Source organism: Phoenix dactylifera, unplaced genomic scaffold (assembly GCF_009389715.1).
Source record: "Phoenix dactylifera cultivar Barhee BC4 unplaced genomic scaffold, palm_55x_up_171113_PBpolish2nd_filt_p 000097F, whole genome shotgun sequence".
Lineage (NCBI taxonomy): Eukaryota > Viridiplantae > Streptophyta > Magnoliopsida > Arecales > Arecaceae > Phoenix > Phoenix dactylifera.
In genome coordinates this window covers 737060-801477 of record NW_024067681.1, presented here as the reverse complement: position 1 = coordinate 801477, position 64418 = coordinate 737060, and the positions used below count along the sequence as shown (strand labels likewise).

The 64418-nt window shown below is 40.9% G+C and overlaps 2 protein-coding genes and 4 non-coding genes across 7 annotated transcripts; 1 reads left to right on the top strand and 5 right to left on the bottom strand.

Annotated features, from left to right (window-relative positions):
• Positions 1-6475: 6475 nt before the first annotated feature.
• On the bottom strand, positions 6476-29962 carry LOC103718147 (NADH dehydrogenase [ubiquinone] 1 beta subcomplex subunit 7). The gene is made up of 3 exons (XM_008806825.4): positions 29895-29962; positions 22556-23031; positions 6476-6723 (listed from the first exon to the last, which is right to left on the bottom strand). Exon 2 carries the CDS (start codon positions 22913-22915, stop codon positions 22592-22594), a length of 324 nt encoding a protein of 107 aa, XP_008805047.1. The 5' UTR covers positions 22916-23031; positions 29895-29962; the 3' UTR covers positions 6476-6723; positions 22556-22591.
• Positions 29963-33051: 3089 nt separating this feature from the next.
• On the top strand, positions 33052-50722 carry LOC103718145 (protein SET DOMAIN GROUP 40). Of its 2 annotated transcripts, none has more exons than XM_008806821.4 (6): positions 33052-33421; positions 33510-33657; positions 39464-39595; positions 39694-39834; positions 39908-40168; positions 41881-50722. In XM_008806821.4, the coding sequence occupies exons 1-6, from the start codon at positions 33264-33266 to the stop codon at positions 42544-42546; spliced, it is 1506 nt and encodes a 501-aa protein (XP_008805043.1). In that variant the 5' UTR covers positions 33052-33263; the 3' UTR covers positions 42547-50722. The 2 variants fall into 2 exon arrangements, with proteins under 2 accessions (XP_008805043.1, XP_008805044.1); XM_008806822.4 differs by having other exon boundaries at positions 33055-33421; positions 39938-40168.
• Positions 49884-49989, bottom strand: LOC113463462. The gene has a single exon (XR_003387715.1). It is a non-coding gene; the product is annotated as a small nucleolar RNA Z103 (small nucleolar RNA).
• On the bottom strand, positions 50223-50330 carry LOC113463464. Its single transcript, XR_003387717.1, has one exon. It is a non-coding gene; the product is annotated as a small nucleolar RNA Z103 (small nucleolar RNA).
• LOC113463463 lies at positions 50402-50502 on the bottom strand. The gene has a single exon (XR_003387716.1). It is a non-coding gene; the product is annotated as a small nucleolar RNA Z103 (small nucleolar RNA).
• LOC113463465 lies at positions 50597-50701 on the bottom strand. Its single transcript, XR_003387718.1, has one exon. It is a non-coding gene; the product is annotated as a small nucleolar RNA Z103 (small nucleolar RNA).
• Positions 50723-64418: the final 13696 nt, after the last annotated feature.

Genomic DNA, 64418 nt, shown 5'->3' with positions numbered 1-64418 from the left:
TGCTTGTCATCCCAAATTTGATTTTCTTTTGTTGTGATATTCTCTCTCTCTCTCTCTCTATATATATATATAGAATATGTTCGATAATGGATATTAATATTTAGTATTTTTAAAATAACTCATAAAATTATTAGATTTTGTGGCATAATTACATTTATATAATAAAATTATTATGAGGTTCATTTAAATTTTTATTATATTTTATATTTTAAATTTTTTATTATTTTATATATTGGGGTCGGTCGGTCGGCGCCAGAGAGAAAAAAGGGGCTAGGGGTGGTGGGAAATAAGGGCGGGTAGGTTGAAGATTAGGGTTTGAATGGGTGATGAGACTTGGCCTCCGATGACGCTTATAATCGTTGTCTTAAGTCTTAGGCTTTCGATGACGCTTATAACCGTCGTCTTAGCTCCAAGGCTTCTGACGATGCTTATGAGCATCGTCTTATGTTAGTGTTTAGGCAGAGTTTAGTGAAAGTTAGGCTTAGTGCGTAGAATTCCGACAACGCTTTTAAGCATCACTTGGCTCCTTTCCCTCATTTCCTTCCGACGACGCTTATAAGCATCGTCTTACTATTTGCTTTCGACGACACTAATTAGCATCATCTTACTATTTGCTTTCGACGACACTAATTAGCATCGTCTTAGTTTCATCCCTGCTGACGCTACTTAGAAGCATCGGCAAATTTTGGCATCGGAGCCAAAATTACCGACGCTTCTACCTAGCGCCGGCATATATATGTTGTCATTCCTCTATTTTCCTATAGTTTGTAGTTGACTATGATTGAACTGTTATGCTTCGACCTTGACACCTGTTGGGGGAAAAAAGTGTCGCCACGCTTTGGTAAGCAGGCCCCTCCGAGCAGGGGCCAACCGAGCAGACCCCTCCGAGCAGGGGCCAACCGAGCATACCCCTCCGAGCAGGGGCCGACCGGACAGACCCCTCCGAGCAGGGGCCAACTGAGCATACCTCCTCCGGCTTGGGGACACTCAGTCTTACCAACCTGAGGACGCCTGAGTTGCACACTGAGATTACGTCCACCCGCAGCACGGTCGTGCAGACAATTAATTTGTAAGGGTCGTGCAGACACCCGGTTCACTCAACAGTCAAAACGCATGGCCCTTGCAGGCCCCTGGGCTTACTCAACAATTAAAGCGTATGGTTTCCGTCGCCTATGGACATCGAGTCTCTCACGGCAAACCCGTATGCCTACAAATGATGGCGACTCCGTGATGACAGGCTCCGGCCTAATCTCCTACCATGATAGCATTGACTTACATGATCAAGCATTAATGACCAATTGTACGGCAACCAATTTGCTCTGTCACGTCACAGGTAGCCCGATCCTCCCTATAAAAGTGGAATTCCTCCACTTAAGGTGGGGGGTTCTTTTCCGTCTCACTTTTTCTTTCCCCATACAGACTCCTGACTGACTTAACCATCGGAGGGCCGGCGCCGGAGAGCCCAGCCACCGGCTTCTTGCAGGTCTCCAGGAGGACGCCGCCCGCCGACGCGCCGCTACCCAGGCAGCGAAGCTCCTCTTCTCCAGCCGACGGCCGCCTCCGGATCCAATTTCCAGCAACAGTAAATAGGTTGGATTTCAAAACACTAACATAAATATTATTATATTTGGCAAATATAAAAAAATAAATTATTTTATAAAATTTTATGATAATAAACCTACTCAACAGGTGGTTGGATCGAGTTTGGACCGAGCTCAACTCAAGATACCACGTTATCTAATCAGGTCTAGATCCGACCTAGTCTTGCCTTTGAGCCTACTTTCTAAATCTGAGCCCACTACTTATCAGGATTCGAGCTTCTGGACCGAGCTCTTGAGTCGTTTGTTTCTATTTTTCGGATCACTAGTTTGGCTTTATCTTGCGAGGACGGAGCTAGTGGAAAAAGGGACGGGGATGATGCAATCGATGTTGCATGAGAGTGGAGTGGTACGAGTGCACGTAGAGTTACGGATGAGGGAGAATTAGAGAGGAGGACGAGAACAAAAAAAATAATTTTATATTATATAATATATATATATATATATTATAATATATATTATAAAATAGGCTTAGGAGGCTGAGCCAATGTAAACCCAAGTTAGATCTATTTAATGGGCTGGCTCAAATTTCAGATCCAGCCTAGCCCTTCAGGCTTAAAAAACAATCCTAGACCTATCCAAAACTGCGGATGGGCTACTTAGAATTTGAGCAGCTTTACACGACAGCAACGATAATATCAAAAATCATCCATAGATTTTGTTTAAAAATTTAAAATAACATGATGCTTTTGGAATAAAGCACAACTTGGTGGGGGAAAGTTGAGCTTCTTTCAAGCATGTAGATCCTAGGAGACCATCCGGAAACTCTTTGAGAGAGAGTACTTTGGAGAAAGAGAGTAAATATAAAAACTATAGCTCATATAATTGGTTGGTTCCGCTAATTTTTTCACTCCTATAGGGGTAGCTAACAAAAGCTAAGTCAAGTGCCTTTTGGCAACATTTTTTTTATTTTAAAAAAATATTTTTATTTTTAAAATTTTAAAATATAAACATATTTAATATAGTTAATTTTTTGAAAAATATAAAATGATAATAACAGCCGAGTCCATGATAGTGGTGGCAGAGATATATGTAGAAGCTATAGTAATGATCGTGGTGGTGGCGATAGTGATAGGAGGAAGCTAAGAATGTGGTTGTCACAGTAATGATGAAGGTGGGGGGTGGCGACTATTGCAATTGTGCTTGTGGGTGGTGGCAGTGTCAGTGGAGATAGTATAATAATGGCGGTGATGATAAGATTATAGTAAAGTAGTGGTGGAGACGACAACAATGACATAGTGATGATGATGATAATTGTAAAGACGGCAGTGATATTGAAAGTGTTATATAGAGTGGACGTAAAAGATATAAATTTCTTATTTTTAAAATATTAAAAACAATAATTTTTATTTTATATTTTAAAAAAAAAAATTAATTTTTAAAAATAAAAATTAGAAAAAATGTAATAGATTTATTTTTTGGATTTCTATAACTTTATTTGTAAAAAATAAAAGTGATGTTAATGATTTTTGTTTAAAACAATATATGTACTTTGGTCGAAATGATTGGTTGTGTAAGAATTTGCAGGAAGGGAGAGAGAAACCTGTGCGGTATTCAAAGTTACAAACAATTAATTCTTCTTGCACGTGAACAAGTTCCATCGATAGTCACCACGCCAGGAAATGTCATCCCTACGCGACTAGACATTTACTCCACGTCCTTTTTGGGTTCCACAATGCTGCCATCAAAACAAGTTTTATATTTTATGAAATCCAAAAACGTAACACCTAAAGTTGGCAACAACACATGCAAACCATCATTTCATCATGATGATCCAAAAAAAATAATATTCTATGGCCAGAAAGAAGATTAACAAATTACTTTCTTAATACTTACATGATTTAGGTTGTCACGAGAACTAATTTCTCAAGCATTTTTCTTGATATTCTACCACCCCCACCCCCTACACAAAAAAAAAAAAAAAAACATCATTCTATCTACCGAGTACAAGCCATTTTAATCGACTCCATGATCTTTAGAGCTCGTTTGGTTCGCGAAAAGTATTTTTTCTCTTCAGAATATGATTTTTAGAAAACAGATTCCTAAGAAGAGGATACCAGAAAAAATACTTTTGGCATATTTAGTGGACAATGGAAAAATGATAGATTTTTAGAGTACTAATGTTTGATTGACCATCCATTTTCCTAAAAAAATTATGTGTAATTCCTATTATATTCTTAATAAAAATTGGATCTTTAATGTCTCTTTAATGCTGAAGGGTTTTTTTGGAAAAAAATAAAAATAGAGTGATTTTCGGCTCACAGAAAAGTAACTTTGTTATGTTTCTTATGAGAAAGACTTTTCCATAAAATATAAGAATCATATTCTCATAAAAATACAACTTTTCTGTCTTTCTCTTTTGAAAACTCCAATTAAATAAGAAGCATCTCATTATTTTTTTTCATTGATCATACCTTTTTTTCTTCTTTTTCAGCGAACCAAACGAGCCCTTACATTGCTTGGCTTGCATCTAAAAAAATCCAGGGTTGGCGAGCCACATTGTAGCTGATTAGATGAAGCCCGTGTTCCGGTCACCTTCCAAGGGGTTGCAGTGAGCTTAACCCTTTATATACTTTTGCATGTAAATGGATGTCCAAAAGCAAGGGCACCACTGCACCACCTCGAACGTAGCAACAGCACCATGAACACGTAATGAAGTGATCCTCCCCCACCCCCATATAAAACTGCATCCCATGAACCGATCAAAAGATCCATCAATCGTCCTACGCAAAGGCAGGGGACATGGGTCCATGAGAGAGTGAGAGAGAGAGAGAGAGAGAGAGAGAGAGAGAGAGAGGGGGTCACGGGCGGGGAGACGAGGGTGGGTACGGAGGAGTGAGGAGGTGCCGTGCAGGCACCGCAGGGGCTGGCCGGCGAGAGAGGAGGATGGTCACGTTATATACCATCAAAAGAGTCCCCACCACCCTCTCGAGTGCATGCAGGGAATAATTACACCACCCCGCCCTGCCCCCCATCATTATTCTTGGTTGTGTCCATTTGAAAGCAGAGGCTGAAAGGGAATTTTTCTCTCATTTCACATAGAAAGCCATCATTCCTCTCCTGATTCACAAACCTGTCCTCGGTGCCATCCTTTGTCTTGTTGACAATCTTCAGAAAGATAAAGTAGGCATAGTGTTCTTCTTCATTTAGTTTAGCCAGGTTTGATCATGTCTCTTTAGTGAACAAATGAGTTTAGGTGGTCCAGCCTTGATTGGGACTATTGATTCAGTTCCATATAAGGTGGCTGGCCAACTAGACCTATAGCGGCTGGTTAGAACCGAGCATGACTAAAAACGAAAATTGTTTTCAAGTTTGTTCAAATTGGTATCAAAGTCCGAATCTTGACCACAAAACGTTGATATTTAGGTATTCCAGGGATGATTATGATATAATCAACCCAAACCAAACCAAACCAAACTTTCAATGATAGCCAATATGATCATTTCACCTGCTCTTCTTTGCAAGCGTATTGATCGCCATTCTTGGATTTCCATCGCCAGAGGACATGTTTGACATTCTATATGATTTTGTTTTCGTTTTCATAGCTATTGAAAAATTTTTAAAGAAACAACAAGGTTCAGTTAGGTAGACATATCAGAGGAAAAATATGATTGGTACTAAATTGTTCTACCATCACAGAAAGGATACTATGAATCCCACTAAGAGTTTTCTTTTTGTTTATGTAAGATATCAAGAAATTCAGAAACTTGTTTGAAATGAAGAAGATTTGCCACCATATTTTTCATAGGATGGCAATGTTCTAGTGCCTCCCTATTCCACTCTGTTGCACTAAAATATCATTAGGAGTTAGCAATCTTTAATTGCGCCAACCAAACTTTTGTATGTTGGTTGGCACCGTTCTAACCCCATAGGCAGGGGAAGGTAGTTGCCACGCAAGAGACCGGAGGGAAAACATTAGTTGCCAGCTTGATAATTCATACAGACAGAAGCGGCCCAATGCATTTGAGGGCCTAAGATGAACGCACTAAGAAAATAAAGATCTTTTTTAAAAAAAAAAAATTAATAAGTGCAAAATACTCTAATCTATCTTGCCAACCTGAATAAGTGCAAAAAATAATGAAAAAATACAGATGTGTCTTCCACTACTTTGAGGGGGAAAAAAAAAACTTTGAGAGAACTTTCTCATACGGCATGTACGTAGTGAAGGATTTGGCTGTCAAGGAGGCGCTTGACGGCAAAAAAATTCCAATACCCTGCTGATTATGAATTGATTTGAGTGTTCCGGAATACTTCCAAAATAAAAAGAATCAACCAGTGATGGAAAGTCATAGATTGATGATTTAAGGCATTCTACAGAAATATCAAATTCCATCACCAGTGATGGAAGGTCCTTCAATTCATTGTGAACCCTAATTGTCAACCTGCAAACTGCGACACTTACGAATAAGTCATGTTTGATGACTTTCCCATCCATAATTTCTAACTTGCCTTCAATAAAACTAGTCTTAAAGTCATTTCCAACAGACCCCTAGGAAACTTCTAAAGGTCAGAGAAGACCATTCCTGTAAAAATAATCCTTTCCATGTGACTGTACCCACTTTGGGCCGAGGAGAAATCCACAAGCAAAGGACCACAGAACAGGTCCACATTGGAGACTTTATTGCCTGGTCCAAGGCCCCAAGTACTGATCATAGAGCTTTTAAATGGCAATACGGCTGGGAGCAGCGTAAAGAGTTAAAATAGATTAGTTAACTGCATGAAGAGAAACATCCAGAGATCATTTACCTCCCTCTAAAGTCATCAACATACTATGACTTTAGGTCGAAACCATTTGTCAGAGCCATCGATTGCATGGCTCCGTATGGACAGATGGCTGGCTGCACCAAGTGAAAATAAGAAGCTGGGTTGGAGCATAGTGACACAAAGCATCCAATTCCATGATCTTTGTAACGTCAGGAACACGCTTGTAGACAAATAGTTTTCTTATTTCAATAGCTGGAGCATTAGATGCACAAGGATAAAATTGAAAAGCAAATAACATAAGTCAGGTTTTATCTGATTCCAAATGGCAGTCCTGATGAAACAAACTGAATTTTAGTCCATGGATACTGTGTCACAGAACATCAAAAGGTGCCTTTCTCCCAGCTATGCAATCCCCACTTCCCTGTTGAACAGAAAAGGTCTCACAAATAAATCTATAACGCATATGATGTGCAGAGAGTAAGGTTTAAATAGAATCTAGAATTCCAATTAAAAAAAAGACCTTGCTGAACTCATAAATAAAGGAAAATTTATTATTTTAACCCAAAATGGTAACACATGCCCCAAGGCAAAATATAACAAAGCATGAAAGTGTAGTTTATCCATTTTATGAAGAGATCTCCCGGGGAGGGGCACCTGAAGCCAGACTAGAAAAGCAACTTCATTTGTGTGCCCTTTTCAGTGAGTAACTCGGTGGAACCCACGAACTAGAATATATGCAAGAAAACAAGCACATATCAAGATATAAAGAGGGTGTGATTTTATTGTCCCATGTTTCTATGTGGGAGAGGAGGGGGGTAGCTAATTTTTGTTCTACCACTCTCTCCCCGTTTCTTGAAAATCATGAGCATAGCAACTGAACAATACAGGTGAAATTTAATATTTAGACCATTTCTCATGTACGCAAAAACACAACTACTTTCAAAAGTATGCTAGTTCCAACAGAGTGAAATATTTCCAGGCTATAAGAAATAACATTTGTCGCCTTGTTCACTTCAAACTTTTGTTAATTCATCTGTATAGCATCAAAGTCCGTTGGCATATTAAAAAGGGTGCCCCAACTAGACCTGTTCATGATGGGCTAGACGACATGCCTGGCCTGCTCGGGATCAAAGCATTTTGGGCAAGCTTGGGCCCAAGGTTATAGGCCAAGTGGGCCGAGCTGGGCCTGAAAAATAAGTCCATCCAATAAATAGGCCGAGCTTGGGCTTGTGGATTAAAGCCCGGCTTGAGCTCGACCTAGTCCCAAATTTTTCTATTTAATAGTGTCATTTGTTTATGTCTGATGCATTTGTTGACTTAACTGACAATTTGTGCTATTTTTTTATTTTTGATGTACTTGTAAGACTTAATCGACAATCGTTGTTGATATGTAAACTTATTGGATAATAGAGATATTGTAGATTGGCACTATTATAATTATTCATATTTTGTATTTTATTAAAATGTTTTAAAATATTTTTAGTAACTTTTAAAAAAATTTAAAAAAATACACGTCCTGGTCCAAAGTTCAAGGGCTACACTTGGACCTAAAGGTAGGCCTGAAGGCTAGGCCGGGCCTAGCCGAGCACGAACTTAAGTATATTGTGTTCACCTTTGGACAAAGCCAACTCAAGCCTATCCCGAGCCTGGTACATAAACAGGTGTAGTCCCAATGCATAAAACTCCCATCACTAGGGCTTTTGGAAGGGTCGGATGTATGTAATTTTACCCCCACGCGCAAAGAGACTATTTCCATTTTCCGAACATGTGACATCCAGGTTACGATGGAGCAACCAACAAATTCCATAGACATACTATTTTAATAAAATCAAGATCATCGAGAGTTGCAATTGGCAACAATCAATGACAAAAACTTCAAGAATGAAATAAATGCATCAAGCCATAAGAAGATTATTGCTATCTTATCAGAGAATTGCTAAACATCTGCACAGTTTCACATAAGAATCAATGGTACTCCCAAAAACATATTAGAAAATTCAGACAACATGACATGGGATAAGAAATCTGTAATAGTTATATAGGTTGGCTTACAACCATATATCTACTATCACATATATGCAGGAATATCCGTCAACAACCAAAATGATCAGTTCGTTTTCTACAAGAATATTTTTTGTGGCAAGATTAGAGGTAGATAATAAGAAAAAATTTAAAACAAAAAAGAAACTACAAAATAAATTTATTTCATACACTAGAGAATCTTCAAGTGGATAAACGGTGATTTTGATGTCACTACATCAAGTCATCACTACTATCACCTCAATCATTAGATCGTTGTGAAAATTTGGTTGGCTCTGTTGAGAATTCAAAACAAACCTAAGCTACGTTCTATCAATCGGATGGTTTTTCTTCTATCATTTCTCTTTACGGAAGATTTCGCTACCCATCTGCACTCCTATTTAGACAAGTATGTCCTACTACTTTCATGCTAAACAGGCATGACAACCATCGCCATACAGACATGCTCACCAAATCTTATCCAAACCTTGGTCGCCAGAACTAGGATCGAGTGTGCAGCAGTAGATGGGGGTGCGGGGAAGCAGATATTTTAAAAACTCTCATAGTAAGAAAGCACTTAGGAAGCGGGTACAAGTTTGAAATTCTAAGAGGATTCCGAATCAGATGTATTGCCCCTAGATATAAGATTCCAGCTATTAAGGGTCAAACAATGTGGAAGCGAAAAATTTAATTAACCTGATTGATTGTTTCCACAGGAAGGATCATGTGGATCTGGTTTTGCCTCATAAATCGTAGTAGGGGTTAGATTGTATTGATTAAATCACAGATCTTAAGAATTTTATATTTATTTCAAAGTATTTTAGATTATAAAAGAAATAAGAATATTGAAAAATGAGTCAAGTGTAAAGCAGATAAATCAAGAAGAAGAAGCCATCAAACATAAATAAAAGAAGTCTAGCTCTTGTACTATCATAAACTCATATATGGTACTGCTGATGAAGCAAACATCATCTCCAACTACTCAAGATATCTATTATATACTGCCACTCCAATTATCTCAATTCAATTACCTTTAAGGTGGAATTTGTTTGTGAAAAAAGGAGTAAGGTTTTAACAATTAGTTGCAAGAATGCAAAAGCAAGTCTTGTTTCCACAAACTCCACAAAACCCTTTCGTTTAGTTTTTAAAAACTAAATTCGCTGACACTGGCTTGCTAATCTTATGTGCTCAAGGCTTAATAGTGATAAGCAAGTAATTCTACAATCTATAGGAAAATTACAAAAGATGAACCCTCCATATATGGGAATAAGCATATTGAAGTTAAATCTTATTATCCAAGGGACTGTTTTCCCATATTATGGATCTAGATCATATGATCATATCTGATGCCAATCCAAGGATGACTTCCAGATCACTAAGGACCATTTAGTTTGGAGTCAAGATTCTGAGAGCAATGTTCACTAGCAGAGTGCTGAAAAGGCCCATTCCATGATAATTCAATGCAAATTTATAAATTCCTACACTGCCAAGCAATGAGATACCTGCTTTAACCAAATGTTTTCATCCCCAACCCCCCCCCCCCCCCCCCCCCCAAACACACACACACACCCTGCCTCTTCTCCAATCTGATTGGCCAACATGCAAATGAGTAGAAGATATGTTTCTTCCAGATCACTAAGGACCATTTAGTTTGGAGTCAAGATTCTGAGAGCAATGTTCACTAGCAGAGTGCTGAAAAGGCCCATTCCATGATAATTCAATGCAAATTTATAAATTCCTACACTGCCAAGCAATGAGATACCTGCTTTAACCAAATGTTTTCATCCCCAACCCCCCCCCCCCCCCCCCCCCCCCCCAACACACACACACACCCTGCCTCTTCTCCAATCTGATTGGCCAACATGCAAATGAGTAGAAGATATGTTTCCCTTAATCTCATCAAATGCATGCTAGCTTTCAGATAAATGTTCAAACAATTTATCTTAATATATAATATGCAGCCAGAATAAATTTTTTGTATGAAACAGCATGCTCAAACTGCCCCATTCCATTCTTATATGCATGAGTACTTTGCTTATCAAATTCCTCTCAATTATCAAAACGCAAACAGTTACATTAAATTCTGATATACTTCTAGGTATATCAAGATTCTGCCACTACCTGGCATGAGCACTCATAGTGAAATAATCATTTACAAAGACTCTTCTAGTATAGCCTATGAACTGAGAATCCATCTTAAGCATAGTCCTATTGCCAAACAAGGCATGGAAGCCAAATTATCTAATTCATCTGATGATATCCTATAGAAACAACCAAGAAAACTTTATGTTTTATGATTGCCCTAACCAAGGTCCGCCAAACCGGTACTGAGACCCATATCGGTCAGCAGACAGGTTGGTACGAGACCAAAATAATATCGTACTGATACACGGTATGCTTGGGCATGCTGGTTTTATATCAGCACACCCAATTTTTTGTTTTTTGTTTTTTGAGTTTTTCAAGTTCAATTAATTGATCATCAATCATTTTCAACTTTTTTTAAAAATTTTAAGTCTAATTTGATGTTTTTTTTTATGTTTCAAGATCTTATTTGACTATAATAGTCTTAAGGTGCCTTATTTCATTTTTATTGTGTTTCCTTAGAGTCGACAGTATTGTTGGGTCATCTAGATCAATTTAAGTGTCACTTGGTATAGCACAATATGTACCATACCAGCAAGTTGACCTAACAGAATACTAGCTGAACACTAATACTTGGCATCCTATAGTGCCACTACATGCAAATCAATGGCACAGAACTGCAAGAGTATGTATCATGCCAGGGAGATGCCAAAATGTGGTACTTCAATCAATCTAGATGTCTCTTTACAGGGGACCACATAGAGAACCCTAACTTTGATTGTTCTGTGAGTAAAGCAAATTTAATGTCTTCTTTAGTTGTATTTAGTGGATTGCTAAGATTAGGGTAAGAAGTTCATAAAAAGAATATCTTACTTATATCATATTAACTTTTTGATTCTAAAATCATCCATGACATTCTGTGTCTAGACTTCCTTAAATATTCAAAGTAACTAATCACAACTCTATCTATGAATGCGGACATGCTGATGAAGTGATGATAATGTAAAATATCCAAAGGAGCTTATGCTAAAACAACGAGGTAACCCAAATTGAGTCTTTTAAGAATCAATAATAAATCAATAATGCTAGAAATTATACACATATATAATGCTAAAGAATATAAGGGAGAGTCTTAGAAGCTTTTTTTGTATGCTATGGATTATTAAGATCTCTCGAGTCTTATGGACTTGAATTTCTCCTAAGAATTCATGAAGTAGGTGAAGTTTCAGGTATGTAACATAATTCTGGATGTGGATAGGTCAGTTTTACCTGCTTCTTGTTGTAAGGAGGATAGGATTTTTTACATGATCTGTCCTTTCCATGCTTTGTCTTCTTGTAGACTTGGATATGGTATAAAAGTGTGAGAGAAACGGGGCAAGTGAGATTAAGGTGAGGGGAAGGTGGATGGTGTGGATAGTGGGACTTTGCAAGAGGGTTTAAAGCACGAGAAGGGGTCAAGCCATGGATAAAGGATAGAGAAAATGGTGGGGGAGTAGAGTTTTAAAGGAGTCAAAGGAGATGCATGGTATGGACCGAGACTTACTCAACACTACTAGCAAGCCAACAACCAGAAACATTGTGGCAAGGTGACAACCAAGTGAAAATAGGTAAGGCAAAAAAAGGCAGGGTTGGGGAAAGTTAAGACGTTAGTGGATTAGATTAAGACCAAGAGGTGAAGTAGGCAAAAAAAGACTCACAAAGCGCGGAAACATGATCATAATAAGGAAGAGCTGACAAATTAAAGAATCCTATTTTTAACACTATAATGGCAACATTATAGAGTAAAATAGGAGATCACTTTGAGTTTTCTCATAAATTAAAAAATCCAATTATTTCTAAAATGGTCATGATTGACCTAATTATCCAGATATCTTTTCCCCCACACATTCTTGAATTACATCAACTAGTGTAATCTATTATTGAAGTTGCTATTGACAAATCAAATTTGTGCCTTTATGGGGTTTATAGAATCCTTACTTCGCATATTATTTGCTTGCGCTTAACTTGTGATGACTAAATACAGCTCCAGTCAATCCACAAGCATTAGTCTAGCAAATGCTAGAATGCCAATGTGCATGTGTGCAAGTGAAACATTAAAGCAACACTGGATTTAGAAAACGAGGAAAAAGTGATGGAAAATAGATTTAGATGTTACAATCATAAGCAACGAAAACCAATGAGGGCTTCTTTTGTATGGAAAATGTAGTAAAACAAGGGAAACATAACCAATTCTGGGTAAAGTTGTGCATTAGCTAAGGATCTAGCTCTTGAGTGAAATCTATGGAAGTGAATGTTTCATAGGCGATTCAAAAAAGATGGTGTAAAGCTTCTCAATCATGGTTAGTTTAGTAATAAAGATTAAGCAATCAATAAGTTAACACAAGCCATGAATATGTATTAAAGTGTAGAGAGCAAGAGAGAGTGAGAGAGAGAGAGATAAAGGGAAAAGAAAAGAGAAGTCAAGAAAAGTACACCTTGGTTTCCTTTAGAAAAAAGAAGCTTGTATGCAAACTGGATTATGAACAAAGAGAGAAAGTTAGAGGGAGAGCGAGACCAAGAGAGCAAGAGAGAGAGCAGATTAAGAGCGAAAGAGAGAGATTGAATACATAAACAAAAACTAATTTGGAGCAAGGTTCGCCATACCATCCTGAATCATCCGATTCAGGGTATACCAAACCGAACCGAGGGCAAATTGGCACAGTTCCACCCATAGTTCAGAAAATCTGGTGAGGGATGGAGAGAGGGAGGAGGAGAGAGAAGAAGGGAGGGAGGGATAGAGAGGGAGAGAGGGGGGAGAGAGAGAGGCCAAGAGGAGAGAGAGATGGCTCAAAAGCCCTCATCTCCTCTGCAGGCTGCAAGGGGTCATTCCTATTTTGAAATGAAATAGGGGCAGAGCCCTACATGTTCTTTTGCAAATTCTTAAGTCAGCAAACTTAAGAGTTTGCACAAAAAAAAAATAGGGCTCTGCCCCTGTTTCATTACGAAACAGAGGCGACCTCTTGTAGCTTGCAGAGGAGATGAGGGCTTTTAAGCCCTCTCCCTCCCTCTCCCTCACTCTCACCCTCCCTCCTCCCTTTCCCTCTCACTCCCTCCCACTCTCTCTCTCTCTTCCTCTCCCTCTCCCTTGCCAGCTCTCTCCTTGTCAGTATAGCCTAGAACGACACACCACAATTCCATATTACCGAGCAACTGATACGGATCCGAGTATCAATACAGCCAACCTTGATTTGGAGATCAATAACTAAAACTATGTAAAATTTTAGAGAAAAATGAACACATGATTTATGTTTTCTATGCATATACACACGGAGAGGGAGAACCAAGAAACCCCAGAGGACGAGAGGGCCATGGTTCGTGTAAGTTGCTACACTTTTCTTGCAATCTTGTCCCTTGTTTCTAAGAATCCATTTTAGCAAACATAAGCATCCCTTCTCCAAAACAAATAACATCAAATGTGGCCCTTCCCTCCCCCTCTCACCTTCCAACCCTCTCTAGAATGAAGATATGACAGCATATGAATTACCAAATCCTCCCGAGTAAACAACTTTATCCACCCAACAGTTGGAATGACTAAAAACATTCTCATTCTTAGTTAGCAATCACCTATTGGCCAATTTCCACATGTAAAAATTAGAAGAGAGATTTGCCAAGTTTTGAGACATCATAGGTTAGGCATAATCCCCCTCTAAATACCCCTCTCACCAACTTGTCCTAGTCCCAAAAAAAACTCAAACAACATACTGAATTCATCAAATATATGTTCTCAGACATTCCTCACTATTTGAATCTGGGAAATAACCACAAAAGAACTCAACTACATTCTGGCATCAATACCATTTTGGATTCGTTCAAAACTTATGTACAGATCTTTTTATCACACAAACTCAGGAAACAAATCCTTCTAAATTCTTCCATTACATAAAATTGCTTTCTTCATTCTTACTAAATCTATTTAAGGGAGAAAATAAACTTAGAGGAGTCCGATAATTGATTGGCAAGCCTTCTTGTTGAAATGGACCTAAGATCTTTTCCTTCCTTCTCTATCTTAACCATTTCCTTTATTATTTACTGCTATTTTATATTTTCTTTAGATCTAACCAACTCCTGTCGATAATGAGTTTTTACCATGATCGTGGCTACATGGATCATGACTGAAATATTTTGATATAATTTGTACCACTTAAAGATATAAACAACATTTACTTTAACTTGTTTAGATATAAGAGATATCATTTATTTAACTAGGGAGACAATTTAAGAGCTAGCATTTCCATATTATAAAATATCTTTTTCTGTGCAAAACCTACCTAGGTTTTAAGAATATTACATATATATATATATATATATATATATATAGTTTGATAGTTAGCATCTCTCATACCATACAGTTTTGCATTGAGCCAACACTTTGCACACGTTAGAACAGAATGATCCGAAAACATACCAACAAAAAGTCAAGGATCCATGAAGATACATCAATTGAATCATAATTTCCCAGTCTTTGTTAAACAGCTTGATCTTCATAAACTAAAATATATGGACCTATTTTTGATTCTTGAGTACATCATCTATAATGACTCCTCATGAATAGGCCATTGTTTTGATAACCACCAAAAACACATACAAATACAAATTTACTACTCTAAAACCTTAGCATCAAAATTGCAATTGTGATGAGTGTAGTTTTGCAGAAAAGCAATAAAAATTTAGGCCACAATTAGACTGATATTTGAAGATATTCATCACTCTGTTGTATGTATCTTGGCAGTTTAGTTGACACTCGCATGAGATAGACTAATGGCATTTGATAACCAAAAGCAGTTTAAGAATGTCTCAACAAAGCCATGGTTTGCAATTGTACCTTCCTTACAGAACTTAAGGCCTACAAAAGTCAAGCATAATTGATAAAAGTATGATGTATTTTATTTGACTAGTCAACAACAAATAGGGGAATGCCTTAGATTTGTGTTGAACAGTCAAGAATGAGGGGAATGGCATAACTTGAATGGATAATCGGCCATTGAGTATTGATGATGAACACAAAGCAAGGGTGGATTGATGTTTTTTTTCCAAATACTTGTAGTAATTAGGATAGTGATGGTGCTACAATTAAGGAGGTGATGTTTTTTTAAAAACATATCCACTGACTAGGATTACTTTGATTTTTCTGGATACCTCTAAGATTATCAAAGGCAGCCTCCAAGACAGTACAACTGCCCCAACACTTGAAACTTTCTTGGGCTTTAGAATGGACAGCTACCAAAGTACCAAGTTTGACACCTAGGCAAGCAAGCACCTAGCTACCTAGGGGACACATTTGTCTCAAGCAAGCACCTGCACTCATTCTGTCTTCAAGAAATAGGGTGATGATATTCTGAAGCTGGTTTTGATGTTTCAAGAGCAATAAAAAAGCATTTTTTTTCCATTTTAACTATTATACAAAGTTTTTTTTCTTTTTATGTTTTGTTTTTCTAGGAGTCAAACTATATGCTAAACATTAAATCATTGATAAAAAAACTTAACAATTCCAAAAACAATGATGGATACACTTTCAAGAATGGGTGTGAACCAAAAAATTATATGTTTTTAAGATCTCTAGCCTACACATCAAAATGGTACAAAAATGAAACATAAATTGTAGTCCACTAAAATACATAGTAGGGCAAATAGAATGAAGATCCACATCATTGATCACGATATACATCTTAAAACATACTTAGATTTGAATTCATAGGTTTCAATGATTAAATTAGAACAAAACATAGCATCATGCTATTAAAACAGTTCATTTTGTTTGCACCAATTTGATGCACGGGTTAAAGACCACAAAAACACATGATTTTTGGGTTGTAGACATTTTCAATTTGGATGGCCCATCATTAGTTTTGAATAGTTAAATCTTTTGCCAAAAACTTAATATTTTACAATGTAGGCAAACTCACTATAGGCAGACAGACCAATAGACAGCTAGCAAGCCAAACAAACAGGGTTGTCAAATGAACCTATTTGCTCAAGCCTCGTTTAGGCAGGCATGTAGGCAAGTGAGTAGGCAGATAGACTAATCAATTGACCGCCATAAAATTAAATGAATAGACGGATAGATAAACAAAAATTCAAATAAGGTTGCCCATCGAACTAAGCTACTTGAGCTTGGTTCATGCTCAGCTCCGCTTAATTGATCCTCAATTTGCACTATCCATCAATTAGTTTTGAATAATTAAATCTTTTGCCAAAAATTTAATATTTTATTGCATAGTCCAACTCTCTCTGCATAGGTAGATATATAGACAGATGGCCAACAAGCCAGATAGACAGGGTTGTCAAATGAACCCAACTACCCAATCTCGATTCAGTCAAGCAAGTAGGTGGACAAGGCAAATAGACTGACCAATCAACCGACTTGACAAACAGATGATACATAAATAGACAAACAAGGTTGTCCAATGAACTGAGCTACTTGAACTTGGTTCGTCTCAGCACGTCTTGAGCTTGGTACATGCTCGATTCAAAACTAAAGGAATACAACTTGGACCACAGATATAGGCTTGAAATTAATTTTGGGTTGAACCAAAAAGCAACCCAGCTTGATCAAGCTTGGCTAGATAGGCTCAAATCATATTATATATTTTATATATATATATATATATATATATATATATATATATATATTGACAATGGATAGTTGGATCTTAGGTCTAATGGTAACATTACTAGAGTTTGGTTCACTAAGATAGGCCTGACCTCCCCTCTTTGCTCACTTGTTTCGCCCAAGACCACACAACACCAACTTTTTTCTTCTTGCATGACCCTGAAGGGCCCGTACTTCCCTTTTCTTCCATAATAATACCACCAATGTTGCAGCCCTCCATGACCTCCCATTTCTTCCCCTTGATCTTCTTTCCACCCTCTCTCTCTCTTCTCTAAAACGCTAACCTCACACAAGCACCAACTAACACCTCTGTTGGCTTCCACCACCACTACTAGCTCCACCAAGCTCCTTATCTCCCCTTCTCTTCTCTCTAATCTATCCTCTCGATGCTCCCCCTGTCTACTCTAAATTCTAATCCTCCAACATCCGGCCACCCCCACTATCGCTGGTTTCCACCATAACCTGTGCTTCGGCTACTTCTATAGCCCGATTTAGGATCATCAAACTAATCAATTAAGCTCATGTTCAGCTCAGTTTGAAATTAAGTGGTAAAGTCAAAGGCTAGGATCATGAGGCACAATGTTATCATGATGATTCAAGTCCTTATGCAATTAGGTGTGTATTTGTTCAATATTTTATTAGAGTCATGGCTATTAAGTAACTTAGACGTTAAGTTACTCGGCCACCAAGTTAGACCTTTTGAGTCACTTGGCTATCAAGTTACCTAGCACACAAATAACTTGGTCTCCAAGTTATTTCTTTTATTTTATTGGTTGCTTGGTCTTTAATTTAAGGTAGGCTATATATATGTGTGTGATAAGGGAAAGCCAAAGATAGACTTGAATTATGAGTTGTATTGTGAGAAACAAAGTTGTTTCTCTCTTTTCTCTCCTCTTTAGTGCCTTCTTTTCCTCTCTCTCTCTCTCTCTCCCCCTCCCTCTCCTCTCTCTTTCCCTTTGTCTTCCTCCCTTTCTTCATCTATTCCTCTCTCTTGTCTATTACAATTTGAACCATAACCTCGAATTAGATTATAGGTCAATACCAACTCTTCCACTTTAACCCTAAAACCCTAAGAAAGTTCTTTCTAACATGAAACATTATATAAACCCTAGGAATGACCAAGAAAACTTCCTTGTTCCCTTCAATCTTATTAGATTTTTCACTTCTGCTTCGTTTTCTGTGATATGGCAGCAAGACAACAAATTACCTGTTCCCCAATTTCACCCAACCCTTAGGCCCATCTACACATAAGGAGACCATCCCCTTAAGTTGTCCTACATCATTAACCTTGAGTTGAGCTCGAAAAAGTTGGAACAAATCAACCTTGATCTAGCCCAAAATTGATTTGAGACCAAGACCCAGGCTCAATCAAGTTTGGTGTATTTACACCCCTACAGACAAACAAACAGATCATACAAATCCCTTGATGGTAGAGATCCCAAGGAAGCAAATAAAGATGATGTATCAATTCAGTGGACAATCATCAATCCAACATTTTCTCCTCCCCCACCAATTTTGTGCCACTTTTATCTTTCTAAACCACAATATAGACCACTTTTCTTAGAGAAGTGGATGACATGTAGCATCAAGATAATTCAAAGCATGAAGACAACTAAAATTGATCTTTGAGTGTTTTCTTTTTAGCTTACATACTAGCTTTCAGTATTCAGGTTGAAGGCATACGGGCAGTTCTTTTCCATTTGACTGTGATGTTTTCCATGGATTTGGGGAGCATTAGGGTGTACTTTGTTTTTAGCAGTGAGTTCCATTCTCTGGAACACCAACCTGCTAATTCTCATAGAGCTTAACGAGTTTGGTGGATTTCCACCATTTTGGCTCAAAATAATGATTCATGTTCTATAAATTCACCGCATTGGTTTATAATCCACATTCTTAAAACATAGTGCCTTCCATCTAAATACGTTATTCTCACAGAAGTTCTTTGAATATATGTATAACAAAATGCATCTTAATTAAAACCTTGACAACCCTAATAAACTAAATTGATCTCTCACATCAATCAATAGATTTTTTCCTCTATCATCAAAGGATTATGTTTTTCCTACTCTCACTCTTTCAAGTTGAAAATCACTCTATTTGTGCTGAGTTTTATGACATATTTGGTCTCATTAAGGAATTTAGCTATTTCCCTTCTATAAACAAACTACCAAAGATGCCATTAGAAAGTAAGCTACCTATCCAAATACAAAGTTGTGTCATTAGAGAATCACAGAAAATCTCTTTGAACTTAAATGTGTCCACAATCCAATTTCTTCTCACATACAAATGGCATAACTTGTTTCTGATACCATCTCTAGGAACATATTCTTGGCTAAAACTTTCTTAGAATTGTTAAATCTTTAGTTTAGGCTCATTCTATACTCTCCATTGGCTTACTTACCCTGAATCATACTCATTCTCTATTATAAGGTCAAACATATCAAGGTCCCACAATTTATTATTAGTGTTATCAATTTTTAATGTTTGAAGCATGGTATGCAAATTTTGAAATAGACAACATGTCTCTTCTATAGACTCAATCAACAACTTCAAATATATGGCCATTATAGACTTGGTATTTATTCTGGACTTGCCACAAGCCAAACCATCCCCTTAAATTGCAGCTCTTGTAATATGTTGGCATTGACATAATCATTCTAATTGCCAGGTTGCATCTGCACTTAGTTTCATGAGTTTGTAAGGCAATGAGAGAGGGAAAGAGAGGGAAACCGATGAATTGGCAGGTCATATTTATCTACGCCCCCTGTAATCACATCATCATGGAAGAGGGAAGTGATAGCTAGAAAAAGGAGTGCAAGGGATGTCAGAAAAGTTTTGCACTACTCTTTTTTTAAAAGGCATAATAGTCAATACATTCTAGAAGCAACAAAACTAACTTTAACTATATCATCTCACCACCCTGTGCTAAAGGCTGCATTTATCCGACCACTTAAAATAGTTTTTTATCTAAGATCTAAGTGTCCTTAAACCACCTTATAATTAACAAACTAGATCTTTGACACACATGATGCATGTCAGAGAGGAATGACTACTTGGATATGGCAGTTTATCTTCCATTGTGCCACCAAAGATAGTAGGTTGTTAGTTCTGATCACGCTAGATCTTCATGTGAAAGTGCGTTAAATATATAGCAAAAATCGGGAGGTTTCCGTTACATATTAGTATGGATGATACATTCTTCATCCCTCTTTTTAGCCATCCCTTTTGCCCCTCTCAATCTAGTGAATAAAGAGTCTTCAACAAGGAAATGACAGAAAGGGGGATAGAGAAGACATATGGGCATTAGGCCAATAGCTAGAGAGCAGAAGAAAAAATGGATGATGAGAAGAGGGTGTGACAGACCATGTCAAATTCCTTTGTCTCTCTTTTTTATTTATCTATTGCTCTCCTTCACCCTTTTTATTCTTTTTTTTTCTCTTCTTCTTTTCCACTCCAGCTTTCCACTTAGTTCTTTTCTTGTCCTCTGAACATGGTGGAAAAATGTGGGCAGCAGCTAGCTGTAAGTCACATTTCACTTTTAGTTCACCTTTTTTTTCTTTTTCCCCTCCATTTGTTTTTAATTCAACATCAAAATTCTAGGTATGAAGCCATACTTATTTTATTTTTAAGGATTTTTATCTCAAGTATCCAACTAATAACCTAGGGTTCAACTTAGGTCGTTAAGAGAGTCACAACATATGCAGGAAATACAAAAGCATACCTCGTATCATCTTTCCATTTTTCCTGTTTCTCCCATCATTCTATAATCCTATGTATGCCTTCTCTATAATTCTCTGTATGAAAGCAAACGAATAATAAATATTAATTTTATTAATTATATGGACTTCTTATCTAGGTACCCACCTAGTTGTTTAGACATTTTGCTTGGACCTGCCTTTTTAAGTGAGTTGCTATCTAGGCAGTTAAGCAACCTTGAATAGTTTAAATCATAAGCATTGAACTACTGGTCAAGTTTTTTATGGGATTTTTTTGCCTAAGTATGGGAATTGGTTAAGAAGTCTAAATCTAGGCATACTTTATGTTAGGTGGTCCTTGGTTACTTACAGTTGTCTTATAGCATGTCCAATACCTACATATATTAATGTAATTAGGGTAGTGATAGATCAAATGAATAAACACGGGAAGTTCACCTATCATATATGCTACTATACATCAAAATTTTGTTGTAAAACAACCATAATTTGAGGCTTTCTTTGCTCACAAGCCCATGTTTCTATCAACCCACATCTTACCACTCCCTTCCATCCTAAACCAACTCATTTTATCTTAGTACCAATAATTTTATTTGAAGAGCCAACAATTGGCCTATCTACTAGTATAAGGACAAAGGAAGGTTGTATCCATTAGTTTCTAGGTGTCATCTCCACTCCACACTTTGGGATTACTAGCTGCACTCCCAGTTACATAAAATACATGCATTTTTTCTCTCTTCCTTTGTAAAAAGCATAAAGGAGATCATCCAATACAAAAAGCATTTATAACCTTTACATCGCTATAAAATTAAGATATCTCTAAAGAATACTGTAGATAACCTAGTTGCTCATATTAACACATGCATCTGCATGTACTCAGTGGTAGTAGGTGTGCAACTCCAACAGCTTCACTTATACAAGATTCACATCAAAAAGGACCAATAACAACAAGGATGGAAGCTACAAAAAGAAATTGGGAAGGCTAGTAGTGATAGGTCCTTACTATGTATAAATAACAAAAAAGGATTCACATAGTTGACTAAGCAGGAAAAAGTTTGTCCCTTTTGCACGATAGTGATGCATAAACTTTCATCCATGATCATCAAGAATACAAGTGAGATATCCTGCCTGAGAAATGTGCCTTGTGCCTAAGAAAAAAAATGAAAAAACCATGCATTATCTAGACTGCAACCTTGATTCACCTCTTACCTTACACCCTTCACCCGACCCCATTATTTTAAAGGCACAAGAGTATTTAAGATGAGAAACGAGGAAGTTTAAATATATTCATTCTCAAAGCATAATAAAATTTTCCTTTTGTAATTAAGTATAAATTTCCTAATCCTAGGCTGATCACTCCAAAAGTCTTATGTCGACTGCAAAAAAGGTCTATGAACTTGAGAAGGAGATCAAGTAACGAATCCACGCCAAAAACCAAACATAAGCAGCAATACATCGCGGGAGCAAGAACAAGAAGAACCAAATTTACCGTCCTTTCTAAGACGCCACATTCCAACAAACACCCTCACCAACAAATCTAAAACAAACCCACGATTCAAGACAAGGCAAACAAAAATCCCCTCTGAAACCCATAAACCTAAGACTCAAGAAAATTCCAATTTTTCTTGAAGATCTGACATTGCTGGCACTCCAAAACGAGGGATAGATCAGAAACGAGGGAAGATTCCATCAAAAAAAACCGTCAGCAATCAATCAATCAATCGATTCCATCAATCATATAAGAAACAAGAAAGGGAGAATCAATCTGGTTGGCTCAATCGGATACTGACCAGAAGAAAGGAGGGAAGAAGAACGGGGGAATGTTATCAGGTACTGGCGGTGGAGGGGATGAGGGGGATGGGGGATTTGCCCTGGAGCTTGGCGCCCTTCTTCTTCTCTTCTAGCTCGCGGATCTTTTGCATCTGGAGCATGCGCTCCATGACGAGCTCGTACTCGCACTTCTCGTAGGCGTGGCGCTCGGATTCGCATTTCCAAGGGAGGTAGAACTCGGCGACGCGGCACCTGTTGAGGGGCATGAGGAGGTGAGCGCACTGGTCGCGGTAGGGGATGGGCACGCGGGCCTCCACCATCTCCTCCTGCGTCGCGATCATAGGCTTCGACGATCCCAGCTTCACGTCTTCCTCCGCCATTTCCTACTGCTCCTCTCTCTGTATGCTCTCGTCCTCTTTTTTTTTTTTGTGGCTAAAACTCTCGTCCTCTTCTCTTCTTCTCTTTCGTGGCAGGTCTCGGAGACTCGATTTCTCTGGACTCGTTGTAACTTGTAAAGGAGTCGCGTTGGCTAAACAAAAAAGAGGAGCTTTTTTTTTTTTTTTTTTTTTTTTTTTTTTTTTTTTTTTTTTTTTTTTTTTTTTTTTTTTTTTGCTTAAAACGGGTTCCTCAGACAACGCGTGTCCGAATACACCCAAGAACATTAAAATACAAAATCTCGCATAGTGCCAATGGCAACTCCCGCTCTCCTGCCCACAGGGCGTATCCCGAATGGTGTGCTGCATATGCAGCTACCCAGTCAGCCGCCCCGTTGGCCTCCCTGAATACATGCTTGGCCTCAAAGGCCACAACATCCCTCACCATCATCCTAATATCCCGGATCAGAGGATGGTCAGTGCTCTCCCGCCGAATCCACCCAATGACAGTGGATGAGTCGCCCTCCAAGATGATCGAGCTAGCCCGTAGTACCCGCCGCGCATGGCAAAGGCCGGCCCAGGCAGCTCGCAACTCCGCCGCTGGCACTGATGTGTCGAATAGCCGGCAACCGCCCGCTGCCACTACCCTAGAGTGAGGGTCTCGTATGACGAAGCCGGCACCGCCTCGTGTACCACTGTCTAGTACTGAATCATCAAAATTGACCTTGAGGAAACTCGGGGGTGGGGGCTCCCAGGTGAAGAACACCGTCCGACGAGCTGCCTGAGCAGAGAAGGAACCCCAGGTGTTCCGAGCTATCAAGGTCGGATCTGAAGGGCTGGTAGGTCTGGACTCCATCGCCAGTACTCGAGCGGACTCCGCAACAAACCTCGGCGACATCCTACGCTCGCCAAAAGTGCGAGCGTTCCTTGCCAGCCAGATCTGGTGGGCGGTGCAAGTCGCTCGGATAGCCTCCTGACATGTCCGGGGACTAGCCAGCCACTGACGTATCATCTGTAGAAACAGTCTCCTCTCCGGCCAAACCTCCTCTGGGATACCCGTCCACTGCCATGTCTGCCTCGCCCAAAAGCATCCAAATAGTACATGATCAACTGACTCATCCGCACCGTAGGCCCCACACTCCGCAGGGATCCCCAGACCACGTCGGCTCAGCACAGCTCTCGTCGGAAGGCGGTCCCACATCACCTTCCATAGAAAAAGTGCTGCTCTCGGATGGAGCCTAGACCTCCAAATCCAGGCACCGTCCCATCCACTCTCATGCTCGCACTGGATCACCCGGGCCAGATCACCCAGCCTCACACTGGCCCTGCATGAAGTGCTCCAAACCCTGACATCTGGGCCCTCGCAACCTGGTACTGGCAGAGAAAGGATCCTCTCGGCTAGATGTGCCCCGAACAACTGATGGAGTCTGTCCACGTCCCACTCTGCCCTCCCTGGTGCTAAGAGGTCGCACACCCGGAGCCCCACTGCTGCCTCGAAATCCACCGTCGTCGGCCAATATCTCAAGGGAATGGTATCTACCCACGGGTCATCAGTCACAACAATGGTCCGGCCATCGCCCATCAGCCACCTGGTATGAGCTAACACGGTCGGCAGGTACCTCCCAATCTCACGCCACATGAAAGAGATGCGGCGACCACACCGTGCCACCTCGGGGCTCCCTCGGCCATATCTGGCTGCCATCACCCGACTCCAAAGCCCATATGGCTCCAACAAAAAACGAGCTGCATGCCGTGCAATGAGTGTCTCACGCCGCTCCAGAAGGGACTAAACTCCCAGACCACCCTCACTGGTGGGCCGGCATACCCGCTCCCAGGCCACCAAATGTACCCCACGACCCCCACCATGGGACCCCCAGAGGAAGCTCCGGAGAAGACATTCAATCTTCAACAGAGTCGTCTTAGGGACCACAGTGTTGGCCATGAGATATACCGGCATGGACCCAAGCACCGATCTGACAAGTGTCAGCCTCTCCATCATGGATAGAGATGATGCCCTCCATCCCTCCAGCCTACTGTCGACCCGCTGCACCAACCCCGAGCACTCCGCCACTCGTAGCCTCCGGCCTGTGATGGGAACTCCCAGGTAAACCAGAGTCCCCTCCTGCTCGGGCATCTGCAAGATACTCCTGATCTCCTGTCTGACTCTGCTCTCTGTGCTAGGGCTGAACTGGATGGCAGACTTCGTGAAGTTGATTCTCTGTCCGGATGCCGCACAGTAATCTGCCAACACTCTGTGAAGTACACGTGCCTCCGAAACCCGCGCCCTGGACAAGAGAAGACAATCGTCAGCAAAAAGTAGGTGAGAGACAGGTCCCGCCCCCGGTGCTGGAACATAGGACTCCAGCTCCCGGCTTGCACACGCCCTCTGGAGGGCACGGGACAATATATCAGAACAAATGATGAATAAGTAAGGGGATAAGGGACATCCCTGCCACAGCCCCATAGTAGACTCAAAAAACACCGAAGGTGTGCCGTTGACCAAAATAGAAAACTTTGGCCCCTGGACACACCCTAGGATCCATCCAATCCATCGCCTGTGGAAGCCATAAGCCTCCAGTGCCCTCCGGAGAAAGCTCCATCTGATCCTGTCATAAGCCCTCTCCATATCCAGCTTGACAGCCATCAAACTGCCACGCTTTGATGCTCGCTGGAGATCCCACATCATCTCCTGAGCCAGCATGACATTGTGGGAAATGTTCCTTCCCGCAATGAATGCCCCCTGCTCTTGGCTGATGATGCCCGGCAGTAGGGGCTTTATCCTGCCCACCATGATCCTCGCCACAACCTTGTACAAGGTTGTGCACAGACTGATGGGTCTAAAGTGACCCGGCTCTACTGCCTCTTGGCGCTTCGGGATGAGCGTAATGAAAGTGGCCTTCCAATCCTCAGGCATGGCTGCCTGAGTGAAGAAACACTGAACAGCCTCGATCACAGCTCCCCGAATGATACCCCAATATCTACGGAAGAAGAAAGGGGGGAAACCATCTGGTCCTGGAGCTTTGTCCGCTGCCAGTGCCCAGACTGTCTCCTGCACCTCCTCCACCAACACCGGCCGAACCAGGGTCGTATTCTCATCATCAGCAATACCTACATCAACCCGCGGAAAGTGGTCATCAGCACCAGGGCCTTCATCCTCAGTCCATCTGGCGCGGAAAAAGTCGAGTAGAACCTATCCAACGGCAGGCTCACCCTCCACTCGGCGGCCAGACCCATCACGCAGTGAGTGGATCATACTCCGCTGACGCCGAATAACAGTCGTCCGATGAAAGAACCTGGTGTTGCGATCACCCTCGTTAACCCATTGGACCCGAGATTTCTGTCGCCAGAAAATCTCATGCTGCCGTAGCAGTGAGTGGTGCGTCGCAAGAAAGCCCCCGAAGATGAGACATGTCCTCCTCCGGGAGTGCACCCCGTAGGTCTTCTCTCTCCTGTAGTGTCGTAATCTCCTCCTCCACCCCCTCCAATCTCCGAAAAATATCGCCCACTACCTCGCGATTCCAACGGCGGAGCCGCCGTTTGGTCAACTCGAGTTTGCGTGAGACTCGCCGCATCGCGTCCCCCCGCACCGGAACACGCCACGCATCGCGAACGATGTCCCAGGACTGGGGGTACGAAAGCCAAATCTTCTCGAAGCGAAAAGGACTATGGTGACCCGATACCGATGAGGTCGAAATCAACAAGGGGCAATGATCTGATGCAATCCGGGGTAATTGGCTAACTCGGCAGGTGGGGAAGCGAAGGATCCAGTCTGGGGAAGCAAAGGCCCTATCTAGCCGCTCCCACACCCTAGCACCGCCAGGTTGATTGTTGCACCAGGTGAACCGTGGCCCCGAAAAGCCTAAGTCCACCAAGCCATTTAGCTGCACAAAGTCGCGAAACTCCCTCCTATCAATCCTATCAGTGAAAGGCGCACCTCCCCTCTTTTCATCCGCACTTTGGATACAATTAAAATCACCAACTGCCACCGTTGGGATACCCTGGGCAAGCAAGTTGGTAATCTCATGCCAAAGGGTTCTCCTGACCCTGTAATCCGTGCTCGCATACACACCGCACAGCACCCAAGGGTCCGCCTCAGGTTCCGATACTACCATCACTACCTGTTGAGAACAGTTGTGGAAGACATCAATCCTCGCCACCCCCCGCCTCCACAGGATCAAAAGGCCACCAGACAGCCCCTGGGACTCGACTGCATAGGTCTCCCAGTCCCTCCCCAGGCGTCGCCTTAGTCGACCAAGCCCATCACCAGACAAACGTGTCTCGCAGAGAAAACAAATCTCAGGACAGTGGAGCTGTACTAGCCGTTTAAAGGAGGACATGAAGGCCGGCTTGGCCGCCCCCCTACAATTCCAGGCTAGAATCCTCATGGATCAACAACTGCTCGGTCGGCCTCAAGTACATCCTCCCCCTGGGCCTCGGGAGCTAGCTCAGGCTGGCGGCCTAAATCCCCCAGCTGCTCAACCTCACCAGATACCTCGCACATGACTGCTGCCCTGATGAGTCGCACGACAGCTGGGTGGTCCCCCTCTGTCGTAGCTAAACCCGTGGAGCAGTCACCACTGGCATCTGCATCCGGGAGACCCTCATGTGGCGCCTCTCCGAGCGGCACCCCTGTCGCATCATCACGTGGCATCAGGGGCTCTACCAGACCTACCTCCAGTGGCATCCCTGGGCTAGCCACGTGCTGCTCGCCCAAAGCTTGGGTCAGAGTACCAAACCGGTAGACACCATCAGGCCCTCTCCCAGAGCCCTCAAGTGAATCCCAAGGGTCCCGCCCAGGAGGGGTCTGACCAACAAGCAGGTGGGTCCCCTGCACTGGGACAGGTCCTCGACCTGGAGACCTATACTGGAAAGGGCCAGCTGGCTCCCCGAGATCCAAGGCCGGATCATCCTGGACCTGCAAATCCTGAGAGTCCTGCGCAGCCCCAATCCCCAAATACTCAGCTGACTGGGCTTGTAGGCCCCCCGCTGATGGTCCACTAGGATCCCCCCCTAATTGAGCTAGCGGGCCCCGTCCCTGCAGCAAGGGCCGTTGCCCAGGCCGGCCAATCCCGCGTAGCCCACGGAGAGCCCGCGAGAGAGTGGTATGGCCAGTCGCCGTCCGTGCACCCAGCTGGGCCCGCACAACCCCCGCCCGTCGCGAAGCCCGCGGACGCGGCCTGCTACCCGCGCGCGACCCGCCATCGGCGCGGGGCGCGCCATCGGCGCGGGACGCACCGTGGGCCCCGCGCCGGGCTCTGAAGGCCTGGGCTCGGCCGCCCAGCCTAATCGACTGGGCCTGCTTGCCTGGGCCCCTTGGCGAACCAGGGCCCGCCGGGGCCCTGGCCCGCTTGGCGCAGCCCCGACTCGGCTCGCTGGGCCCAGAGACGATCAGGGCCGAGTCAGCCACTCGGTCGACCTCGTCGAGGTCATCGACCGAGTCGACCCAGAGCGGGATCGAGGGATCCCGGTGCGAGCTCTCCCCCCATCCGCCGGCGATCGTCGCCTGGCGACTTTCGTCGGCTTTTGCCAGCCTTCGGTGTCCACAGGGGACACCGGTAGGACAACTGGCGATGGTGGTCGAGCGGCGGGCGACTCAGACCGCGGGTCAGACACAGACATCTCCGGTCTAGCTACCGGAGAGGGCGGCCGGGACGGGCCCGATCCAGGCACTGGCGGAGTCTCCTTCGGCCGTGGTGGTCGTGACTCCCGCGGCGGAGGCCTCCGCCGCGTCGCCACCATCCAGGGGCCAAACACCAGCCCTGGGTTCTCCTCCCCTACACCGGGGGGCGCCGAAACCGACCCGCCACCAGGGTCCACCGCCACTGGTGGCGGATCCTCCACCCACCCAGGAGCCATCGGGAATCGGCAGGCCGCCTCCAGATGGCCCATTCGCCCGCACCGGGGGCAGAGGAGAGGTATATTTTCGAAGACGAAGGGCTGCCACCGCACCTTCGTCTTCCCCTGGATCCGGATTCCAGGTTTGAGGGGCTCGGATGCATCGACTGCAACCTTCACCCGGGCGAACGCCATCGCCCGTCGCTGCTCGGTGACAGCGTCCACGGCGATCGGTCGGCCAGCCCTACTTGCTATATCTAGATGGTCGCCGGTGTCCAATATTCCGGTGGCAAGCGGGGAAGACGAAGCCACACCTCCACCGGCGACACCGTCTCCTCCCCTGGCTCAAAATCAGAGACCCAGGGAGTCATAGCAAGGAGCTGCCCCCCACTACCCAGGGTCCCAGATTAAGGGCACGCTCTCGGTCCGCCGATGATCGGAATCGTAGAGCCAGGTAGCCGTCCGCAAGAGGGACGGCCACCACATCCTGGAGCTTGGCCCGGGTAGCCACATCCTTGGCTACCCACTCGACCGGAACTCGGCGTCCCAGGCTGCGTACCACGACAGCCCTCCCATCCCACTCCACGCGAGCCGCCGCAATGGGTTCCTCCCGGAGCGTCACGACCTCCGGGAAGCGGCGGCTCAGCCGCTCAATCTCCGCGGCCGTGGGCCACTGAGTCACCCACGGCCTCGGCCTCGACCAGGCACCGGAGTGCTCCCCACGACCGCCATCGGATACTCCACCGAATGTTTTGGGCTTACCTGAGCCTCTCGCCGTGCCTCCCGCTTCCGTCCCCGCCGGCGCCTTCCCCTTCCCCTTCCGATCCATGACGGGCGTCCGAAATCCACCTGCGAGAAAGAAAGGGAGTTATCTGGAAAAGAAGCACAGAGGCGAGAGCCGGGATCCGCCTGCGAGGAGGGCCGAGGGCGAAGGCCCGCTGGACCCGCCGGCAAGGATGAATGAGGACGATAGCCTCCCCCCCCTCCGGGTTGTCAGACTGGACCGGTGACGACCGCCGGAGGAAAACGCCGGCGTAACTAGCCGTTAAGCACCTCTGAGGTACGGCGTAACTAGCCGTTAACTTCCCCCTGTGCGATATTCGTTTTCGAAATAAAAGAGGAGCTTTTTCACCCAAAAAAAAAAAAAGAGGAGCTTCCCAAATTTCACAACCCGTGCGATGCGCGGGTCCGATTTTCCTCTCCGTTTCCCAGCAATTATAACAACATAATAATTATAATAAATAAAAATATTTAGCAGGTATATTTTTGCTATACTCGAGCAATGAATTTTAATAATTATTATTATTTACCAAAAAAATAATAATTACTAAAAAAATCCATCATTAATACTTAATGGTATATCTTTTATTAGCCGGTTTGTGTGCCGCAATACCAATCTCTCCCACCCAACTTCGAAATGCTCTCGTGATGGTTGGCTCTTATTCGAAGGGCGCACCCATGATCTAGATCCTACTCGACATTACTTGATCCTCAACAACCCTGGTAACCTTGGTGAGAGGCCCACTTGACTAATAAAAGTTACTATACATAATAGATCTAGCTCTCATACCACTTATCACTAACTCATAGTCCAGAAGCCTATTAATATTCATATCGACAACATCCTGCAGGGTACGATTTTGTTCTTCTTTAATGATAGCCATGATTAACGAAGAGTTTGCAAACATTAAAAAAAAAAAGAAGAAAGCAAAAAAAAGAAAAGTCTCATATTTTTCTCTCTTTTCTTTTTCTCTTATCTTTTTCTCTCTCTTTTACTTTTACTATCAATAAAGGGTGGACCTCAGAGGATCCTTTTCCTATAACCTATGATGTCTTCAATGACCCCTAACCGCTAGGTAACATGCCAGACCCCACCCTCGGCCAGGCCAAGCACTGCTAGATTGCACCATCAATACTTCCTATAGTGTTATTCGTATCCTAGCATGATTCTTGATTTGTAGATGATCAATTAGATGACCTGGATTGGACCGACCAGGATGTCAAGCACTTCCGCTTGGCTAGCTCTATATGAGTATTGAAATTTAAATTTTTAATTTTTAAAAATAATTGTGGTGAAATTTTGATAAAAATATAATTTTTGAATATTAGTTTTTAAGAGAAATTTTCAGAATTAATTGGATCTATCAATTGGTTTCGCTTGCAAGTAAGTAATGCTACTCTTAGATTTATCACTAAATTATTAAATATTTTTGTTTGGAATCATGATTTATGAAATTGATGTATAGTATTTTTAGTTATTGAATATGCCCTTATTTGGAATATTAAATGATTCATGATTGAAGTATTGACTTTTATATGGATTGTTTTCGATTGATTTTGATGTCGTATAGTTTTATTATTTTTTTGATTTTGGAACATGAAATATATTTTTGAGAAAAAAGAGTATTGATTCAAGACAGATTTAGACTCGTAGGCAAACTATATTTCGATACATTGTTAGTGGGGGTTGTATGTTGGTATTTTGATACCTTGCTAGTAGGAGTTATATATTGGTACTTTGATACCCTGCCAGTAGAGGTTGTATGTTGGCACTTCGATACCCTGCCAGTAGAATTTATACGTTGGCACTTTGATATCCTACCAATAGAGGTTATGTGGTAGCACTTTGATTACTACTGAGTTTATGTTTTGGCCTAGCCATAGGGTATAGATATGGTTATAGTTCTGGTTATCAAGATAAACTTGATATTTTGAAAAAAAATATTTATAAATAAAATTTAAAACTTTTAAATGATTGGATTCACATGCACATTGTTTCTGATAGTGTTGTATATTTAAAATTATTGACTATTCATAAAAGTCCCATTAGATTTCTGTGCCAATACTTCCAAGCCATTCCAACAAGAGAGGTTCTCTAGGTTATATCAATATTTCTTAATAATGGAATCTACTAGGCCTTGAAAGGTATAGATTTTAGAATGGTAAGAAGTTTGGCTAACCCTTTCGGGAATAGGTAAATCATACGGTGCTAGGCATGGATAATTTGAGCCATATCCTCATAGTATGCCCTTAAATATGCGAGAGAGCATCCAATTCCATTATACTTCTTAAAATTCATCTTTTTGAATTTTAGTGAAATGTGGTATTAGAGAAGAGGTACATGGTTCATCGAGTGCTAAAAAATGTGCATCAATTTATATTTACATGGAATATAATTTGCATCTTATGAAAACTTGAGCGTGTTATCTTGCTATTCTCACTTGAGCCTTTATATCAATCATTTATTCATCGAGCATATGAGTATTAAAATTCCAATATTCCCAATGGACAACATTGGATTAGAGTAAACTTGACACATGATGGAGCAATTTTATATTCATTAATGTCCAAAATACTTGTATTTATACAAGAGGCTTCAAACTTCACCAAGCCTTGTTTGCACTTATTAGAATCGGCATGAAACTGAAGATGTAAGCTTGCAATACATCTCCATCATCCACATTCCTATCATGGAAGAAATAAGTATATTATAAATTTAAATCAGGTGTGGAAATTCGGTGAGTTAGGCTTCGTACCCATCCCGAGTAGGGGTGGCAATACTTAATAATCGTTTAGCGTTTAACTTATTTCAACCCAAGATTAATTGTATTGGCATTGGGATCTATATAGATTGCTTAATGTTATAGTACAATACAGTACCGTGTTGTGCTGTTCCAGGCCATAGAGGCAAAGCTAGAGCTAAAGAGATAGGGGGAGAGCGAGTAGGAGAGAGAGGAAAGAGAGAGAGTGGGGGAGAGAGAGGGAGGAAGGGAGAGAGAGAGAGGAAGAGAGAGAAGGAGAGAAAGAGGGCTCGAAAGCCCTTATCTTCTTCATAGGTGGCAAGCTGCAGGGTTGCTGTTGCCATACGTTGAAAGTTATTCTAGATCGTTTTTCATTTGGATAGTGAGTAGTTTTCTTAATAATAAGTCAAGTCAAGACTAATAATCAAATTGGAGGAGTTCTTCAGAGTTGCAGGAGACAGAAAGGTTATTACAGAAGGCCCGAGAGGAACTTCAAACTTGGGAAATATATTGCTAATACAAATATAACCAAAAAAAAAAAAAAGAAGTAGATTGTTCACAATAGCCAATGTTCTCATTTACAATGTGATTGGACAAACAAATGACAAGGAATGCACATGTTTGTAGTCTCCTATTCCAAGGATGCTCACTCAGCATAATGTAATAGATGCATATATGTTCCTAACAAGGAATTCACACCTGAGTAGCAAACAATGCGCAATTTTGATGTTGTAGGTATAATAACAAAATAATTTAAGAAATCCGGTTATAAATCCTCACTTTATTAGTTCATTAACTCATTAATGTAGTCAGAAACCATATAATAGAAAGATAAAGTATAGCAAACAATTGCCCATTAAAATTTCTAAGCTAATAAGAACAATTTCCGTATTGCACGTGCAATTCACGTGCAGAATATCCGATGGAAGAGTGAGAACGGGCTGAAACAAACTTGGGCATCCATCTGGCTCTTCCAATTTTAGCCTGCGCTACGAAAGATGGATGGAGAGGAGGAAGGGAAGGGGATGGCGGCTCTTCTAAGATGGGCGGCGGAGATGGGCATCTCCGACTCCCCCACTTCCACGAGTCCTCCTCGATCCCACTCCTCTTGTTTGGGCCATTCCCTCTTCGTCTCCGACTTCCCCGATGCCGGCGGGTAAGCATTCCGTTCCGATCCTTCTTTCTTTCTTCTCCTCTTCTCCTCGTTCCCTTTCGGATGGCTTCATTCTTCTACTCTTCTTCAGGAGGGGATTGTCCGCTGCCCGTGATCTGAGGAAAGGAGACCTGATCCTTAGAGTTCCGAGAGCCGCGCTGTTGACGAGCGAAAGTGTATTGAAAGACGAAAGGCTTGCGTCCTGTGTCCGAAGCCACCCTCGTCTCTCCTCCACTCAGGTGGGTTTCTTCCCTTTTTTTGCTTCTTTGCTGCTTGTTCCTATTGTCTTGTTTCCTCTCTCTCTCTCTCTCTCTCTCTCTCTCTCCACCTGATTTTTTCTTGCAAGTTTCTCTTCCTTGTTCCTTGTTTGCTAAATTATGTTGCGTTTGTTGGATTATAACAGTCATTTTGTATTTCTCTTCATATTTATTTTTGATTTGTTATTTTTGGGGCTCCCTCTCTCGCTCGCTCTCTCTCTCTCTGGTTTTTGATGCAATGGGAGAGGGTTCTGGCCTCCACCCAATTTATTGAAGTAATAAATTCAAAGTAGTGTGGGCGGGACTCAGACCCAGGTCTGTGGTACCCGACTTCCAATTACTTCACCAACTGAACCAGTTGGCACCCTCCTGATCTTTTGGTGCTGCCTGGGTGCTGGTCGTAAAGCATTGAGTATGCCTACTTTTATGCTTAAACTTTTGTGGATAAGCTGGATTATAGATAGACTTTATTAGCTAGGAAGCTGGACATGCAACTTGGGAAATATTTGTAGTTTGTAAAAACTTGTGAAGAAATCTGGAAGTATGACGAGGAAGAGAAAGAAGCAGATACATTGATGCAAGTTAGAAGAGAACGAGGGTCATCAGGATGAAGAATATTTACGTATAACATTTACAATGCTAAGAACTAATACCATTTGAAATTTCTTAGTTAGTGGAGATTAAACAAGAGAAATCTACGAGTAGGGATATATGAAGTTATTGAGGTTGTAAATGAATATCGACTTAAAGGTATAGGACATCATTGCATGCACCAATCCATTGAGGGCGAAAGTCTTGGAGTTCGTTCCTTGGTTCTGGTTACTGCTGAAACAGTATGGGAGAATACGAGAACGATTTTTATTTTCCTGTGTGTGTGTGTGGATTTGAAAGTGTTTTGGGGATGCGAGCAACAGAGTTAAAAATCCTGTCATCTTGATGTTTATTATATAATGACTGATAGTAGGTGAGGGATATAATTGACTGTATAAGAGTATGGATTGCATCATACATCGAAAATGATCGCATTAGAAGGGTGGATTTTGAAGTTGACACCAAATTTACTGTCCTTTAAAAGTTGGCTGCTCCATCAGTCCATCAAAAAGCTCAGCCAATAGCATTATACAGTCAGCTGAGTTATGAACAAGCCGATTCATACGATGGACATGTTTCCAGACGATCTGATCTGGTTCAACTTGACTCATATTGGCTGGCACATAGTCAAACAAGGGAAATGGAATTCTTTTTTACCCTTTCTATTTATCCCCTTCTACTGACATGATACAAATCCATAACACTGTTGTGACAACTAGTTTACCCTTTCTATTTATCCCCTTCTACTGACATGAACAAATCCATAACACTGTTGTGACAACTAGTTATAACAGAAAATATATGATATCTAGGTCAAAATTTAGCAAGCTAGCTTCTCTAACTACAAAAAATTCAGCAAAAATGACATAGATTAACAGGAAATTAATTTAATCGTTGTCATCTAGCATTGTATGGTCAGAGTACAACCAGCAGCTGCCCTGTTCCTCCAACAAATGTTAAAAGAGAGAACTTGAATAATTAAATGATAATGAAATGATCATGTAAACACAAAAAGAAATAGAGCTGTAGATACTCACCATTTTCATGTGTACAAGTGAAGATCTCACAAGTAAATAAACATGGATCTATACAACAACATGAAACCGTGAAGATTTCAACCAAGGTTTTAAATCTTGTGGGACCCGGGGGGGTTTCCCAATTTCTTTATGGAATTGGATGCCCTGCATCTTGCCCCGTTCCGGTGGCTGTCCTGGTCAAGGATCATGGTGCTTGCTTGGGACGCCCTTTTTTATATTTTTGATTTTTTTCTTAATTTATTTGAGAAGTTTACAAAGTCAAGTGTTGCCCTTCTTAATCTATCCTCAATGATGTGTAGATATGGTGTTGCTTTCTTCTGACCCACTGCTCCTACAATCTCTTCCTTGCAAGTAGACACCTTGGCATATGCATAACCCATCTGAGGGAACTTCTCACTGTCGACTACCTTTAGCACTACATGTGAAAGCTTCACTACTTTAGCCAGCTTAAAGCATCTGTTCCAAAAATCATTTCTCAATATAATACCCTCAATATATTGCCCCTCATTGCTCCTTTCAAATCTAGAAGTCCTTCATTCATCACAATTAATATAGCCCTTGAACTAGGCTGATTAATCAAGGAGGCTCTTCAATGCTATGTAGTTTGCAGCAATTCTTGTCAACCTTGGCCAAAGTGTCTCCCTTTGTACATGTTTCCTCATTAGAGCAAGCACCCAGGTATGATTGTAGATGTATTTGGCTATTGATTGCCCACTTTCTACTACTGACTTTACATAGGCAATTGCCTAATATCCTTCATCTTCAAGTCCATACAATGTGTTGCACAAGGGTTCAGTATAGGTCCTGCATCTCGAGCATCAGATCCTCTCCCATGTTCTCGTAGTTTGTGCCATTGTCAGTGACCACTTGGACAAAGTATTCAACAATCTCATCAGTGACGTCCCTAAGCAAGCATACAATATAATCAGACATCCTTGGTTCCATTATTTCTTGTTCAGTGCCTAAGAATCTAATGCTAAAGCATGGAAGTGTGACCCGGCTAATTAAAATAAATAAAAGAAGGAAAATGGTATCAAAGTGGAGATTGGAGAGTCATAGAGCCAAAGGCCCTTTGGTCCCCTCCTTCCTGTGGATCAAAGTTGAGACTTGAAGGGTAGAACCTGGTTCCTACCATCAGGGAACCAACCATTTGAGAGCTCGACATATGAGTGAGAAGGCCTCTAACCCCGAGCCTAGTTCCCCTTAAACTCTGACTCTATTTCTCTGTTTCACTGAATCTGACACCTTGTCAATTGTAGAGGAAGGAGTTGTTGTCACCTTTTGATTTGTGGGGAGGAGTGGAGGCGATGGAAATCGAGTGGCTGACGTCCAAGAGGCCTATGAGCAACACTGGTGTCATCCTTCACAGGACTAAGGCGAGATGGCCGATCGGTATGTCCCAGCCTAGGGAAGGCAGGACGGTTGGATGAATTGTGTTCCTAGTTTTCATATAATTCTTGGTTTACGTTGAAACATATATGTTGGTGGAATATAGGGATTCAACACAAAATCCCAAATTTTCGTGATTTTGATGCTGGAATAATGCTTTAGGGTGTGAGTCTGGAGTTCAAATTCTATCATGCTCACCAATAACAAAATTACCACATGTTCTTTCAATCGAACACTAAATAGTCCTTGAAATTTTCAAAAAATTTAAAAAAGGAAGGGTTGGGAGGGAGAGACTTACCAAGTTAGAAGACTTTTCTAGCTCAAAATCTACAATTCTTGCTTTAGTTCATTTAAATTGTCCTTGAATGGATTTCGTGGAGAAATGGTGAAGAAAGCTTCCAAAGGAATAAAATCCCTATCCTATGTTTTATCAAGTGGTTTACTCTTGGTTCGGCATGGTTCGGTACACCCCCCTACCATTCTATGTTGGGCCCTTATCAACATAGCATAGAGGACAGGGAGAGGGAGAAAGGGAGAGAGGAAAAGAGAGAGAGAGGGGGGGAGAGGGATAGGGAAGAAGGGGGGGAGAGGGATAGGGAAGACCAATGGAGCGCGGCCCGACATGACAAAGAGGGGATAGGAGAGGAAGAATGTAAGAGAGGGAGGGGGAGGGAGAAGGAGATAGATGGAGGCCGCTGGAGGCTAGCGGAGGGTCGTCGGAGGCCTGCGGAGGGTTGGAGAGTGGCACAAGTTTTTTTACTTTGAAAATATTAAGTGAAGTTGGGAAGGGGGTTGCCAACCGCACTTAAAATTTTTAAAATAAAAAGGGGCTCCAACAAATCTCTGCTTTGAACGAAACAGGGGTCCAAAGAGCGGAGCCCCTACCCTGCCCCTCTGTGCCACTCCGCGGCCCTTCAGTGGCCCGCCGGCAGCTTCTCTCTCTCCTTTGCTCTCCCTCTCTCTCTCTTTTTCTCTTTCCTTCTTCCTCTTCTCCTCCTTCACCGGTTTCTCATTTCGAATGCCGAAACTATCCCGGTCCATTGCTGGTATGGCTCGCTACACCCCATACCGGGCGGTTCAGGATGGTTCCACATTTCTTGGTCCTTTCAATATCATAAAATTATACATTTTTGGGGATGCATTATTGACTACCTATTTTTAACAACCTATCTCTCGATTTGAGTAATCTCTGATATCTTCCATTACAACAAAGATTAGTAAGCTAGTGATATCATGCCGGTTATTCTCCCTCATTGTTCTTTTCAGCTGATCTTCATGGATCTCATTTTCAAATATGAACTTGAGTCTTATTAGTCCTAAACCTCCTATTCTGCAGGCAAATCTAATTATGTTGTTTTCTGCCACTTTTATATTTCTGTCATTTATCTATTAAACTTGTTTCCATACAGACTCTTCCAGTGGTAAAAATTCTGGAAAAATGGGAAGAGAACAACTAATACATCTTGTACTTCCTCAGACATTGAAGTTTACTTCAACAATCTGCTAGCTTTGGTCAATTTTTCCATCTGGAGTTTTCCTTTTCAATTTTCCCACAATCCCATCATAAATTTTGACTACCTAACTTGAAGGGCTTAAGTTTAAAATCATACAAATGCGAGCGCCTGATCTGAGGAAATTCCGATCCACATTTGTCTGTTCAGAAGCTCGTCACTAAAATATCCTTAAAACGGTTCTTGTTTTTAAGATGTCAACATAAACTTGAGAATAGCTATTTGTGTAATCACTGCATATAATTAGGATGCCATGTACATGAAATATTTGAGCAACAAGATATCTTTGCATTCCACCTTAAGCCCGAATTTCAAGTATTATTTGTTAATAATGATACAACTCTAGATATCTTTGCATTCCACCTTAAGCCCGGTTCCATTCCACTTATTTTTGGACTCTACCCGTTTTTCTTCCCCTTTCACTTCACTCTTCAGGGCATGTGCTGCATAAGTGCTAAGTACTAGTATGGAATTAATTTGGACAGAAATACTCGCTTATCTAGAAAGACCTTGAAGGAACGGGGAAGAAATTTGGTTGAAGGCTGTGATATAGCTAGGTCCTTTAAAAGATTGATGACAATCTTGAGAAATACTGGCTCACACTCATCATTTGATTCATTAATCAATTTGATCCTTCATTTATATGCGGCTTTGACTAGACACTGCTTATAAGAGAGTTTCCTTAAGTGGGATGTGTCTCATAAAGAAAAGAAAGAAACCAAAGAAAAATATGTCACAAAGTTATAACTAAATGAAATGGTTTGCTAAAATTGTTTTGCTGAAGGAAGGTGGGTTTATATTTCCAATTAATCTGTTTGTCTTTACTTCTAACAAGTCACTTGCTGCTATATTTTCAGAATGTGGTTGTGTGTCTTTGTTTGACTTCCTGCAGCAATTGTCAAAATGAAGGACATGATCATATCGGGTGAAACTGGGACAAACACATGGACGCACATGCACACCTGCATACACACTAGAATCTGGCACTTGGAATGCACGCGTTCGAAGATGGAGACACTGGCTGTGTCAATGTACACTGTTTAACTTAGAGGCATCCATGCAATGTCAAGAATGCCTCTGATACAATATCACATTTTTATGTGTTATAGACCTCATAAAAGTCAACCATATTTTCTAGGAAACTAGCCATTGTTTTGCTAACTTCCCAGGGGCCCTCTTATCCGTCATCTTGTCTTTTATTCTTCTTTTTTTTTTACAACTCTGTTCTGGAATAAAATTAGTTATGAATATTTTGTACAGATTCTGACCGTATGTTTATTGGCTGAAGTGGGAAAAGGAAGGGGTTCTCAATGGTATCCATATCTGGTGCAGTTGCCTCGTAGTTACAATACACTGGCAAACTTCACAAACTTTGAAATTCAAACTTTGCAAGTAAGTTCCAGCAAAACCTTGTTTTCACATAAAAGTTTGGGTCATTTATCTGCTTTTTGGTGCCATATAGTGCTCAAAATTATTTATCTGATTCTCAGGTTGAAGATGCTGTCTGGGTTTCAGAGAGGGCTGTTCACAGGGCAAAATCGGACTGGAAAGAATCCATCAGTCTTATGCAGGAAATGGACCTTAAGCCTCAACTTTTGACTTTTAGATCATGGCTTTGGGCTTTGTCAACTGTGAGTTAATGGTTACTTTAACGTAGTTCTACTTAGTTTTGTTCTGTATTTATTCTGGATTATTTTTATTTAGATCTTCACAGTGCACTCTTTCTTCTGGAAGATATCTTCCCGTACATTGCATATACCATGGGATAATGCTGGTTGCTTGTGCCCTGTTGGTGATTTGTTTAATTATGCTGCACCTGATGCGGAGTCTTCACCTGATGCTTCAGAGGAAAGATATGCTGAGCAGCCTGATTGTCACTCGCAAAGGCTAACAGATGGTGGATACGAGGAAGACACCACTTCATATTGCTTTTATGCAAGAAAAAGATACAAAGAAGAAGATCAGGTACCTCTGGATATATTTTGAATTGGATATGCTGACTCTTTTTTATTTTAATCTTAATTATATCATGCTGGAGAGCGAATTCTAAACCTGCTTAGCACACTGTTGGTGTCTGATTGCTTTTTTATTTTTAAATTTCAAAGTGACAAAATACTTCCTCTGACAACAAATGAACTTGCTCAATAAATCAAGTTGTGAAATTATAAAATTTAAGATCAACATTTGGCAGCAAATGCTGAATGCTGCTAGACTTGGGATCATTCAGTTCATGTGCAGTTGCCTTGCCACACCGTTAGCTTTTCATGGGCTGTTTGCTTAGCAGTGCCCATAGGATAAAGCCCTCCAAAACCTTATACAAAGACCATAAAATATAATTTTCATCTCACCCTCCAAAAATTCTACACTGTTAGCATGCTGCATAAGTCCATAGGAAGTTACTGATGCTGAAGCCAAAAAGCTTGTATTTCAGCAGTTATCTTGAGAATATCTAGAATTATAACCATAAATATCAAATCCTGTCACAGCAATATCTTGAAGATATCTTTACGAGCAGGAAATTTAAGCACTGTCCTACGGTAGATGATGGGCCAAGCTGTTGCAAACCACAAGGTGATTGCAAAGTTATTATACTGTATCATTGATTAATATTACATTTATTTAAGAATCTTAATCTCTTGATCTCATGTATCTACAATTCAGCAATTTTGATGAAAAAGGTAAAATATATCGACGATATCAAAAAAAAAAAAAAATCAAATTAAGGTACTACCAATTTTTGGGTTAAAATAACCGACTTTTGGTCATACAAACTGAATAAAAGTTTGTGCGTCAAAAGTCTAGGATTCAGTTGCAATTGTGATAATTACATGCAAAGCTACAAGAGTTCACCTTTCAATATAATTTTGATTTGTTTGTCAAACATGTCTAATGATAGAATGATATTCTTCAACTTTACGTATAATTATTTAGATAATCTGAACTCAAAGCTTGCTGATAGGATTGTCATTCAACTCTCTCTTCTCTTCCCTCTCTATTTCCCCATCCTCGCACACTAGTTTGTTTGCACTTGCATATGCACATGGAATCATAAAAGTAATAATAAGTTAAACACAAAAAAATTTCTTCATCTCTTATAGATTAGACTAATACAATGTACATTCAAGAGTACTATTAAGGGTGACCTCCACTATATGCATTACCTCATTTAAAAGTTATGGAAGTCAAATATAGATGCAAGATTTTGAAACATTAACCTACAAAGGAAAGGATGATACTGTTATGAATTATGCCTTGATCAATAATACATACTAGTGCAATTTAACACTAGTTTCCACCAAGTTAATCCTTAATCTTATTCCAATTCTAGAACCACTTATCGAACTTTTCTGTTTTTCATTGTAATCCATCTTTTAAACATGTCATCTCTTGGTCATCTTTAGTTCAACCATAAAATCAAGTACAAATGCTTAATTTATGGGACTAGAAAACAACAATCTTTTAAAATATATATTTTCCTTATTGCTTGAAACATTTTGGTTAAAGAAGTCTTAATTGACATCTATTATACATTTCTTTGAGGAATTTCTAGAAGCATTAGAAGGAAACAATGTTAGTTAAATAAGTATGGTTCTGTTAGACCATGCCAGTCTCTTTGGTTTGAAGTATTGTGATAGCCAGCTAATTCTAAGTTTTGACAAGTCTGTTGTTTTTGACAGGTTCTTTTAAGTTATGGGACATATACTAATCTAGATCTTCTAGAGCATTATGGTTTTCTTCTAGGTGACAATCCAAATGATAAGGCCTTCATCCAGTTGGGCACAGACATATGCACATCCAGCAATTGGCCAGTAGATTCTTTGTACATTCAACCAAATGGAAGACCCTCTTTTGCCTTGCTTTGTGCTTTACGCCTATGTGCAACACCAGTGAACCATCGAAGAGCAGTTGGGTGTCAAGTTTATGCGGGTTCTTTGCTCTCTGTTGAAAATGAGTTATTGGTCATGAAATGGTTGGCAAAACGCTGCCATGATATTTTGGAAAAATTAGCGACTACAGCTGAGGATGATGGCTTATTGTTGATTGTTATAGAGAAAATGCTATATAATCCCTCTTGTCTAAAGTATGTGGATTTGCAATGTTGCAAAGAAGAGATAAAAAGCTTCCTTGAAGTGCATGGCCTTGGAATGGAAGGCATTGGGGTCTCCCAGTTGCCTATGAAGGCTAGGAAGTCACTAGAGAGGTGGAAATTGGCAGTTCGGTGGAGATTCGGCTATAAGAAAATGCTCATCAGTTGTATATCTTATTGCACTAATACAATTGAAAGACTTTCTTCTCAGCAATATTGTACAAAGAGGAACAATCAGACCGGCATGCCGGGTTGATGATCTGAGTTTTTAATGGGCATCAACTATGCCTCATGTTGCAGTCAAACATGCAGTATCGGAGTTGGTGGTTCTGGTATGTAAATCCACTCCAACGGACAAACCAGCTTCCCAAACAGCATTTTTTTCACATGGATTAGATTTTTGAAGATGCAACTAAATTTTTATCCTGGCATTTGAAGGATAGTAGTGTCAACTTCGGAGATTTTTATGATGCTCTGGGAAACCTGCATCTTGATCAGCACTAACCCCCGCTAAACATCCAACATCTTAATGTGAAGAAAACTGCGCTTTGATCTCCTGGCCTTCATGGTACCACATGATGCAGCACCTGCAGTTTTGATCCAAATTTCACTTCTAAACCGTTCAATTAAGCATCTGTGATGGATATTGCTGATGTATTTTAATGGACTTTGTATCAGTTGTAATAATGGATATCCTTTTCTAGCAATTTTTAATTGTTAAGATCTGCTCTCTTGGAGATTGGCACAAGTTTCTGTTTTTGTTGAAACAGGCTGCCCTTTGATCTAGTGCTTTTAGTTGTGTCAAAAGAGAAGCGACATCATGCAGGCCTTCTTATTCCTTGTTTGATTTGACTCGAGCACTTGCTCTTCTAAGCCTGATTGCAGGACTACATCTACGAGGGAGCGTCTGTTCAGCAATGGCTCTACTTGTTTCCAACAATTATGACAATAGTGCATCAAATGCAATATGATAACAGTGATGAATCAGTACGTGGTGTAACCGTGTTTTAACCCAAAGTGCATGGTTTGAATCAATATTAGAGTTTGGGTTCAATCTTGCAGCTGACTCAGCAATTTATTTTTACTTCAGGTCAAGGATAACATGAGATTGGAAGCAGAGCAAAGGGGAGTCACGGGCTATTATCTGATTCCAACTGCTAACAGCAGCTAAGACTGACCATGAGTTCAGACTTTTCCAGCTAGTTTTATAGAAGCAGTTCTATCAAGCGAAAGGTAATGATGCACTTAATAGATTTAAAAGAGAAGGAAAACCATGATAAGAGTCCCTGATACATTTCTGGCAACCAACTAGTCTTATCTGAATGAGGTCCATGGACATTTTCATGAATCTCTTGTACTTCAATTCTTTGGCATGATGATAGTTCCACCTTTTGACCATACTCAATTACTTTCTTGCATGCCAATGTTCTTCTTGGTTGTTTCTCCCACCCATCAGTTATTGCTTTCCTTTTTGCTCTTTACAACTTTCTCATCCTACTAGAAAGTTCCGAGTCTTTTTTACTAATGCGAAGTCGAACTTAGTTTCCTGATCGAACTAACCCTATTGATCCAACCAACCATAGTTTTAGTTTCAAGGAACCGGTTAGGACCTAATAGGATAGAATGCCAAAGAAGTCCTAAGGTAGTAAGCCATGGAGAAATGTCCAAGAAAACGATCCCATGGTGAGACTTGTGAGAGAGAGTATTACATTTCAAGTTATGCATGTATATCGTGAGGCTAACGGAGCGGCGGACTGGATAGCGGCATATGTAGCGAGCCATTCAGAAGACACCCTATGAGCCGGAGAGAGAGATATTCGAAGCACTTCGAGATCTTTTGTTTTCTGATTCTATTGAGTGTATTCGTACCCGTGATGTATGAAATACTCGCTTTAGTGTGTACCAAAAAAAAAAAAGATCTCATGAAAACCGTCGATCACTCAATCGACAAACGCAAAGACTATCCAAAGCATGATGGTCTCATGATGGTAAATAAAAATGCTGAGGAAAGAACTAGCATACCGAAGGAAGGTTCACTTACAAGGCCATGAAGTGGTTGCTGATTCCCAGCTAGGCCGGAATTCGGCTGATGGCAAAGAAATCCTCTTTGAGGCAGATCAAGAAGATTAAAAGGTAGAATAAGATGCTAAAATATCTTTTAGCGATTCTTCAATGAAGGAAATTGGCTGTGTGGTTGCTCAAGCAGTGCAACCATTTCATCAGGCCATTATAGATTCTCAAAAGACCTCCAGAAGAGGGAAGGGAGCAACTCAGAATGTAATTCGAGCAATAGAGAGAAACACCGATAGAATAGCTCGTGGTTTATAGCAAGCTACTCTGAAACTAATTGAAATGAAGAGAGAAGACCTGCATGACCAAGACTTTGAAGACAAATGTTTCACAATTTGGATCTCATTGGTGGAGAGATCAATTATCTTGTTAGGATACAACAAGCCTTGTAGGACGAATGACCAACAGGAAATAGGCAATACGGTTTTAGATAAAAATTTATTGATGATGTTCCACCTACAGAAGTGTTAACTAGAGAACAGGGGCACGCCTAGAGAAGGTTAGATTGGCAACTTTTCAGAGAGCCATACCTTGATGAATATGACAGGATATTCAAATATCCTGGGAATTATAAAATCCATGATTTCATTAAGTTTAGTGGTCATGGAAAGTATTAGACCAAGGAACACATTGCTTGATTTGCTACACAGTATGGTGATCTTGGTGGAGATGATTTCAGGAAGCTGAGAGTATTTTGTACTTCTCTTGCTAAGCTGCTTTTCAATGGTATATAATTTGACCAGGAAACTAAATTTATACCTGGCAAGAAATGGAAGAACAGTTACATGGTTAGTTTTATAGGAGCCAATAAGATATCCATACTGAGGTCTTTATAAGCCAGGTTTCAGAAATTTAGATAGAGATGTCGCTCAACTTTGCCTGAAAGTGAGTTTGCGCATATTGCACAAGCTAGGCTTTGTTATAAACTGCAGAAAAAAGTTTTATGGAGTAAAATTTACGGATTTGCCAGAATTATCAATTAGGATTTTTTATATGAAGCATTGCTCAAGGAAAAAAATATGTTAACATAATTTTAGATATTACGTAACAATCTACATCACCCATCATTTTTTTTTAATTAGCGTAATCCTATATCAAACTATATTATTTTTTTTATATAAAATCTGTATATGAGTACCTTAGATGTACCGAATATGATGGAACATATAAATAAAATCATTGTTTTCTCTCTTTTTTTTAATTTTTTTCTTCTATAAATATTTTAACATAGTATCAGAGCTACTGATCATCTAATCTGTTGTTGTCATCTCTTCTACCTTTGTTATAGCCGATGTTGCTATGCCTAGAAGCTTTGAAGACTTGTATTGTCGATCCATCGATCTCTGTTCTAGGTAAATTAACACTTGAAGATCCTTTATTTTTCGGTGGATCCGTAGATCTTCTATTTCCTATTCACTAAATATTCAAAGATTTTATATTCCTTAGTAGATCTGCATATCCTCTATTTTTAGTAGATTAACATCCAAAGATTTTTTATTTTCTAATTAATCCACAGTTCCTTTCCACCACCTTTCTCTTTAGCTTCAAATTTCCGGTTGTCTCTCCTCACCATTGCTCGGCTCCTTTCTCTACATTTTCGATTTTATTTTCTGCCTCCAGCTCCTTCACCATCCAATTTGAGGTATCTTGTTTCTCTTCCACGGTGCCTCCATCTACAAGCATCGTTAACTTTTGATTGTCTTCTCTCTAAGCTCTATCCTCACTGCAACTGTCATCTTTAATGTCTTCTCGTTGCCACATCATTAGATAAGTCAATTAACCACATCAATATACATGTCAGTCAGACACATCGATAGACACCAATTTACTATGTTAGCCAGTTATATCGACTTGCTTATTCTACATTTTATAATCATGGCCTCTTCTACTATTATTTCCAATCTTAGTGTTCACCATTCTTTCTCCACCACTCAAATAACCTAAGCATGATCCTAGTCTCGCAAGTCCTCATTGGTGACAATTATTCTCTATAGAGTCATGCTATGAAGACTGCTCTATGAGACAAGAATATAATTGACTTTATTGATAGCTTACTTGAAAAGCCCAACAAAAGTTCCGCAACATTTGATGCATTACAACATTGTAACACTATAGTACTTTTCTAAATTTGGAACTTAATCCTAGAGCTGATCACGGGGCTTCTGGCCCACCCAGCCCGTCTAGCTCGGCCCGGAATTTTTCGGGCTTGGGCATTAAAAAAAGGCCCATGGGTCGGGCCTGGGCAAGAAAAGCGACCCGACCAAAAAAATCGGATCGGGCCTGATCGGGCCATTCTGGCCCATTTCCAGATTCCAAACAAAGAAAAAATCGGGCCTGTCGGGTCAGGCCTATCGGGTCGGGCTAGACGGGCCTAGAACCAGATTTATAAAGTCGGATCGGGCCTGAATAAAAATTTAAGCCCGACAGTCGGGCCGGGCCTGGGCATAGCCATCGGGCCTAACTTCTGCTGTAGAACCCGACCCGAGCATGACCCAGCCCGAGTTTTGATCAGCTCTACTTAGTTCACAAAGATCTCATCAACAGCATAGCCTATTTTGAAACTATAAAGGAGGCATGGAAAGATCTAGATGAGCCAAATTTATCATATCAAGTGAAATATCTAAATGCATATTCAAGATCATTATTTATTACTTCTTATTTTACCACACTCAAAGCGTATTGCGAAAAAACCAATAATCTATATCCACTTCCTACTTATACCTATGGTGCAATGAAAGAGTTGAATCGAACCTCCATAGTTAAAAAGATTTTTCAATTTCTTATGGGGCTCAATGACTTCTTTTTAACCATTCGGAGCTAAATACTCACCATACAGCTGCTATATACAGTAAGTAAAACTTTTTCTTTGATTTTGCAAAAGGAGAAATAGAAACCATTGCAAGCTAAATCGATGCAGTCTCTTGAAAGTGCTTCCATGGCTACTTCACATCTTGACAATGGCATCTATACTAGCTTGATATTAATAATGTCTTCCTCCATGGTATTTTATGGGAATAAGTTTGTATTCAACTGCCACTAATTTTTTTTCATAAAGGGAGAAAGGAGAATAATCAGCCTATCACCTCAACAAATAATTATATGGTCAGCACATTTTATTGTGATAACCAATTAGTACTTTATATTATTGTCAATCCTGAATCCATGAACGAACAAAACACATTAAAATAGATTGTCATATCATTCAAAAAAACTACAAACAAGCACAATCCAGAGCAAATTCGTTTGAAGTGACAATCAATATGCTAATATTTTTACCAAAACTTAAGATCGTGCCACATAAGTTGGGTATCATAAATTTACACATCAACTTAAAAAAGAGTATTACAATTAGAAGTGGCAAAATATAACCTAACCCGCCAACTCGATCTGTGTTCAACCCGCCATAAATAGGTTCAAGTTTGGCCTAAACAGATTTGGATCGTAAATAAGTTGACCTCTTTAACCTGTTTATTAATTGGATCGAATATATATTTAGATGTCTGACCTATTTAACCTGTTTGATATACAGATCGGATTGGATCAGATAGGACCGGCCCAAGCCTCGGCCCAAAGAAAAGTGATAGCTGCTTAGCCTCCCATGGTTCCACCCTCCCATATATAGGTGGGTGCTTCTTCTTCATGTGCGTTTTTTTGTATGGGCCCAAAGAAATTTGCACGGCATGGGTAAGATCAGATGGGACGGGAACTCCCCTCATCTCTAAGAAATTTGCACGGCATGGGTAAGATCAGATGGGACGGGAACTCCCCTCATCTCTCTCCGCCGAAACCTCCAAGCCTCCATGGATCATAGCGCTCTCTCTCTCCGTCGAACCCTCCTAGACTCCCACCTCTTCCTCTCTTGTCGAAAAAAATCCCAAGTCCCGACCCCCACCCCTCTCTCTTGCTAGAACCCCAACCCCCCACCTCTTTCTTGCTGTGGACGACAATGTGGGTGGTGGCCAAACGGACGAGCGAAGGAGTGAGGACGGGGAGCAACTCGGATAAGACAATGGAGCATCCAATTGAAAAGACGAGGCGAAATTGGATCCGAGCGGTGGAGCAACAGAAGCGGCGGCGCTTGATGAAGGCAACAACGCTCAACGGTGACGGCTCAGTGCGGTGCTACAACGGCGGCACAGCGGCGATCGTGGTAGATCTCAAGGCGGTGATTCAACCAGTGAAGCTCCAACGAAGACACAATAAGGCAAAGGAGGCCAATCAAAGAAGATGAACATATAATCTTTTTTTTTTCCTTTACCGTCCCACCTCTCTCTCTTTCCCTCCCATTCCCTCATCCTTTCATTTTCTTAAAGGGATCGGTATTCAACAGGTCGAGTTAAAATCGCAGGACAGATTCAAATTTATAATTTTTTGATCCGACCTATTTATGTTTGATCCGACCCGATTGCCATCTTTATTTACAATTCTCAAAATCATGCATGATCATACCCATTATAATTCAATATCACAGTTACCATATATTACTTACACAATTACAACAGCTATACCAACAACAATCAATTTTCAAAGATTATAAAATTTAACTACCATATTAAAATTTAATAACAAATTATAAAATTTTACTATTATATTTTATTATATTTAGTCCATAGTATTTTTTTTATAATTATAAAATTTTATTATTTTATTTAACTTGTATATAGAGCTATAGAACACACCAGTACCATAAGCAAAACAAACAATAATCTCACGGTCTCATTGCCTTTTATAGATCTCCTTCCAGATTCCATAACATTTCTAGCTCATTATTCATTATGGAATTTGGCAGGCAATAACCCAATAATAAATTGAAGAAAAAGCAAAAAATCGCCACCTAGAAATTATGCAATTTTCGTTTTAAAAAATAATGGATTTCTCATAACAATTGCAAAACAAGCTGACTTTTTTTTCACCATCTTCTTTTTGGCAGAAAATAAACCCAAACACATCTGGTCCATGGAAAGATCTTTGCGCCCATTAGAATGTTTGAGATGGAGACGGTGCAGGATGGGGCGGCACATTTAATGGGGACGGTTCAAGATAATCATCTGAGCTTGAACTGGCACAAGATTTCAACAAGGGATGGTACTTTTCCCAAATGCTATCAGTGCAAAGAAGCTCGAGGGATCAATCTTTCTTCTGTCATCCTCAATTTGTCGAAAACAATTGTGCGCGTAGCCAAATTTTTGAGAGAGTGAACTTCGATACATATATATGATAGATCGGTAAAATGGCTCTTATAAAGTTGGTCGTTATGTTTCTGGTAATATAATATAAGTAGTTGTTACCTTGGAACCATTACTGAAACGTTATTTGTTCTTTTTGTTTTTTTTATTTTGCTACGATAAAGTATCAAAAAACCCCATATCCAACCAGTTCCGAAAAAAATTTCTATGAGCATGGCGTAAACCAATCATTTATTCATATAACACAAGCCGAGTCATTTATGTTTCGAAATCTCTAAGCTTAATTAATTATCCTAACAATGTAATTGAATTAGGAGAAAGCATACAAATAGCATGAATGGATCAGATTCCTGGCTTGATTTTTCTCCCCTATAAAGGAGAGATAAAGAAAGCGCAGAGTATATTCAGCGTCGATCATGTGGGGAAAGGATCATCACATCCATTCATTGAGAAACACATAACGATTACCTTTATAAATCAAACAGTGCGAAAAATATTGGAACTAAGATTGCCTCATAACCTAATTATTCTAGGTTGTAGAGATTATTTTTTAAATGATTTATTTCCTTTTAGAATTAGAAGCTTAAAAGAATCAAAATGGCAGAGAGAAGAAAAGCCTTACAGAGAAACAAAAACGACGACATGTTTAGACTTCAGATACATCGTTGGAAAATGAAAGGATCAGATTCCTGGCTTGATTTTTCTCCTCCATGAAGGAGATAAATAAAGAAAGCGCAGAGCATATTCAGCGTCGATCATGTGGGGAAAGGATCATCACATCCATCCATATAAAACCAAACAACATTCAAAAAGAAAACCTAAAATCTATGGGCCGTTTGATTGATAAGAACTTGAGAGGATCAGAGTCCTGGCTTGGTCTTCTCCGAAGAGAATATAAAGAAAAGCGCATGTTATGTTCAGCGTCGATCATTTGGGGAAAGGATCATCATCTCCCCTTTCATCAAACGGCCAAAAAAATTACTAATAAACATTCCAAATAATTTTATTAATAAAAGTAAACAAACAAACAAATAGATGGGAAAAGCAAATTAGGATCAGAATCCTGGCTTAATTTCTCCACTGATAAGAGGAGAATATTATAAAAGCACGATATAATCATAGTCGATCATGTGGGGAAAGGATCATCACCTCCGTAAAAAAAAAAAAAACCCTATTCATCACATCAAAACAGAGATATATCTTCAAATCTAATTTAACCAAAAAAAATTAAAGAAATCAACGGAGATTTTGAGTAAAAGATAACGGAAAAATATCTCCAGATCTGCGATTAGGCCATAACGGCCGGAAATAAAAAAAAAGCAGATGATGGAGAAGAGATGAGTTTAGCGTCTGTCTCATACGCGGCGGCGACAAGGAGAACCTCCGCCGGTAATCAGTTCTCCGACGCACAAAACTGTGACAAAAACCCTAAACCCCAAACCGAAAGACAAATCGAGCTTACCTCTTCCTGGGATCCAAAGCAAGGAGGAAGAGACGGACCGGATGGAGAGGCCAAGCGGAGCACGGAGTTTATTTATAGGGAAAGGATGGGAAGCGAGGACGAAACCCTAGCTTCCATCTGAAGGAAATCAATGGCTCTTATGATGCCACGTCGGTCTAGGGTGATTACTCTTGGATGGGAAACTAGAACCTTCTATGGAGGGTTGTAATGTACCTGACTCAGCCCAATCCTACCTGGGCCAGGCTTGACCAATTGAGTCATTTTGATCTTTTAGAACCTTGGACTGAGTTGGAGTAAAAAATGAAAATTTAATATTGTTTTAATTATGAAATATATTATTTTAGGTCTGTTTGGTATCACTTTAATATATTATTTTTAAAAAAAAATAAAATGATAAAAATATGTTGTTGCCTCTTTTTTTTTCTCTCTTTGAGTTTAGATGGAAAGGGGAACATATCTACATCTACCCTGGATAGATGTGTAGGCATGCTACCGGTATCTGAACCAAAAATGATAAATAGTAGTGAGTTTCGTTATTTTGACATTCAACAACATTAGGTCCATAATACTACCCTTTTTGGTGAAAGGAAGATAAGCTAAATGCTGAAGGATATATCAAAAGTAAAAATTAGTCAGGTAAAGGGTCCTTTTTATAATTATAATTTAAAATTTATTCAACTATTTTTTAACTATTAAATATTTTTTTTTCTCTAATATTAGAACAAAAATCATATGTGATGGGCACTAGAAAAGAAAATATGGGGTGGGCTTCCTATTTTGCCATGTTTCTCCTAGTACCAATTTTAAAGAAGAAATCCAAAATTAGGAACTCCTCCTACTAATGGAATCGTGAGTCACATGATTACAAAAAATCAAAAAAGGGTTTTTTGCATAGATACCCTTCTAAATGTCAGATTTTGTATGAATACCCTTCCAAAATTGATATTTGCATGTATACCCTCGTAAAACTCTGTTATGGTACAAGTACCCCAAATATAACGTTTGTTCTAACGGTGTTAAACAAATTATATTTATATTAATTAAAAATAAAAGTAAAATTCGAAATGACATTATTACCTTTAACTCTTCCACCTCCACACCCCCGTGCTTGGGTTCCCCGCGCCCGACCCCCCCCCCCCCGGCGGCTTCCCCACCCCCGCGGGCTTCCCCCCCGGCGCCCCCCCTCCCGGCAGCTTCCCCACCCCCCCCCCCCGCGGGTTTCCCTCCCGGCGCCCGGCTTCCCCAACCCTCGCCCCCACCCCCCGGCGCCCGCCCGCCCCCCACGAATCGGGATCCCGATCGCGACGTTATCGCGGGCGTTCGCGAGATCGCGACGCTATCGCTGGCGTTCGCCCGCGGGAGACACGATCGTGAGATCTTGGCTGGTTCGCCCGCGGGCGTTCGCGATGGCGAGATCGCGATCCCGCGGCACATGGCGAGCGAGAGCGTCTCAAGATCGCGATGTGCTCGCTCGGGACCTCCTACCCCCTTCCTCTCTGTTCTCGAACCCAACAAAGAATAAACAAAAAAAATTTCTGGGTTGTAAATCTATCCTCTCCAAAGACGCGGTCGATCTTTCAAACCTTCAAAAACTCTTCCATCAGTTGATCATAAACAAAGTTGATCATAAACAAAGGTATTTAAATATCATCTTGCCCTCTCTTCTCTTTGGTTGATTTATACTATTTTTCTTCTATTAATTTGAACCAAAAAAAAAAATCATTACAAGTGTTAGAACAACAATAATAATTGTTGTAGCTGATTTTATTTCATTCCTATTTTTCGCTATGAACCTATATTGAAACTCTATTTTTTGGTTTCTAACTGTATACCATATACTTTATTTGAGGGTAACAAAGGCGAAATATCACCCATTTTTGATTGATTGTTGAAATATAATATGGCTGTATATTAATCTTTTTTTCTTTTATTTTGTTAGAATAGGTTTGGTTGATAAACACTCTCTTACAATTTATATCGTGCATATTTATTTATTCAATGTACAGGTTCTTAAATGGAGCAACAACTATTCAAATTGAAGGTAAAATTTGGAGGATATTTTAAGAAGGTTAAGAATTCTACAAGACTTAAGTACTACTTTGGAAGACAAAAGCGCTAGTTAGTTGATGTTGACCGTTCTTGCTACAAGGACCTATATGATGATATAGTGCATCCTTCAATTTGAAGCTTGAAGAGACTATAAAGATTTGGTCTGTGATTAGACATTTAATGCCTAAGTCTTACATGATATTAGACACAGATCAAAAATTGATGAGTTTGTTTGAGGAGTATAAGGATTTAAAAGAGTGCTTCATATTTGTCACAAAAGAGACCAATATTATACAACTTTCTCAATCAACACTAGGCAGCCAAGATCAAATTGAAACATGTAGAAGCACTGCAACTGCAATAGAAGAGATTCGAGAGGATGAAGTAAGAGAAAACCAAAGGTACAATGAAAATGAGCATCTAGCTACAATAGGCATTGATACTTTAGCTACTGCTATTGAAAATAATGACTTTGTTGGGATAAATGATGAAACTTTATCTCAAGAGGAGCAGGAAACATGTTGATCCCCTAATGGATTTTGATGAATACAAAACACTAGAGTATAATACCATTTATCTTAACAATTTAATTGAGGATTTCATGTGTTTTATTAAGAATATTGTTAAGAAATGTCTAGGCAAGTTCCCATAATTTTTATGGATTTATTGAAGAATTTTTGAGATGAAGAAAACAGATCAGGGACAGCCGAGACGTCTCCTGATGGTCTCAGAGACGTCTCTGGCACAAACAGGAAGAACTGGTACACTTGGAGACGTCCCCGGCACCCGGCGAGGCATCTCGCAGGGTCGGAGTCGACTCTCTCAGTAGCGGAGTCGACTCTCTCAGTGGCGGCAGAAAGACCGATTTCAAGTGATATGCGCGAGCCGTCCCCACAGTACGCGGAGTCGTCCCCGCAAGTAAAAAGCTGAGTTTCCGAGTCATCCCCGATGTAGCGGAGTCGGCTCTCTCAGGGTTTTCCAGAGGATGTCTTTTTCGGAGTTAAGGCAGCGGAGACGTCCCCTGAAAGAGCGGAGTCGACTCTCTCAGAGAATTCCAGAAGACATGTTTTTCGGAGTTATAACAGCGGAGTCGTCCCCAAGGCAGCGGAGTCGTCCCCATGCAAAAAGTGCAAACAAGCCGAGACGTCCCCGTAAAGTACAGAGACGACCCTCTCAGAAAAACAGAAAAACAAGGATTCAAACGGTACAATTCCAGAGTCGTCCCCGTAAAGTGCCGAGTCGACCCCAAACAAAGTGAAAAGTAAATTTATACAGCCGAGACGTCTCGCGTTGAAGCGGAGACGTCTCCGGAGCGCCTGGAACGCGACTGACAACTTTTGCAGGTCTGGTTTGAATTTCAAATCTCTTTTACTTTATCTCTAACGGCTATATTTGCTTTTTGGGCTATAAAAGGGACCTCTTAAGTGCTTCTCAAAAACTCTCCACCAACCCAAAGCTAGATCATTTAAGAGAGAAGCAAGAGAGAGAGGTTCAAGAAAGTGAGTGCATTCAAGTGAAGAAATCAAGTGCTTTCAAGTTTTCCAAGTGATTTCAAGCTCAACTACTCTCTTCCGCTCGGGATTCAAAGCTCACACTTAAGACTACGCGATCCACATCGGAAGAATCATCATTTCCCACGCTTCCAACGGCAAAAGGATTCTTCCGGGTTTTATTGCTTATCATTATCATATTTGCTTATTTAGAGCTTTCCAATCTTTTGTAAAACTCTATCAATATTGTGCTTGTTCCAGTCAAGGGACTTGGAACAAGGGAAAGGCGTCCCAAGCCTAAGTGAAATTGGGGGTTATAGGGTTTGTTGTTAGCCCGGTGTAAAACAACGAGTTGGGTAGTGCACTCGCAAAACTACCGGACTGTAATCTTGGATTATAGTGGAAATTCCCAAAGGTGCTTTGGGGAGTGGATGTAGGAGCAGTGGAAGCTCCGAACCACTATAAAACCTTGTGTTTGCGATTGACCTTTCTCATTCCTCTTTCTTTACTTTAGTTCATACATTTGTGTGTTTTATTTTTAATTAGGCGAAAAGTTTTAAAACACCCAATTCACCCTCCTCTTGGGTGACCATCTCTGGGCAACAAGTGGTATCAGAGCGGGTGCTCTGTGTATTTCTTGAAGATCTAACCGTCTTAGCCAAAGATCTAGATGGGAATACCCTTTAACAATGTTCCTGCTGAGGGGCAGGCAACCAATAGACCTCCACTCTTCAATGGGACAAATTATACCTATTGGAAAACTAGAATGAGCATCTTCATTCAAGCACAAGACTATGCCTTGTGGAGGGTTATAGTCAAGGGACCACAAGAACCATCACACATGGTTAATGGCATTCAAGTTTCCAAACCTGAGGAGGATTGGGATGAGAATGATGATAGGATGGCTCAACTCAATTCTAGAGCCATGAACTCATTATTTTGTTCTCTAGATGTAAATGAGTTTAATAGAGTCTCCACATGTAGTTCCGCTAAGGAAATATGGGATAGGCTTGAAGTTACCCACGAGGGTACAAATCAAGTCAAAGAGTCCAAAGTGAACATTCTAGTTCACAAATATGAGTTGTTTAAGATGGAACCCAATGAAACCATCACATGCATGTTTACACGTTTTACCGATATAATTAGTGGTCTAAAGAGTTTGGGTAAATCTTATACTAATCCGGAACTTGTAAGTAAAATTCTCAGGTCTTTGCCGAAAGTATGGGAAGCAAAGGTCACGGCGATCGTAGAAGCCAAAGACCTCAACACCTTGGGACTAGAACAACTTTTGGGCTCATTGATGACGCATGAGCTCACGATGAAGCAACATGAAGATGATTTGCCAAAGAAGAAGACAATTGCACTCAAGGCTACTTCGAGTGTGTGTGAAGAAGAAAGTAGTGAGAGTGAGGAAGAAAGTGAGGACGAGGACTTGGGTTTGATAGTTAGGAAGTTTAAAAAATTTATGAGGAAAAAGAAACCCTTCCCAAGGAAAAAGTTTGGAGGGAGAAATGATTGGAAAAAAGAAAAAGAAAAAGAAAGAGACCCAATCATATGCTATGATTGCAAGAGACCGGGACACATTCGTTCCGAATGCCCTCAACAAAAGAAGTATTTTGGAAAGAAGAAGAAGAAGGCATTGAAGGCAACATGGGATGATAGTGACACATCATCTTCCGAGGAAGAGAAGGAAGAGACCGCCAATTTGTGCTTCATGGCGTTCGAAGACGACGAGGTATGTCAAAACCCAACTATAAATTTTACTTTAGAAGAATTATATGAAGCTTTTCAAGAACTTATAGGTGATTGTAGTATGTTAGGAGCAAAGAATAAAGAATTAAAAGCCTCCAATCAAAAACTGAAGGAAGATATTGAAAACCTATTAATTGAAAAGGAGAGCATTAAAAATATTAACACTATTGACCTAGAAATCAAAAATTCAAAACTTAGCATTGAAAATGAAAAGGCAAAAACACTAATTAAGGAATTAAATCTAAAAGTAAAATCCCTACTCGATAATAATACCTCACTCGCACAAAATGTTGAATCTCTTAAAAAAGATAAGGAAGAACTAGTTAAAGAAAATTTGAATATTAAGAATGAGGTACATAAGTACAAACCAATTGTTGAAAAATTCACACAAAGCTCTGAAAAATTAAATCTTATTCTTTCAAATCAAAGAGCTGTTTTTAATAAAGTCGGATTAGGATATAAAACTAACAAGCAACAAAAATATCTAAAGAATTTCTTTGTGAAAGCAAAAGATGTCAAAACTGAAAAACCTACATGCTTTCATTGTGGAAAGAATGGACATAAAGCCTACTCTTGTATTCAAAGAAAGATCCAAACTAACAAGAGTACATTTGTAAAAGCTAAAAACATAACTAAAGTATGGGTGCCTAAGGGAACCAACTACACTAACCACGAAGGACCCAAGAAAACTTGGGTACCTAAGAGCTTCACATGATCATTTTGCAGGTATGCCTTGCAGCCGGAAACAAAAAGAGAATGTGGTATCTTGATAGTGGTTGCTCAAGGCATATGACCGGTGACAAGAGTCTCTTCGTCACCTTGAAATCAAAAGAAGGAGGAGTAGTCACATTCGGAGACAATGCTAAAGGTCAAATCATTGGTGTTGGTAAAATCTCCATATCACCCTCCTCATTTATTGATAATGTATTGTTAGTTAATGGACTAAAACATAATTTATTAAGTATAAGTCAATTTTGTGACAAGGGCTTTAAAGTGTCATTTGAATCATCACTATGCATAATTAGTAGTCCAATTGACAATGAGATCATACTCACAGGACATAGGCATGGAAATGTTTACATGGTAGATCTTGATGATCTCACCATGAAGGATGGCCAATGTCTTGTTGTAATAACCCCAAAATTTTTTTTATATATAAAAAGGGATAGAATAGTCCTTTAAAATTGATATAAGGGGTAAAATTGGAAGGAATCAAAAGATAATGGCATAGTTGTAGATATGTTGAAGTATTAGGGGCAAAATGGGAATTTAATAATATTAAACAAAGGTGAATAGTGCTTTGATTTGACTTAAATGGGGGTTGTCTGGCGGTGGGTTGGCTGAGAAGAGGGAATTGAGACAGAGAGGGAGAGGAGGTCTCAGGCGTGGAAACACAGAGAGAGGGAAAAAGAGAAGAAGAAGAAAAAGGAGAAGAAGAAGAAGAAGAAAGAAGAAGAGGAAGGGGATTCGAGGAGGAGGGGGATCCCGGTTGCACTTCCAGCTGAAGGAAAAAACGTAGATCTCCTTCCCCTCTACGCAAAGACCTCGATTTCCAAAAAGAAAAAGATAAATATCCATCCCTATCTAGTCTTTTGATGACATTAGGCTATACAAAGGGTGGATATAGTCTAGAGGGGTCGGATAAGGGTTGTAGAGGTGGTTAAAAGAGGAAGAATCGGATTTTAACAAATTTTTCCGGCACTACGGAAAAACTGTGTCGAAGTCCCAACTTCGGCGAATTATTTAGGGGGTCAAACGGCCTCCGATGATGATGCATGTTATCTCTTTGGAATCCTCTATGAGTGTAGAATGTTAGGTAAAAATTTCATCAAATTTGGAGTCCTAAAAGTAGATCAAAACCGGGATGAAGTAACCCACTGTCAGTTCGGGTTACTGTTCATCCGGGTGGAAAATAAGGGATTTCATGCCATAATAGGGTATTAAGCCTAGATTAGGCTAAGGGAGACCTTGTACTCGTGCAAGGGAGTCCCTAATACACATAATGATGAGTTAATTAATAGAAAAAGAAAAAGAGAAAGAAAAGAAAAGATTTAGGGAACGGGGGAGTTGAATCAATTAAAGTTCCCTATATTATAATTGGCACGTAGATTATGACTTTGATACAAGACTAAATGTATGGTAAATGCATGTCACAGTTGGGCAAGAAGCTAGGGAACGAGAGGAAGAAGTTCCCCACTGCTTGCTGTAGAATTCTAGAGGCGTATCGAGGCCGTGCCGGATTGGCAGGTGAGTGGGAGTCATGTACTTTGCACCATGAGCATCCTTAATTCATTTTCATGAATGTCGCCAAGTGTGAATTGATTCCACTTGAGCATATTGATTGATATTGTAGTAGATTCCTCTATAATCTTGATTCTCCATGCTTGATTATTCTGTACATGCATTTGAGGGAACATTGAGAGGAATTACGAGGGGTTGATGAGTAATCAAATTGATTCCGAATTGTGAAATGATTTCTTTTGTAAATTGATTTCATTTCCTCTATTTTAAAGACTTGTGAGTCGTAGCTTGATTATACTCTTTTATGAGTAATTAAATTGGTTCCAAATTGTGAAATAACTTCTTTTGTAAATTGATTTCATTTTCTTCATTTCAAAGATTTGTAGAGCCTTTTTAGTGGTATATTGAGTTGTATTGCACTTCCTTGACCCTCACTCCTAACCCTGATGTTAGTTTATGATTGGGTCATGATCGAGTGAGTGGTAATCTTGATTATACTCCTTTTTAGTAGAGTATTGGGAGGGTGCATTATGGCATTTATGCATGGCTTGGCAGTATCTGCAGGACACCTATAGTCGATGGGGTTGAACATCGGCCTTTGTGCACATAGTAGCCTTCTGGGTGGGCGGAGCCCAGTCCCTTCCTAGGGGGGACACGGCCCTAGGCGTAGGATCGGCCGGTCCTACGACTTATATTCTGCTTGCCGCCGGGCATAGTAAGACCCCGCGAGGTGCAGTATGGCTTTCCGCGGATGTAGAATTCCCGCGAGGTGCCGTTTAGTATGTAGATGTGAGATGGATTTCTGTTCTGGATACTGGCCGGCATTTACATGATTAGTGTGGTGTCTTATCCTACATATGCATGTGACAGTAAGGAGTTGTTGCTGGTTCGCCTGGGGCGTAAAACCCACCTCCCGACAGCTGTCTAGTGATGATTTCAGCATATTGACACCTGATTTGTATGTTCCAGCATTATGATCTGTTGAGCATATTCATGAGTAGCATATATGTTTGCTTGATTATTCCATATATGCTTCAGATGAGTTGATATTGATTGTGGTAATATTGATGATTTATTCCATATTCTCTATGTTGAGTTCATGTTCATGTTGTTATTGATCTTGAGATTTCATCTCGAGCCATGATTATATTCTGTCTCATGTGCATAGTACTCTCTACTCCACTCACTGAGTATTTATATACTCACTCCCCAGTTTGGTGTTTTTGATTGCAGGGCAGGTATTGTATAGAGAGGAGCAGGATTAGTGGTTGCCTGCTAGCTGTGCCGCTCCATAGTATAGTATAGTATAATGTAGATAGAGGTTTATACCCTTTTGGTGTATTATAAACCTTCTGTTGTATATAGTGTATAGTTACAGTCATAGATCCTGTTGTGGATATGGGTTTGACCATGGATGGAATGGGAACCAGATTTTTATACATACGAGTTATATGCCTGAGATAATGTATTGATATATATTGTCCAGGTTCATTATGTGACGGATTATGTGATTGCTGCTCTGACAGGTAGTGTGTTGTATATATTGAGATAATCCTGACAGGTCACTATAGGAAAAGTGATCATTTTGTGCATGCATCATGCCAAATTTTTCAAGATTCATTGATGATTGATAGGTAGTAGGGTTCTACGCGGTGGCTGGTGGCCTTATGCCTACCCGCACCCTAGGACCGTCGCGGCGGCCCGCCGGGAACGGGGCGGGGGTCGTGACAAAGCTTGGTATCAGAGCAAAGGTTAAACAAGAGTCCTGTCAGAGCAATAGGGTGAGTCAGGATTAAGTATAGGATTATACTATGGAGCATAGGATTTTTCTGTATATTCATTTATGAGTCATTTACAATTCAGTAAAATATATTATGGCTCTGTGTAACGACTGCCCTCTCTTTTTGACTCTTTTAGAGACACATAAAGAATACTTTCAAGGAAAATGGAGCCAGATATAGCATTGGATGCGGATTCTACACATGTCGAGCCCCAAAGAGAAAAATCTCCTCCTGCAGACAGGCGGAGAGTTGATGATCAAGGAGAGGTAGGAAGTAGAGATGCATTGATGGAACAGTTACTGGCGGAGAATCGGGCTCTGAGGGAGCAGATTGCTCGGGGGAAATCTCCTGCCCCGTCAGTAGTATCCATCCCACCTCCTGTAGTTGTGCCAAGAAGTTTGGCCAGGCGGGCTCTAGATGATGAGGAGATTACTGTACAGGAATTTCTGAGGCTCAGAACCCCCGAGTTTAAGGGGGAAGAAGGTGAAGATCCTCAGAGATTCCTGGAGGAGACTGAAAAGATGATACGGAGACTGCCCTGTTCTGATGCAAGGGCAATAGAACTTGTAGGGCTCACAATGAAAGAAGATGCCTGGGGCTGGTACCAGAGGCACGTGGAGGACAGATTGTACAGTAGGAATCCTCCAACCTGGGAAGAGTTCAGGCAAGCAGTGATGGATGAGTTTTTGTCTCCGGCTGAGAGGCAGAATCGGGCTCTTCAGTTTGAGAGGCTGAAGCAGATGCCCGGAATGAGCGTATCTGAGTACGCTCGTGAGTTCACTAGATTGGGGAAGTATGCTTCTTACATCATCCCCACTGAAGCTGCCAGGATAGAAAGATTCAGGCGGGGTCTGATTTCTCCGCTTTATAATGCAGTACTGGCAGTAGAGGTCCCCACCTTGTCTAGGCTGATTGATAAAGCAAAACAGTGGGAGATCAGAAACAAAGAGGAAAGGGCTGAAAGAGAACAGAGGAAAATGAGTAAGGGGAAAGGGCAAAGCAGCCGAGGTAGATCTGACGGAGCAAGTCTCCCGGAGGGCCCCACAGAGCAGTCTGTACGCTCAGCTCCACCTGCCCCACGTAAGAGGAAGTGGAGGAGAAGAGGTCAGTCACAGGATGCTTCTTTACCATTAGCACCTCGTCCTCCGGTCACTATGGCCAAAACTGAATCTAAGTTCCAATCATGGCCAATGTGTGGCATATGTGGGAAGCAGCACCCTGGCAGATGCAGAATGGGTCAGGGAGTGTGCTACAGATGTGGACAGCCGGGTCATTTTGTCAGAGAATGCCCGCAGGGTGCCACCCAGCAGTTTGTGCCTTTAACATCCTACCCTTCTGTGCAGATGGACAGGCCTAGTAGTAGGGGGCCTGTAGGCAGAGGCAGAGGTCAGACACCAACGTCACAGCAGAGTGTTGGACCATCTCAGCTGTTAGCTCCAGCAGGCAGAGGGCAAGGAAGAGTGTTCACGGTAAATCCACAGGAGGCACAGGCATTAAATGCAGCTGTGACAGGTATGCTCCTCATTGATAAGATTAAAGCTAGAGTGTTATTTGATTCTGGAGCTACCCATTCATTTGTGTCCCCTTATTTTGCTAAAAAGTTAGCTAAGGATAAGATATTGATGCATATTCCCTTAGTTATTAGCACACCTGTAGGGGATAGTATAGAAGTGAGATATGTGTATCCTACCTGTGTGGTAGAGGTAGAAGGTAAGACACTCCCAGTCGATTTGATTGAGTTGGCAGTGTTAGACTTTGATGTCATACTGGGCATGGATTGGTTATCAGAGAATCGTGCCACCATTAACTGCCAAGAAAAGAGTGTTATTTTCAGACCTTTAGATAAGGGGAAATTTACATATCAAGGGGACAGGAGTGAGATCCCAATGAATTTGGTGTCTGCAGTAAAAGCAAAGAGGCTGCTGAGAAAGGGGTGTCAAAGCTATCTAGCTTATGTGATGGACACCCAGGTAGAGTCTGTGGATCTGCAGCAGATTCCAGTTGTTAGGGAGTATCCTGATGTATTTCCAGGGGAATTACCAGGATTGCCACTTGATGGAGAAATTGAGTTCAGTATTGAACTTCTTCCTGGTACAAACCCTATATCGATTGCTCCCTATCGTATGGCACCTACAGAGCTGAGGGAGTTGAAGGTGCAGTTGCAGGATCTGCTAGACAAGGGGTTTGTTAGGCCCAGTACATCACCATGGGGTGCCCCAGTTCTGTTTGTGAAGAAGAAGGATGGGTCGCTGAGATTATATATAGATTATAGACAGCTGAATAAAGTGACCATCAAAAATAGATACCCACTCCCCAGGATAGATGACCTGTTTGATCAATTACAAGGGGCTGAGTACTTCTCGAAGATTGATCTGCAGTCTGGGTATCATCAGTTAAAAATCAGAAAGGAAGATATATTGAAGACTGCATTCAGAACGAGATATGGGCACTATGAGTTTCTAGTGCTTCCATTTGGGCTGACAAATGCCCCAGCAGCATTCATGGATTTGATGAATAGGGTCTTTAAACCCTATCTTGACAGATTTGTGATAGTCTTTATAGATGATATCCTCATATATTCTAAGAGTCAGGCTGATCATGAAGAGCATTTGAGGATAGCACTACAAACCTTGAGAGAACATGAACTGTATGCCAAACTTACTAAATGTGAGTTCTGGCTACAAGAAGTTGGATTCTTGGGACACATAATATGTAAGGAAGGAATCAGGGTGGATCCCAAGAAGATTGAGGCAGTTATGGATTGGTCGAGACCAACAAATGTAACAGAAATCAGGAGTTTTCTGGGTCTGGCTGGGTACTATAGGAAGTTTGTAAAGGACTTTTCAAAAATAGCTACCCCATTAACAAAGCTGACTCTGAAGCAGGTTAAGTTCACTTGGACAGATTCTTGTGAACAGAGCTTCCAGAAGCTGAAAGATTGTCTCACATCAGCTCCAGTTTTGACTCTACCCACAGATACAGGCGGGTTTGTAGTCTACTGTGATGCTTCTAAAGTGGGATTGGGATGTGTGTTGATGCAGAATGGCAAGGTGATTGCATATGCATCCAGACAGCTAAGAAAGCATGAAGTAAACTATCCCACTCATGACTTGGAAATGGCTGCTGTCATATTTGCATTAAAGATATGGAGGCATTATTTATATGGTGAGAAATGTGAAATATATACTGATCATAAAAGCCTCCAGTACATTCAGCAGCAAAGAGATTTGAATCTCAGACAGAGGAGATGGATAGAGTTGTTGAAGGATTATGACTGCCAAATCCTGTATCATCCGGGCAAGGCTAATGTAGTAGCAGATGCATTAAGCCGGAAGTCAATGGGCAGTTTATCTCACATCTCCATCCAGAGGAGAGAGATAGTCAGAGATCTGGCAGATTTATTTGCTCAGGGACTATCTTTTGAGTTATTAGAGGTTCGTCCTTTGATTGCACAGTTTCAGGTGAAACCGAGGTTGATAGATGAAATCAAAGTTTCACAGGATTTAGATCCAATCCTTGTGAAACTGAAAGGAGAAGTGCAATCAGGACAGTCAGAAAGGTTTCAGATTGTAGATGGAATGTTGATGTGTGGCAGTAGGTTATGTGTGCCAAATGTGAGAGATCTGAGACAGAAGATTATGCATGAAGCACACAACACTCCCTATAGCATTCATCCTGGTTCCACCAAAATGTATCATGATATCAAAGGCATATATTGGTGGAACGGATTAAAAAGGGATGTGGCCAAATATGTGGCTTCTTGTTTGACTTGTCAACAAGTGAAATTTGAACATCAAAAGCCAACAGGGCTTTTGCAAGAGTTACCTTTGCCCGAGTGGAAATGGGAAAGGATAACTATGGATTTTGTGGTCGGGCTGCCCAGAACACAAAAAGGATATGATTCCATCTGGGTGATTGTGGATAGATTGACAAAATCAGCCCATTTTCTACCGGTGAAAACCACATATTCAGTAGCTCAGTATGCCGAAATATATGTGAATAAAATAGTATCTCTGCATGGAGTGCCAGTTTCTATTATATCAGATAGAGGTTCACAGTTTACCTCTAGATTTTGGCAGAAACTCTATGAGGCATTA

Bases quoted from the DNA above. Each gene is read 5' to 3' on its own strand.
- LOC103718145 (XM_008806821.4), top strand. From the start codon at position 33,264: ATGGATGGAGAGGAGGAAGGGAAGGGGATGGCGGCTCTTCTAAGATGG. The intron at 33,658-39,463 runs GTGGGTTTCTTC...TATTTTGTACAG, and splicing joins CTCGTCTCTCCTCCACTCAG to ATTCTGACCGTATGTTTATT. The intron at 40,169-41,880 runs GTACCTCTGGAT...TGTTTTTGACAG, and splicing joins GATACAAAGAAGAAGATCAG to GTTCTTTTAAGTTATGGGAC.
- LOC103718147 (XM_008806825.4), bottom strand. From the start codon at position 22,915: ATGGCGGAGGAAGACGTGAAGCTGGGATCGTCGAAGCCTATGATCGCG.